Source organism: Oreochromis aureus, linkage group 22 (assembly GCF_013358895.1).
Source record: "Oreochromis aureus strain Israel breed Guangdong linkage group 22, ZZ_aureus, whole genome shotgun sequence".
Taxonomy (NCBI): Eukaryota; Metazoa; Chordata; class Actinopteri; order Cichliformes; family Cichlidae; genus Oreochromis; species Oreochromis aureus.
In genome coordinates, this window is record NC_052962.1 from 12060870 (window position 1) to 12123761 (window position 62892).

A 62892-nucleotide genomic window follows, 5' to 3' on the forward strand; every position below is an offset into this window, starting at 1 on the left:
ATAAAAGTTATTTTTGTTCTAGATTGGCTCCGGTTACTGTGGGTTTGCCTTGCGACAGTCCTGATAACACAGGTACGATCAGTGCGCAGAGAAACTGAGCCATAATGACAGTGTCTTCTATATTTGTGGAGGGCTACTTTAAAAAGCATCAGTGTAATTTTATTGTTTCTGTTGATATGTATAAGGTGAAAATAAGACAAAAGAAGCTAAACATTTTTAAAAAAGGAAAATAAGTAAAAATGAAGTAAAAACAGTAGAACGCTTGGTAAAAGTAAAAGCATGTCAGTGTTTGTGGCTCAACCTAAAGTTCGGGCACATGAATGGGACGCAGTGATCGTCTGACGTCTCATTTTACACTATCGTTTGTTTTGTGGTGTTGCAAAATAAACTGTTTACAGCAATATTTTTTCATGGTTTTGATGGTCATTGTAGAATTAATTTCTTAAGCTTTTCTCTTATATTTAATATAACCACACTACGGACGGACAAGCGACTGTCGTTAGCAACAATGACGGTAAAACCATCGCGTGGCTCCGCCGTCCGCTTGTTTATTTTCCAAATAAACCTTTCACAATAAAGCTGAAGATCCTGTTGAGATTTTTCAAAATAAACTGAATCACATGAAATAGTATGCAGAGTGTTTACGGACGTGAAGCTAAAAAGAGCTGTCAGGTGCTAAAAAATAAACCACAGAACAGGATTTTTCCTGCAGCACGCCGTGTAATAAATACTCGCAAAGAAAACTGCGGCTGTTTCAACTTATGTCTAAAGATGTAGTTTCATGCATCAGTGCCCAGCTGAGCCACTTCACACAAGTTGAGATGCCTGAGATTCACAGAAAATGTAAAATTTTTTGTCATATTTATCGTTGTTGGAACGATAAATGTCTTCTATCGGGATATGAGATTTTGGTCATATCACACAGCTCTAGTTGCTGTGAAAGAAATGGAGAAAGCTGCTTGTTTTTGTTTCTTTTCTTTTTTCTTTTTTCTTTTTTACAGATATAGATAAACAGCTGGAGTCTGGAGTTTTATGGCTTCACTTACTTGCTGGAAAGAGCCGTCCGACTGCAGTTAAAGCAATAAAAATGTCCTGGTTGATTCTTTTATGTGGCTAAAATCCGCTTTGGCACCTCTGCAGCAGTACATTACTAAGTTACTTAGTTCTCGCATCGCTCCTAATATCTCAAACTGTTTTTAATTCAAAGATTAGAGAGACATGTAAACTGGTTTTACTGAGCTTACTGAAAATCCCAACAGCTCCTAAATGAGAAACTCACTGCTTTTAAAAGGAAATTAAATTAGATTTTTTTGCATTTTATATTTAACTGACTGCTTATGATGTCCCACATGAAAATACCAACATGTCTAAGTTGTTTATCGCCATTAAGCTTAAAAGCATTGATTTTCTTTTTTTTGTGGTTAATATTGTGCAGTAAGTTTATTTGCTTACATGAGTTTCATAGCTTGTGGTCCTTTTGTGAGAAATGAAATGTGGTAAATGTGATATATTTTGTCCAGTACAGACGTTTGTTCAAAATTTCAAGTTATTTTCTCAGAAGTTTGAGTTAGCAAGTGGAAATTTTTTAAGATGCCTAACTCAACTAACTTTGATAATGGCCATTATAATGGAGACAATGGCCTGAAATTTTCAAATGACCCAAAACTTTGACATATGGATGGTAAAAAAAATTTTCCCCTCTATGATTGGAACAGACTTCAGTAGTCCAGAGATAAACTTGTGATTGTTTTTTTTTTTTTCTTCTTCACATCCTATAGAGGAGAGTAACAGCAGGCCATGGAGACCTCATTCTAGCAACAGCCATACTGGAACACAGAGCGACACATGCCCTACCTCCACTGAGAAGCAAAGCAAACACGTGGTAAAGTAATGGGTCCTCTGCACCTCTGCACAATCATATGCATATATATATATTTAGAGAGAGAGAGAGAGAGAGAGCGAAAGGAGCAGCGTGCATGTCAGTGGTTTTAACTTCCCTGAGGTTTTGTAGAAAAACATGGCAGGACTTTTAACAGCGCTTCTCCTGCATAAATGCTCTCTGTGCATTTTAGAAAGCACCGACTCTGATGGATTACAGCGACAATGTTTAAAGATCTGACACATCAAATACTGAATTTAAATAATTTTATTTCCAAAGGAATGGGTGTTTCATACGTTTCTCCTGCTTCTAAAGTATAGTAAATGCACAATGGTGTATCTGTCATGTGTTGTTTTATTTTCTCCAATAGGTTCAATCTGATACCAACAACAATCATGTAAATAGTGGCCCAGAAAGGTACCAGTTTGCTTATTGCACATGACCTGATCTTTGATTTGTCACATTAATCTTTCAGTCTCACGGTCATCATATTGTTTATGTTCTGTAACAGGAGCCAGCCCATCAAGACAGTGAACTCCTTTCAAAACATCACCCCGCTCATGTCCATGGGAACCGGTGAGGGAAAATGAAAAGGGCTCAGACAATGAACTTTAATTGCTGTTACGTTTATCTTGTTCTCACTAATAACTCCTCATTTTATAACTTAATTGCCAATGTGAGTGCTCAGTACAGCGTTACTTTATTCTTTGGCTCTTCTGGTCTCCAAGCAGGGGCATGGATCACAAACTCAGCAAACATGATGGATTTTAGGCGCCTGAAATCAAGTTCTGTAAGTGTTCCTGTGTATATTAACATGTTGCTATTGAAAAATGCTCAGTTTAAATACATGTTCGGTGGCGTTAGCATAGATTGGACTTTCCAGTTATTTAATAGAATATAACTGAAACAAATCAGGAAAAGTCAGAACTGGTTTTAGAAGTTCTAGTGGGACAACTAATTTTAAACTTATAAAGAAATTACTGTCATATCTGGAGATATAAGGGTCCTTTCCATAGTCTGTATATAGAGATGGATACGGCCATTTGAAAATGAGTCTCAAATACCTTTAAATCTCTGACCTCAGTAAACAATTCACCGATGAGTTTGTGGTCTCTAAAACTAGTGAATCCTTACTGAATACAGCACGATTTCCATTTTCTAAACTATGAACAGAAATGGCCTCCGTTTCACGGTCTGCTCAAACGATCATTCGGTTTCAGCTTGAGGTTTCGCAAAAGAATTAAACTAATGTCACCGTGGTTACTGTGGATGTACAGTTTGTTCTTCTCTACAATAAATATGTTTTGCACGGTGGGTGAATTGCATTTCTATAACTTGACTGTGTGATGCTGTCTAAACGCTCAGTACTGCAGGCTGTACTTCAGTGAATCACTGACCTGTGGGTTCAAGATGTGTCGCTTCCAACATCTGCCTGCGGAGGGGGATGAAAAGGTACACTCTGATTTGTATTTTTACTTTATTTATTTTTCTTGATTTCACCAAAGACAGTAAATTGTTTGTTTATTGTGTAAATCTTGTGTTTTAAATCTTGAATTTAAAAATCAAATTGAATTGTTGGAGATTACAGGGGCAACATCACCCTCTGCTGTGACATCGCTGTAATTGCACACTTTCTTTTTCATTTGCTAGTTCTGTATTGAAAACGTGACAAGATTCATCAAAAATCCAATGTGCCTTCAGAAAGCAGGTGAGTTTCCTTCCTTTCCTTCCCACTTCTTTCTCTCCCACAGCCTTTGTGCACGTTGCATGCTAAACTGATTGCCCGTTTTTGCTGCGTCATTCATCTGCCTCCTTTCTCTTCTCCTGCTCTACTCCTGTTCTCCTCAGGAGCTGTGTTTACAGGATATTACCAGAAGAACCCACCAGGAGTGTATTTCTCTTTGCCGATATTTTTCTCCCTCCTCTGGGCTCTGCTGAAAGCTGGCATGGTGTCCGAGGTCTTCTCCGTCCTCAGTGTTGGCTTGGCTCACAACATAGTGGTCAGTGTAGCAGTCCTGACATTAACCATGGAGAAAACTAAACAACTGATTAATGCTGACATGAGATTAGACGCTGAACTTGTTTTCTTTTTAGCCCAGCCATGAGTTCCTCCTCTCCCTTTTTAACTGCGTGAGAGAAAAGGGTCTGATGGGCTTTGTGCCTGAACTCATGCAGCTCACTTTCAAGGTATCAGTTGTTTGCCTGTCATTATGCTCCGAGTTTAGCTCATTTGTTTTATGTGCCTCTGGACTGTCTGTCTGTATGTTTACAGATGGCCAACGCTGGACTAGAGCTGAGTTTGGACTGCCTCGACTGTGTAAGGAACACTCCTTTTTTCCAGCAAATGATTCATCCAAACTCGCCTTCAGTGTCCGGCAACAACAAGTGAGTGAGCCACAAAGTTCACAATTGTTTTCATTTGTTAATCATAACTCTTATAATTCTTATTTTCCCTCTAAAAGGGTTTCCCCTGGTGCACCGTTTCCAGAGTATCTGAATTTGGCCCATTCCATTGTGGAAATGGAGGTAAGAGCTTCACATCTTTTGACAGCTTTGTCTGTAAAGATGGTGGTGCGTTGTGCTCATGTGTGTACATTTGTCGTCTGTGTCAGCTTTGTATGAAACAAGAGGACTGGAGGAGGATAGGTGAGGTTTTTAGAGGGATCTGCCAGTCCACCCAGCACCCCAGCCAAGTGGAGCGCATCAGCGGTCGCATTGCTGTCGCACTCCTGTCTGAGGGCAAAGACAAGCTGTCACTGCCCTTTTCTGTATTTGCTGAGACAGGTAAAAGCTGTAAGTAGAGATAAACATCGGTTTTCTTCCCCCGGTGTGGTTCTGTGTACTAGCACCTACCAGATTCCCATCTGGAAAAAAAAGGTTTTTCTTTTATTCATTCAAATTTTCTTTAGTGTGTCAGAATGAAAGTGAGGACAGCATGGTGAGGAGTTTCATAGGCAGAATTGGAGTCTCTCTGATGTTACGGTACCACAAAACTCATCAGTGGGCCAAGGTAATCAGGCCGTGCAGCTCACTCTGTCCTCGTCACATCTGAGCTGTCTGTCTCACATCTGTCTGTGTCATGTTTACTGATGCAGGGTCGCAGGGTGGTAGAGACGCTGTCTGTTTTAAAAGTCTGCTACTCAACTCTGAAAGGTCTGTTTGGGAACGAGGATGGAGCGTCACGATGCTGCCTGATCACTGTGGCTGCAGAGCTCTTCCTCCTGAGTGGCAGCGTGGAGGGCGCTCTGAACACACTCCGAGGTAGCGACTCGTGAAGCTGATCGATGTTCATTTAGCTAATGTCGTCATGCTTAAAATGTAACCAGCGTTTTATTTTCATGGTTTATAAACGCAGAGTTTCACAGCTTGAATGAAAATGTGATTTATGCTGCATTAGCAAAGCAAAGTCATTTAAAGGGCCAACTTTTAACTGGTGCTGAGATATGTCAACTTTACAGCTAATAGCTGTTTGTGTCAACAAGCTGATTCCCAAAGATATTATTTTGCGCCTGTATCATCTTTGGCATAAAGAAATGGGAACATGTCTGTGTAGGTTCTCATTCATGGTAGTCTTAAGAGCTTGGAACAAAGGAGACTGGACTTCATTAAGTTTGTCAAGACATTTGATCCAAGAGGCTTTTTGGGTCAGAACTGAAGTTTTTTTTTTTTCTGAGGTCTTAAGATGAAAACATGATTTTCTTTTGTTTTTGTTTTTGTGACTGGCTGCTAAACACAAAGTGCCTGAAGAATCAATGTAAGAAATTGTCTGATATGTATGTTATGCTTGGATGAGTTGTATGTCAGTGTTTGCAAACAAGAAAGTGGTCCGGTGCAAGGACTGCACTGAAGATGAGGGGAAAAGCAACCAATGTCTAAAAGAAAGATTTGAATGACCATCAAAGTGTTGAGAGCTGCTGCTCAGGACCAGTTGTTTAACAAAGACAAGTCTGGCTTCTTGCAAGGAAAGTGTAAAAAATGACTCAAGACTTTGCACAATACTAATTAATGTCTTTTCTTAACACTCACAAACTTAAAGTTCCTTTCAATATAAATCAGTAAAAGCAAATTTGGGTTTATGTCCTTGGACTTTATGTGGAAACCTTAAAAGTGATAGTCGTCTCGCTGCCCTGAGAAATGTTTGCTTTCATAGTCTTGTAGGTAACGTTGTAGAATTGTGAAACCAGATATTTGCTGAATTGTTTAAATTTTGTTTATACATCCGTTAATCCAGAAAACAAGTGGTTCCTGAGTTCGTGCTCATGGCCGTGTGAGCCTGCCGATCTGGAGAGTAGGACTCGTGTGCTGATACGTCTGGCTGAAAAAACCTCTCACAGAGACACGCTGGAGGTTCTCTGTAATCTTCCTGGAGTTAAAGAGTCAAGTGGTGAGTAACCTACAGAGAGCTGAAATTAAAGTAACAAAAACAAACAAACAATGATACAGCAGGTTAGTCAGCTTTGCTACTAAACTGGCCAGATCAATATCCCACAAGTTTAACTGACCCGCTACACTCTGATCAGAAAGTGCTGGTTTAATTTTGAGCAGTGTACTGTATTTGCTAGCGCTAATAGATGCTCAGCTGTGAGAAAAATTTAGTTGATAAAGAGGTTTTTCTTTTTCCCCCAGACTCGATGGATATCTCCAGGTACAGCCCTTTGTTTAACTCTCACCTTCAAGTGTGTGTGGACAGGCAGATACTTCCTGTGGCTTCAGACACGGTGGACTTTATGCTCTCTAAAAACCTGGCCGTTGACCACACAGTGCTTCGGATACTTTTACAGAAACTGGGCAAGCAAAACCTCTGGCTCCGTGCTCGGGAAGTCTTCAGACGTAAGTACCACACTCTGGTTTTTACTGCTACACTTACATCACTGCATCATAAATGTGAGTTGTCAAAGGCAGGAAGCAGCTGCAGTTTCTATTACGGCACCAGATGTTGAGTCTGATCAGTCTCTGCTAACGTTTACAAGATGGTCAAAGATTTGGATTAGACTCTGAGGTGTCATGTTCATTAGATTCTCTGAGTGTGGGCTACTACCCTGGAGTCTCAGCTCCCCCTGGTTTCATGACACTGATTGTCCCCTGTCGACTGGGGGAGGTGGAGCTGGCTCTCACCTTCGAGATGTTCATCACTGCCAACGCAACATTCATTCACCACCTATCAGAGCCCACTACTTCTCTCACCATTACTCTCAAAAGGTAAATTGTGTTTTTGTGTAGCCTGTTCAGATATTTCAGGTATCAGTGAAATATTGGCATTGGGGGGGGCTGGATTAATGCATACTTTGATATGTGATAATTTCACCCAGAAATAAAGAACTCTTTGCATTCAAAATGATAAAAAAACGATTGTCCATGGTGAGTGTGTGTAAGGATTCGACCGCAGTGGTACGTGATGCTCGTGCTTTCTCCTCTTCCAGGACTCAAAGCTGTGAGAGTGAGTACCTCTCTGCTGGCAGCCGCCTCCTCTCTGCAGCTTGTATCCCTCAGCCCAAACTAATAGTCCATTACACAGCAGTCAACTCGGAACAAGAACAAGTCTTCATGCTGGACGTTTCCTCTGCCCGCCGCTGGCTCCGCCACAATCATCTGTGGGCCCACGAGGTGTGGACACACTAAACTACCAGCTGTTTATTTCTCTGCTGTCTACAGAACTACTCCTTCTCTTTCCTTTAGAAACTGCTTGTGCTCAACAGCCGCTGACTCTCAGGAAAACAACCAATGAAATCAGGAATATGAAAGATTGCATATTTCTTGGTCATGTTTCAATTGACTTGAGCTGAGGAGCAGAAAAACACAAAGACCAAAAACTACTTTTTTCTTTCTTACTTTTTTTTTGGTTCAGACTAATTTTAAAATATGTAAAGAGGTTGTTTCCTGAGTTCTTTTAGCTGATTTGTCAATCGTTTTGCGAGATTGACTCTTTGAAATCAAAAAGTCTCTTTAGGAACAGAGTCCAGCGTGTGTTGTTGCACGATTGTGTTTACTTCATTGTAAATAACATCTGAGTGTAAATAGGTATATATTTATAATGGTGTTTAGTCTTTGACAGTATTATGTTGTTATATTAATGTCAAAACCTCAATTGTTGCCAGTTAAGGAGCTGTGATTTACATTTTCTTTGTATGAAGTTTTTATGTATCTATATATATAAAAAAAAAAAAAAAAAAAAAAGTTCTACTTAAAAAAAAAAAAAAGGGCTCTTTTTGTTTCTTTCTTCAAATAAGAAAGTACATTTCTGTAAAAAGTGTTTTTCATAAAGAAAGTATTACTCTTGGCTTTTACATTATGCCATTGCCTTTCTGTAGAACAGTTGGATTTGGCCACAGTTGCTTCCCTGCAGTCTTAAACATTTCTCCTCCAGCGATAATGTAACGGGTAAATACAGCGTTACTGAATCTCAGACTCTGGCCACTTTACAATATGCAACATTACTTAGGAACGTTCTCTGGAACAGAAATATTCTTTCCTATTCTAAATTCTTTCAGGCATGTTTTCCTCTTCTTATCGCAGCCAGCGTCGCTCATTGTACGGGTCTCATTTTATGGTCCCTGTAGTAGCAGATGAGTTCCTCATGAAAGGAAAAAATCAGTTATCTGTGACAGCGACATGTTTGAGGAGCTTGATTACTGGAACATCAGTTGAGGCGTGAACCATTTTACGCGGTGTCTTGGTTAAAAAGCACAACACTGGCTGACTGACATGTCTCATCGTGCGTGACAGAAAGCTGGATTTAACATTTGTTGCAGAGTCTTTGCAGCATTGGTTGAAATGTTAATTGTTAATTTAAGGCCAGTAACTCTGTCACAAAAATATCAAAGTGCTGATTGCCAATAAAAGTTTTTGCATACTATGTGGTGAGATTTTTATTTGATTTTTTTTTTTACTTTGTGGCAGAACAGCTAAATAATATAATGTAATGTAGTTGCTTCTATCCAGAGCTTACAGACTTGACTTTCCCTTGAGAGTGCTTGGAGTAAAGCTCTGCTGTAGCCCTTACGTGGTGCTTCTGCTATTCACCCACTAGATGGCGAACTTTGACATGAGCAGACCATAAAATAAACACATTTGCTGACACGTGGGTTTGAAAGCCACAGAGACTGGTGTTTAGTGAAAATGTTTCTCAGCTGTTCTGTGAAGGATCACTAAAGGGTTTCGCTCAGGGAGCAGTTGTCCTCCTCCTCTCTCAATATTATACAAAACAAATGTATAATATACATTTGGCCGCTGTTTCTGTGGGGATGGTGTTCGATCAGTGTTGTAGCGTCTTAATGTCACCCAGTTGGAGCTCCAGCAGATGATGAGAGTCAAACCTTAAATTCTCATCCATATGCATTGGTTTACAGTACACGTCAACTTTTTAATTTCCCCAATTACTGATGGAAATCTCACAGTCTAAGAAGGCTAACCTGTCATTTTTAATATCCTTCCTCATGAACTTCATGCGGTGGTCCACTGAGTTACTGTGATCAGTGAACTGTGGTACGTCTTGAGATTTGATTTTCACCCAGGTGTCATCACATACCTGAACCAATGACTTGGTGTTTCAGGGCAGGATAACAGAGCCCTTTTTTCCACTTCTTCAGTGGTACTCATGGCCAGCGATCAAAGGTCAAGACAATTTGCATATAAATGATCAAAAACTGACCTCCCAGCCCATTTTTCATTCAGTGGTGCTTTTTTCAGTTATTATGCAAATGTACTGTTTATAAGGTGGGTGAAACCTGCATTCAGCTGAGACTGAAGAAGTCACTTGGATGAGTGACGAAAGGTTTCTCCCACTGAAAACTCTTCATCCAGATGAGCAGAATCCACTTTTTGGGATTTCCTTACCTGGATGGTTGAGCATACATCAATACTGTCCAGATGGCTCATTTGGCACTTTGCTGTGACCACCCCCCCCCCGCCCTTTTCCCTTTCTTTACCTGCTGACGTTCACTGCATGTGTGTTTACTCTGCAGTGATTAAACGGCAGTGTGAAGGTGTGGCAGAGCTTCATAGCCACCAGGGGGAAGTATTGTTCTAAGGTGGGGTCAGCCATGAGACAAATGCTGCCATTTATAAAGGCAAGTGGAGTACCCCTCGGTTTCTTGCAGTATGTCAGTATGTAATGGTGAAATCACTTATCAACCCACAAACTTCACTGCCTTTCTAGAACTTCATTTCGAGAGACGCTCAAGTAATACGGAGATATGTCTTCAACTATGAGAGAGTCAAAATAAGCCCTCACGTGTCTGTGGACTATGAATATCTGTAGAGATGGCACTTTATGTGAACACTGTCAAGAGATCACTGAGTCAGATGATACAGCGAGCAGGAAAATGGGCGCCTGTGCATGTGTCATTCCAGGATGGCACCCTAACAGAGGGCTGTTTGTCTGACTCATTTTCACTCAGAGCAGTGGTCTTAATGAGCGCCTTCTTCAGTCTCTCACAACAACCCTTTGCACTTTGGCCCGTGTCATCTGAATTTTTCTTCAGCTTTAAAGAATACACTGATTCTGCAGTCAGCGCCACGAGCGATCATCTGCTGTGCCTGCAGTAGCTTATTCGAGGAACAGTGTAATGCATCGTGCTTCGTGGACAGTTGAGAGCAATGTTCTCTCACTTTGATCATTTCCACCCATGGCTGCTTTGATATGACAAAACTGAGGGTGGATGCCACCCTTTAGCCCACTTTAGCCACACCCCTGTGTTGGTGAACCCTGTGGCATTAGCTTAGCAGAGCATCTCCTGTTATTTTAGAGAAAACAGAAAATTCTTTGTTTGATAAAATGGATTAAACTAAAAAACAAACAAACAAAAAAAAACAACAACTCAAAAACATGCACACATGCGTAGAGGTGGCGAGAGAGTCTGTAACCACATCTGTAAAACATCTATCCATCCATCATCCACATACAGAGATGCGTCGGGAGAACTCAGGATTCAGTATCTTGTATAGACTGATCAAAATATCGACGGTATGGATGTCGGTTCAACACTAGCATGATATGATTAATGCTTTGTTTCTGTCCTCTAAGCTCAGCATGCAGCCTACTGAATTGTGTGAAATTAGTTATTTTTTTGGAAGTGAAAAAGAAATCTCAAACATGCACAATATAGCCTCCCCCCAAAAAACAATTTAAAAATACACGAAAAGTTGAGTTTGTTTTGCTGTATTAACTAATTATGGTTGAATTTAAAAATCACAGTGATTTAGAGGTCTTTAAAATATGACACACTCCTCTCCCCTACATAAGATGGTTTGTAAATTAAAAGTATCGGTATTGGTATGAGCAATACTGACCGTGTATTCACTTGGGAACAGATCAATATCAAAATGTGGGGTATTGCACAGCGCTAATATCTCACCCGAGGACAATTTGAATTACATCTTGGACCAGGCAGGGTTCGAACCCCCGACCTTACAGTTATCGTCAGTACGCGATGATCGTGATATTTCGTGCGATGTATAAGAACACCATTGAGGTTACTAAGTAATATTGACATTTTCAGGCCCAGATTCTCGACTTCGGCAGCCATTAGCTAGTCTAAACTAAAAACAACAACAAAACTCTTTTATAATAAAATTTACGCGCAGTATATTCTGAAGGAAAGGTAAATTGATGACAGCGAATCCCTATAACTTCGCACTCACGCGTACGTGACCACACACCAGCTATCGGGAGCGTGCGTTTGGCGCACACCCTTCTCTCCTCCCCTAGGGCGGAAGTAGCTGGCTCCATTTCTCCTCAGTCCGATAAGAGCAGCTCGAGGAGCTGCAAGCCCAGCAGCACGCGCACATGAGAGCGCACAGCTTGTTTTTAATTTGATTTTTTTTAATTCACCCGAGAATGAAAGAAAAAGCAGCAGCACATTAAAGGTCCAAACTGTCGCTGGACCGAGTTTCACCTGGTTGTAAGGCACCGTTCCCACACCCACCCCCATACACCGAGCCGGGGGGTAAACCGTACGCATTCCTCCACGCAGAGAGCCCGGAGGGAGAGACCAGCAGACGGGGAAAGGTGAGCTGGAAGAGGGCCTCCTCACAAGGTGGGCCGGTGAATTCTCCCACACTGGGGATAGACGCGCTGTCTTGTGGTTTGGCTTTGTTGGAGGCTCGCTGTGGTTGTTGGTGAACCCTCGGTGACCAGAGGCACACTATGATACCCTTGCTTTGATGAATAATTTAAGCTCTCGCGGTCCAAGGCTCGCGCTGCGACAACCATACGACCGTTGGCCGGCTGAACGGATCCCGACGGTCAGCAACACCGGTCTGAATTTGGAGGCTTAGAGATAACGGAGAAGTAAAGGGAAAAATCAGGTAGCTACTCGTCCGGGTGCTGCTTTGTAGCTCTCAGTCCTGTAGTCATGTTGCCGAGCTGGTGGGGGAGGAGAGACCGAGCCCCCCAGCCGACGCAGTATCTTTCCATTTTCGGGTTTATTTTATGAGCTATCCCGAACAGCATCGCACTATTTTTCTCCACGGAAGCACCAACATCGTCTGTTGCCCCACTGAATGCTGTATTTAAAAGGAGGACTGTCGGTTCTGCTAAAGAGAGAGAAAAAAACGCCTTACACAACTGATTTAAGTATTCTGATTTTTTTTTCTCTAATCTCACAACTGTTTTAAAAACTTTTTGAATGAGTGGCTACCTCCTCGTTTTGTTTTTGGGGTTTTTTTTGTGGCAAATCTTTCTTCCTTTTTCATTTTTTAAATCGTTGAATCTACCTCAAACACCACATATACGTGGAGAGATAATTATCTACACACCCCAAACGGGCTGATGTGTCCCCAAATGAATACCTCAGCCTCGTAAACTGAGCCCAGTTTTGGTGACGCTGCAGATGGCTTCGTTTCCCGACTCGGACCTGCAGACGTGCCCGCTCTGCAAGGAGCTGTGCGGCTCCTCTGCTCCCATTTCCTCCAGCTCTTCTACCTCATCGTCTTCATCTCACACCTCGTCCTCCTCCAGCCAAACCACCAAGAGGCTCCATGTTCTGCCCTGCCTGCACGCCTTCTGCAGGCAGTGCCTGGAGGGACAGCGCAGTCCCGGGGACCCGCTGAAGCTGCGGTGCCCCACCTGCGACCAGAAGGTGTCCATCTCAGAGGCCGGAGTGGACTCCCTGCCTTCCTCCAATTTCCTCTTCAGCAACCTGCTGGATGTGGTGGTGAGCTCAGAGGAGCAGATCCAGAACAAGAATGGCCACCATCACCACCACCACCACCACTCCCGGGGAGGTCTGGGTGGAGGCTCCTCTGGCTTCAGTCATCCATCGCGTGGAAGCCTCTTGCACTCGCACCACCTGGGAGAGCCTCAGTGCAGCTCCTGCGACGAGGAGAACCTGGCCACATCCCACTGCCTCGACTGCCAGGAGTACCTGTGTGACAACTGCGTGCGAGCACACCAGCGGGTGCGACTCACCAAAGACCACTTCATCGAGCGCCTGGGAGAGAACCTCCACCTGAGCAGGGTCAACACTAACAGCAACGCCAGCCAGCCGGGGATGTCCGTCTCCCTCGCCCAATCCCTGCAGAACAACTTTGCACTGCTGTCCCTGTTCCAGGATCGCATGAGCTACTGCCAGCACCACGACAGCGAGGTAAACCACCACTGGGGAGGACAAACACTCATTCATAGTACCAGTAAATTCTAGATACTTGCTAGTTTTTAGTCTCACGCACACGTTCACATATGCTCTTATAGTGTAATAGCATTATGTATGTAGTATGGAGTCATACTGGGGGGCCATATGGCCTTGGGTTCAAAGGGAGCTGAGTGGCTCTTCACCTAGTTCCCTGGAGATGAACAGGCACGTGTGTTAAGCTGGATTTTCACACACACACGCACACAGGCTCTGTGTGCGTGTGTGTGTGTGTGTGTGTGTGTGTGTGTGTGTGCACACAGACACACGCAGAGTCTGGTTAATCTGTACCACACCATCCATTCAGGGCAGACAGAGGCCCCTGTAGTAAGTGCACACATGTTTCTCTGACTGTTAGAAGTTCTTGGCATTGGACATGCTGTGGAGATCTACCTTTGCTCTGGTAATGGGAAAGACAAGTTGGAATTCTCTCCTTGTGCGCTGTGTGATCTGGGCACAACTACAAAGGCCCGTCAAACAGGAAAACAGCTTTTTCTTGGTAGAGTCATATGGTGAGGAAGAATAACAAATAGCACCAGCAGGAGGTCTTGGAATGTCATTTTTGACCCACTTCTGGTTTCTGTTGAGTTGCTTCCAGATAGTTCTCGCCGCACTTTCCAGAAACAAAACAGTTTTGCCCGAGCAGGTCAGCAAACCAGTCGATCGAGTGTGGTCACCAGATGCGGACCAGTGCAAAATATCACCCGGTACATTTACCTGCATTCTAATAAGTCACTTAATCAAACAGAATAATCGACTGCAAATGTTAAAGCAGAGCTAACTTTTTCACATAACCAATAACAGACATGGGTTGCACATCAATCTTTTAAGTTGCAGCAGCATGTGTAGCCTTGTCCCAGCAGTTAAATGCTGCAGACGCTGCAGGATGCCATTCATTGTTAACAGAACCTTGCAATGACTTAAAGGCTCGCTGTGCACCCTGAGAATACAACGCTGAGAAGTAAAGAAAGGGTCTGACTTTATGAAAATGTGCAGTTTCATGACCAGACGGCTATTTGCTTTGTTCTAAACTGAAGCAAATTGTTTTAAAAATTACTATTCAGCCAGAAGGTGATGGTGATGTCTTTTCCTTTATTTTTGTCATCATTTACTGCCGATTTGTTTAATAACAAAAGTAACTGACTTGTTTTATTGTTTGAACTTGCCATGAGACAAGTTTTAACTAATACAGGTTTGATGTGATGCAAGATTAATATCGGCTGCTAACATCAGTAAAGGTTATTTGTCAATATCGGTCTATAAGGCCAGTATCTGTGCGCTAATTGTGAATTTGTTTATGAACAGAAATGCATTGGGGACTGTTTCCAAGATTAACCTTTTTATGAGCAAAACGCACACAAATCTACCATCATGTCAAACACGAAAAAATTGTTCAGTTTGCACCTTGTTGAGCTAGCTATTGGTTTGCAAGTGGCAACCTCGCTGCCCAAAAAACCCTGCAGTTCCTTGATTGGCCACTTGAGGCCGGCTCCAAAAATGAGTCTCTCTTCAGAGTCTCATGTTAAAATGCCTGACTTTAGAGCAAATATAAACCTGTTAGCTGTCTGGCTTAAAACACATGTTTGGTCTCTATGAGTGATTTAACCCTTAATAACAAATGTAGGAGGGGTGATGTTTACAATTTGCTAAGGCTTAAAGTTGGGGGCGTGGCTGTTTTCCTAGTTCTCGCCTTGCCTAATTTGAGCCAATGACCTGCACATATCAGCTGTATTTGTGCTGTTGGTGCCTTTTAGAAACCTGGAGTAGTGTTTGGTTAGCCCAGTTTAATTTGCCGGAGGTGATGAAGGCTCCTGTGCTGTGTGTTAGTGCCTCACAGGAAATAAATCCATGACAAGCAGGGAGAAATGGTGGCTGTCACAGATGATTGAAAAAACAGCCTGAAAATGCTCCCCCTCTACATGCAGTGTCTGAGCCCCCCAGATACCTAAGAGGAAAGCCTGTCATTAGTGCTCAAACTCCTCAGGGTGTGTTAAGTGCTCAGCCTTAAAGCACCCACAAGGCGGAGGCTTGTGAAGGGTAAGAAGGAGAACAAACAGCCTTAAACCTCTCTGTTTGAAGCAGATGTTAGGAAAGTCATGTGTGCCTCAATGGATACAAGTGAACAGCGTTAAAGTAGAGTGTGTGTGGGGGGTGGGGGCCATTTTGTTTTGCCAACACTGAACCAACTTTAATGTAACAACACGGGTAAAGTTTTCAGTTTAACGACTTTGCCTCCTCACCATTAGCGCTGTTTAGCACAGCTTTCTCTTGCTTTACTTTTACTGTTTACTGGCGTGAGTGGGGTTCAGTTACCTGGTGTTCGTTAAAATGTATGAAATTTAAGTAAACGGGGCAGTGTTAAAAACGTAACTCAACTAATCACTAAAGCCCAGTTCAAATTTCCAATTTAAGTTTTTTTTTTTTTTTTAAATAACCCCTACCCCCACATACCCCCTGTCCACTGCCAGTAAGTAGGTGGGTTCAGTTTTCCAGTAAGGGCTTCATTTCCCATTCACTTACTCACAGCTTCAGCCCTGGGGGAGGGAATGACACAGGAGCAGGCCAGTCTTTCTTTGCCTACAAGCATTGAGAAAGCTGAGACATTGTCCAGCATCCAGGACTGTGTCCATCATATGTTAAACTTTCATCAACTGCCTAGTCTTTCTGACTGACGGGGGAAACAATTTGATATTTACTCATCAAAATTAAAATCGGTTTCTTGTGTTCTACTAAATCCTGTATACTAGTCTGCATTACAGTTTACACATTTATTCATAAAAAACCCATGTGAAAGTCAATTTCTTAGGTTGTCTCAGATAGGGGATTGGTTACTTTGCTCCATATTTTCATTGCTGATCTATTAAGAGTTGGTAACCTTTTAAGCGTGACAACATGATTTCAATATCTGGCAGCAAAGTATCAATAGGAGATCATTTGATTTAATCACTGAAGTGATAAATTTCACATCTCTTTTCTGTCATCCAGTTACTGATGTTTACGGCTTCACTTGTGCACAGTGAGTCAGTATAGCTTCGTCATATACCACAAATAGTCTCGTACAGTTCTGGGTGTGAGAATGAAAAGGCCTCTTAATACTCTTATACAGCAAAGTTTTAATCAGATGTTTATGTACTGTAATTGTGTGGATCATGGGAGCTGGTTACTGATCATGGGGCTTTTTATTTGAATTATCCTTTTAGTATCCTTTATAAATAGACATGTGCTAGAGCAATTAAGGTTTTCTGCTTGTCCGTCTGCAGAATATATTCTGACTAGTTGCTCCTTCTCACGTAAGTCCAGATATTCATGTTTGTCTGGCGGTCAGCTGGCCATCAGCTGTAGGCTCTGTGTGTATTCAGGTGTAACTCTTAGCAGAAGTCGAGAGGTGTTATGTGCGGCTTTTGTCTGGGCTAGTTCTTCGAGGCTGGCTTGGTCTGCGAGGGCCCTCGAGAGTTTTTCTAGGAGCTGTTCCATCTGAAGAGTTAAGCCCACTGAGGTACTGTTTTGAGCTGTTCTAAGATTCAAGATGGCCATTAAGAGGCAAAACCTGCCTCCAGAAGGACTTTGGAAGTTCAGCACATATTATCAAAACTCTCCCAAAAAACATTCTGAAACACACTGTTTCAGGCAGCGGTTTGGTTTGGAGAAACACTAAAAGAAATGATACCGTATGTATGCAGTGCAGTCTGCAGACGTGTAAAGGTGTGGTGTTAATTGTTAGCAGCTGATGAAATCATCAGATGACGCTTCTTATTTCGACTGTTTGTACTCGCAGCTGCTGACGTGCAGCGGGAATCCTGTCTGTTCATACTCGGTGAGCATGATCAGGTTTTTCAGCCTCTTCAAGTGTTGTAAGGAAAGATGTGATGGTGTTGGAGAGACGTGCTGAAACCCTCACTCATGTTTAACCTCATTAGCTGTAATGGAGAAAGCCAACCCCCTCCCCCTTTAAAGAATCTGTATAATGAATGTTAATTCTTTGGCTTGAGTTTTCTTGCCATTTGCATATTTACCCTACTGGTTTAATCTACAGTTAATTCGTTTAAGGTCATTTGGCTACAGCTTTGATTTGATTGCCAACTGGTGGAACTGCCAGTGAAGAGATGTAGATTGGAGACGAAGCTCTGTAGGCCATAAAGGAAGCTGGCACATGGTATGAGATGTGATAGACCGGTCCATGCATACTTGATAAGTATTGTTCACAAAAATCAAAACAGCCTTTTTTTGAAACCCAGCAACAAAGGAAATGGCTACAAAAACAACACCACAGTGACGAAAAGCCACAGACTGAGCAGCAGGTATATCATCGCCTCAACATCCACCTTTGTTGTCACGTTCGCGTTATATACTAATTACATCACAGGACGCTTGGCCGCGTTACTATGATGACGACCATGCACATTATGCATGTGATGCTCGATTGTTATGGAAAAACAGTCGATCCGAGTAGGTTCTAAAAGGCGCTTTGTGGCGTTCCAAAAGTATAGTGTCCAATAAGGAAGTTGAAGAGCACCTTCTGGTGGATAAACTGTGCAACGTCAACTCTCAAACATGGTTGAAGGGTGTTTCCCTCGGCTCTTCTTGACTTCTACCGGCTGTTATAAATGACGATACTGATCAGTCGTCAAATGGCTAATGTTGGCTGGTCTGCACCGCAGATATTCTTGATATTACAAGAAAATGTGTGATAATATTAACATTTTATTTAAATTTATTTATCATTTAAAATAAAAAAAAAAATAGGGAATATCATTTTATTCATGTTTGCAGGCAGCAGCACTTGTAAGTGTGAGCACGTCAAGAGCATTTTCCATCCTCCTTTTCCAGTTAGCTGCAGGCGCTGATGACACACAGTCTAATTTGAGGTGTGAATCTTCTCAAACAGTGCCAACAGCAGTATCACAGTGCAATAGTAGTGACTCAGCATTATATCCAGTGACACAGCACTGTCAACTACTGGCACAAAAGCCGCCTTGATAGTGTTCTGGCTGAAAACCTCAAATAAAAGTACAACATGGCTGTTTCACAACTGAAGGAACGCAGTCTTGTTACCAGTCAGGAATGCACAGTATTGTCAGGTAATAAAAATATTTTCCACCTGGGATGTCGTATCTTGGGTTTTAGCCAGCTCTGCTTTTCCATTGTTACTGCATCAGTAATGTCCATCAACTTTTTGCTCTTGAATGTCATACGGTGTGCAACTAGCAAGTGCTGCAGCATGCTGATATTGATTGATATATGAGAAGAAAAAATAAAATGTAAAATGAGGATGTAAAGATTTAAATTTGTGACTTTGTGTATGCTGTCCTCTTGTCAAGAAGATGGTGGAGAAACTTGGGTTAATGAACTGTGAACTTGCTGAGGCTTTCTGCGACTTTATTCTCTTCCTCTAAAAGAAATAGAACTTTTCATTGAGTTTTAAATTGCTCTTAATGCTTCTGGTGTGGCTGCGTTGGTATTGCTGCACTATAGACGACGGCTAAGTGAATATGTTGGTCTACTTTAGCAGCATAAATGCCCCTGCTCCTAATCTGGACTGCGCAGAGAGTGTCCCACGCTCTCTCTCTCTGTGTGTGTGGGTGTGTGTGTGGGTGGGTGTGTGGGGTAGAAATGGAAAATTGGATTACATCGAAGGAGTGCCCTCAGCTTGCTGTGGTGTCACCCTCCAATACCCAAATACTTATGGATCCCGGTCTGAGAGAAGGATAATGGTATGATAATCCCACAGAATGTCACCCTGTGCTTCAAATTAAATTGTTGTCGCCATAGCTACGTGGGTGGTTGTGCACGTGCGTGGTTTTTCAGCAGCACACGCCCAAATAGTCTCGGGGGTTGGTGGAGCAGCCTGAGAGCAGGCACAAAGTGGAGGCTGGGCAGTGAGTACCTAAATTGTGCGGCGGTGTAAGGATGAGGTGAAGTTGAACTAATTACTTGAACTAATACTGTCTTATCTGCTCAGTCAGTACTGGCGAGGAGCGTTTGTCAGGCATTCCCACAGTTCATCTTGTTATTTGTTAAACTTTACTGAACCATTGTCATGTTCTGCAGAGGAACGTGATCACTTAAAACACATGCATGCTCGGCTCTGTGATCCTGAGCGCTACTCCCCCTCTCCCAGAGCTCGCTAGCACAGAATGTTTGTAAGGAAACCTAACCCAATACTGACGCTGATACAAGGCCAGAGGAATTCCTGTAACTTGAGTTTATACCTTCTGGGTTCTCTTTCTCCCCCCCCCTCTCTCTCTCACACACACACCGGGTATTTCCTCTGTCGACTCCTGCCTTTCCCATCAGCACTCTGTTCTGTGTCAGAGATGATGAACGTTATAGATGCAGAAAGTCTCCTCGGCGTGATGTAGCAGCTGTTGTTGTTGAAGAGCGAGTGATTACTTTTCATCGCTCCTCGAAGTATCTGTGCGAGTGTGGCGGCAGCATTTTCATCCAAGAGCATCTCCCATCTGTAGGTAGTTATCCTCTGAAGAGGATTTTAGTGTTTCTGTGTGTGTGTTTCCACACAGCCACCAGAGTTGGATTATATGAAGTTGGACTTCCAGAGTTTTAATGTGCAACATGTGCCTAGTAATTAGAAAGCATTCCTTGTTTCCTGTGTGTTGTGACTGTGTTTCATGTAGGCTAAAGGGAAGTGTGTGTGTGTGTGTGTGTGTGTGTGTGTGTGTGTGTGTGTGTGTGTGTGTGTGTGTGTGTGTGTGTGTGTGTGTGTGTGTGTGTGTGTGTGTGTGTGTGTGTGTGTGTGTGTGTGTGTGTGTGTGTGTGTGTGTGTGTGTGTGTGTGTGTGTGTGTGTGTGTGTGTGTGTGTGTGTGTGTGTGTGTGTGTGTGTGTGTGTGTGTGTGTGTTGACTTTGAAGTCCATTTGAGGACTTTGGGCCATATAAATTTAATGGATAGAAAGGAAGGCATTTATCACATTCTCTCTGACAACTGGATTTAAAACCCATTCAAAAGCTGGAGCCTGCCACTTCCTCCTCCGTGGCTGTGTCCAAATGGGGTTTTAATTGGCCATTATTTGACCTCAGACGGTGGGATTGTGTTGTTAACACATTTGACTTTATTTGGGTAACACTGCACAGCTTCCAGTCATAATTTGTCCACCTCATTTTATTTAGTCTTTAAGCTTTAAGCAGGTGTTTGATGCAGTTACGGTAGTTTGCATGCTCTGTTACTTTTGGATGTGTTTTTCTTTTTTGCCAGTGCTTTCTATGAGCCACTTTCTCTGAAAAACTCATAACTCATTTGTGCAAGTAAAGTTGTTCTGACAGAGTAAGGCTTAGACTTGAATGTGACTACAGCACTGAAACACTGTGTGCTAACGCTAAGTTGTGCAACACAAAAAGCAAACCAGTCACATTTGCTACTGACTCTGGCTCACATTCCAACAATAAAGGTTTCATCTTCCAACAAAAGAGAACATTTATTAATCATAAATATGTTAAGTGTCCTCCTCCTCCTCCATGCCTCCAAAACAGAAGCGATGCTAACATGAAGAAGTGATCTTTGTACTGTACCGACTGGATTTGATCAGTGACTAACGTGCTCTCTTTTTCCAGTAAGTGAGAAAAAAAGCTGATATACACAGTTGTTGTGAAAACTTAAATAACTTAGGAAAAAACCCCACAAACATTCAGAATAACACAAGACTTGCTTCAGTCATTTGAATATTGGATATTTAGAATATGTGTAGCAGGGATGCTGTAGCTTTAAAAGAAAATAGAAAAATAAGTCTTAATCCTGCACTGTTCTTGCGCTTCCACACCTTGATAATATTAGTAGTTTTGGGCTAATCTGTTTCACTATCTTAGCCTTTCATACGTAACAGTAGCTTATTGCCTGATTTGTGGTGATTGCTAGGGCTTCTTCAGTTTTTGCATGATGGCTCTGTGCTTGAGGAACATGTGCACCAGTTTTTGATGCAGCTCACACTTCAGGTCTTACTGCCACTTCAGACAGCCTGACAGCAAGCCTGTTAACGATGGCCGTAGTGTTTAGGAAAAAGCATTTGCAGAGTAACTGTGAAATACTGCTTACCTGCAGTCATAGAATGGGATCGTGTGATTGAGGTGGTGTAACTTCAGCAGTGAAGACTGTGACATTATTTGCAGCCTCACTCACAGTGAGTCTCTCAGCTTTCAGGCTGATGTTGTGATGTGTGATGGTTGACATGAGTGCAAAGAAAGGTGGCAGCATCAGAGCATAAGTAATGTGCAGAGAACAGGCTACAAAAGTACACAAAGTAAATGCTTAAAAGCAGCTAGGGTGGCGGGCTGACTGTGAACATTAATGTGTGTTTTTGTAACCAGTGTCAGAATTTATTAAATACGTTGTGAATATTTTCCATCAAATGAGCTTTCAAGACAACAGTTGAAGCCTTATGTTAAGAAAAAGAGGGGAGGAGGCGGCTGTGACGAGCTGAGGCTCATGGAGCATGGAGGCAGAACGCTGGTGCACATTACATCCTCTTCATTTCATTCCTCTTTTCTGCCGGCTTGCGTTTCATGATTCTATTGTTGCGATTATTCCTTTTATCTGCTCCGTCTCTGTGTCCTTACTTCAGTTTATTTTATTTTATTTTTTAAGCTTCACTGCTCCAGTAAGCACACCACAATCACTCACATGCTGTTCATGCAAAGGAGGCCAGCTGACTGTGGGTTTGTTTTCCTTCAGCGGGGCTGTCCAATCAGATCGTTGGATTACAGCCACCGCCCTCCGCGTGTCGTATCTGGCAGAGTTTCAAAACATCGGCAGGAGTGTCCGTGTGCATGTTGTGTTCGTGGCAGCGAGCCAACGGGGGTTGCCACAAGAGGGCGGAGCAGCGGCCGGTGGGGGTGGGGGCGGGGTGTTGAGAATGGCAGCAGGAGAGGAGAGAGAGCGATGGTGGGAACAAAGAGGGGAGGGAGAAACTTTGTGAACAAGATATGCAGAGCGTTTTCTCAAAAGATAAGAGTAGGTGTTTGTGATTTCCATAGAAGGACCTTTGTCTGCCAGATGGCTTTCCGAGGATTGCTGGGAATGTTAGGATCAGTTATTTGTCAGATTATCCAGCCCGAACATACCAAAGTGGCTTAGTGCTGATGCTGGCTGGTTAGGCTTTCATAAGTGGAGTAACTCTGCTGATCTTCCTCTAGTTTCCTAATTTAACTCCAGCGCAGGCTGAAGTTAGTTTGCTCACTGAAGGATGACTGATACATAAACGCTGCTTGGTGTAAAAACCTCTGCTGTAGCTGAGAGAGCTTTTTTTTCTTTTCTTTTTTTCTGCACTTCACATTGTGGCCTCTAAGTCATGTCTTAGTAAAGGAAGGTTTTGTGTGTGTACATGCACATGCTTAACCTTATGTCCTGATGTCTGCTCCTGCCTGAAGTGTTGCAGTGGGGTGTGCTGCAATTCTGGACTGATAATCAAGTGTTAAGAAGTTTAAACAGACACACTTTCTGAAAATAGTTTTGTTTTGTTTTTTTTTTTTTGTTTTTGCCTCTTTATGATTGTGTGAAATATATTTTATTATTTTTTTTTATTTTTTTATTTTTTTTGTTACATAAAAACATCTTCCAAGTGAAATCCAGTATAACTATCTTTAACAGCAGTGTTTGAAGTTTTGTTTTCTTCCAAAAAGAGATGAGCAGTCTGAGTATAGTAATTACATAAAGTGAGTTACTTAGTTACTTGGTTACTTTAAGCTGTATTTTTTCCACTGATGAATAAAACTGCCTTTCACAAATTTGATTCAAGCACACTGACATGTGACATCAGCTTCTAGGAATTTTCCTTTTCGCTCTGACCTTTCCTGTGTCTTTGTGTTGACAGGCAGTTAAAGAAAAGAGCACACAGACCTGAGGCGCTGACACAGATTAACAGAAGGTCTCTATTTAAATGATTCAAGCGAGTCCTGTTGTACTCGTGGGTCACTTTTTGAACTTTGGAAACCATTTCCATTTAAAAGATGTTTTAAATGAATTCAAATTTAAAATGCTTTTTCCTAAACAGATTCATTCTGGGTTAAAATGTTCATGAGTTTTCTCACAGATCAAATCTTGTTGACCTGAGCTCTTACACACTGTTGGTGGAAAAATAAAATCCCAGGAGGAAACGTGTTTAGATCACAGCTGTTTTTTAGAATTATGAAATTAAAGTATAAACTTGCTAAATCTTGCTGGCTTCAGGTTACTTCAATTTACTTCAGTTGAGTTTAAAATGATAGTGTTTGTACAAATTAGAGGAGGCTGCACATGCGGACATGTGGAAAGTGAGTGATTTATGCAGTTGCTAGCAGGGCTGTGAGTCAGCCTTCTAAATGCTGGAGCTGCTTACTGTCAACAACACCAGAGACAACCATCTTCTGCTTGTGCTGCTGTTGATCATTGAGTCGGCTTTGGAGGAGACGAAGTTCTAACATACAAAGTGTTTAAAAACCATTAAAATAGTTCAGTCAGTCTACATAGACCTTCACCCTTTGTAGACAAATACCTACAAATTTCAGCTGTCAGACATAAGTGCTTTGCAGGGGCTGATAGAAATATGGTTGCCAGGTCTGAAAATTGCTTGGTCTTTTTGTGCGATTTAATAAATTCTTAAAATTTTCCTTTTCAAATCTAAATCTAGTTTAAAGGTTGTGTTAACAAGAGTCTCTTAACTGGGCTGGTCAGATGATGTGATGGTTACCTGCTTTATTCACACTACTAGGCTTTGTAGAAGTAATCCAGCAGGTTAACATCTCTTTATTGTCTGGTACCAGTGGGCAGCTCTAGAAATTCACAGCTGCAGTGCGTGTGCGATTAGTTTTTATTTTTTGTTTTCTTTTGAGCGAACTTGTTTTCAGTTTCCTAAGCAGCCCTGTTTCTGTGGCACCACTGTGTGACATTACATGGCCCTCGTCCCTTCCCCCCACTCGGCTGTGCACGCAGGGAGCGCATGCTGCATGCAGTGATTTTTTTTTTTTTTTTCTTCTTCTTTTTTTAAATTGGCTATTGAAGTTTGGCCCCCATATTCCCAGTGCATTGCATGGTGGGAAAGGGGAAACAGGATTGATCCTGCTGCTGTGTGAATACAAAGATGGGGAACTCGCAGCCATTGTGCATCACTGTTATTTCCCTCAAGAGTTAACCTTTTTGCTTTGTGACGGTGCTGTGGTGTGAAATTATTGGCATTTATTTTAAAAAAACAAAAATGCAACACAATGTCAGATCCGGGTGAAAATGCACACCCAACCCATCAGTCTATTAATCAATTCATGATTTTGAGGTTACAAAGATCAATGCTGATTTTTTTTTTTAATGTATTTATTTATTTTTGTCATTGAATCAGTTTCTTTTTTCCTCTTCCTCTCCAGCTTCTTCGCTTTGTTTTTAGTTTTATAATTTTAAGATTTGGACGCCTACATTTCATACAGCAATACAGCTAAAATTGATGAAGTTCACAACACTGAACAATGATTTTAGGGCGAATTTCAGTGGTCAGAGCTCCTGTTTGAACAACATCAAAGTGGTAAACATAGGTTATCATAAATGTTAAAAAATTAAGAGACAAAAAACAGTAAACATTAGTAGTTGTTTAATAATTAAATGGCTAATATTAACGCGTATTGACATTAGTCGTTACATTATTGGGTAATTCATAATAGTGAATCTTTTGCACTACATCACACAACTGAAAAATTGTATCTATAATGATGTTAGCTAAGGTGTTTACCATTTTCATGAAATCGGCCTTAAATTTGTCATTCTGATTACGGCACGAGGCTTTTGTGAACTGTTTGGAGCTGAACGCAGAAGAACTAAGAAGGTATAGGAGCCTATAGGAGCAAAATAACATTCAAGCAATAAAAGTGTGCAAAGATCCAGCAGTCTGGATGTGATTGGTACTTGACCCTCTGTGTCACCATGCCTTTTGCATGTAGATGAGCAGAATGTCCCTGTACCTGAAGCTTTTGCTCGTGCCACATAAGTGTGTAATAAATAATGTTGGTGAGTCTGCTCTGCCTCGAGGCCTCCCCTCCAGGCTGTTCTGTGGAATTTACAACTTTAATGGCATGACCCACATCTCACATCTTTTCATGTTGTTGTTCTCATTTCTTCATGGCAAGCGCATGTCGCTGCCTGATGTGACATTCGACATGTCCAAAATATTGTAGAATTGTCTCTCAGGGTTTTTTCTTTTTTCTTCCCAAATTCTGAGTTTTTAACAGGAAAACTTGGACCATTCGATTCCACTGACGCAGGCTATAATATTAATGTAGAGTCAGTTCTGCCCTTGATACCTTAAAATCAACAAAAGTGCACATGTTAAGTTTGAAAAGTGAATGTTACAGTTAGGTCCTTCAAAGTCTGCAGACTGTTAAAGCTTTGCTGTCTCTTTGATAGCTTTGTTTTGGTTTTCCATCCTAGTGATGGCCTCTCTCTGAGCCTGGCTCTACCAGAGGTTTCTTCCTGTTAAAAGCATGTTTTTCCTTCCCACTGTTGCCAAGTGTTGCTCATAGGGGGATGTCCGGTTGTTGGATTTTTCACTGTATTATTGTAGAACCTTTACCTTACAGTTATAAAGCGCCTCGAGGCAACTGTTGTTTTGATTTGGCAATTGAAGTTCTAGTCAGACGCTTTCAAATACAAGTCCAACACATGGAGTCATCTCAGAATCTTTTATCTACATAATTTGTCATAAGGTAACCAGGGAACAGGGCTCACCTGACCGTGACGCTGCTCATCAGTAAATTGGCCTGTTACTTTTGAGCAGGGGTCCCCAATCCCAGTCCACGAGGGCCGGTGTCCCTGCAGGTTTTAGATCTCACCCTGGGTCAACACACCTGAATCACATGATTAGTTCATTACCAGGTCTGTGGAGAACTTCAAGACATTCTGAGAAGGTAATTTATCAATTTAAATCAGCTGTGATGGATCAAGGACACGTCTAAAACCTGCAGGGACACCGGCCCTCGTGGACTGGGATTGGGGACCCCTGCTTTTGAGCCTCTGAAATTGGGGTACTGTTTACTGAAAAATGACCATAAGTCCTAAACAGGTAAAGTTGTGGTGGTACATAGACACAATTACAGAGTGTCTCACTGTCCAAAAATCTGTGGGCTGTAACTGTAAATAAAATTCTTGGCTAAACTCCTTTTTAAAAAGCAAGTTCATAGTCTTTTACAAAAACTGGTTTCCTCCTTCATAACAGCTCCAGGGGAAGAATTTTGAACCTTTATTAGTATAGGGCATTAGAGAGAAGACAGGAAAAATGTGAGAGCAGGGGGAAGACGAGCAGTAAAAGGACTCGGGGCAGATTCAATTTTTGACATTTTTTTTTCCCCCTTTAAATTTTAAAATCAGTGACTGTGTAATACACCCATCCTTTGCAAATAACTTGACACATCACTATTTCATCAAATATTAGCATTTAATGAAATACGGAGTCTAGAAACCTCTGGGCGACGACAGGATGGCAGTGTCCATCTTTCACGTACAGTCTGTGATCCTAACATAAAGCTACGACTCTCAGGCATGATTCTCCTATTTCTGATAAAAACACAGTCCTTATAAAGTTAAAAACTTGCAAATCCACTTAAACTGATCTCCTAGAAAGAACCTGCCTCAGAGTGAAAGAGGTACTGAAGACAGAGGCAGGCTGAGAGAGAGCACTGCCTTAAAGAGACTGTATTCTGTGCAAATCAATAATATTGATCCTTGCTCCTAGAGGCCTGGTGTGTTATGTAATCTCCAACACTGTGTATGAGAGAGTATGATTCACCTCAAGGACCGTTGATGACACGTGTGGAGCAGATAGGATTAAAAATGTGTGAAGGGCCTTGCAGCTAAGATCTGCTGCCGTGAAAGAAGACTCCTGTTGTTTTTCCCTTGGCCATGTTACTACGTGCACAAATGGCAACCTGAAATAACACAGCTTTGAGGTATTGGTTTCTGAATGCTCCATATTAAACTTTAGTGATGATAGAGGTGTTCAGTGGAATTGACTCCCCACTCCATTTGTCACCCTAAATGGCTATAAGAAGAGTCTTCATCTAAAATAATTTTCCCACCTGTCTTAAACATTACAGATTTCATTAAATAACTGGTCATGCAGTAGTCACTTGGAGGAGCTGTGTTTGATCCCTGTACTGCTGATTCGCAGCTATTCGTCAATCGCTCAACTCCACCCCACATCACCTTCCTCGTCCTCCTCACCCCCTCCTCTCCAAACCAGCTGCATTCCTCGCTTTTGTGTGTCCTGTGCTCCTGGAATTTGCGAGAAGTCATCGGGGGAGGGATGGGACAGGAAAGCCTGGAAGAGGAAGGCACTGAGTGACAAAGTGGTGCCGAGATCGAAGTGAGGGACTGAGGTTAACAGAAGGAGAGACTGTAAGAAAAGCACAAGAAGAAAAGGATCCAACAGCCAGAGGCAGAAAGAGGAGGAAGTCGGATAAAGGGGGAGGTGTGCGTCCTATTAGATTATCCTGCTCCCCAGGGGAACAGCCAGTATTGATGGATTGATTGCAGGCCCCTCCCCATCCACTCAGGTCTCCTGCTATTGGGTGCCACTGATCTGGTGTCTCTTTGGGATATGACGCCTTGTGCATATTTAATTAGCCCTCCATTACAAGCGATCGGTATTCAGGCAGGGGGGTTTAAAGCAAAGCCCAGTGTTTAGCAGCAAAGGTTAAATGACATCTTCCATTTCTGTCCTGAGGGACATTTTTGTCCACGATGATCAGTGCAGCTATTACATCTCCTGTATATGGTGCATCCTGATAAACATTGGGAGCGTATTAGCAACATTTGTGTTAAAATCTCAACAAGCCCAAGACTTCTTTCCGGATTGAGTATTGATTGAGTTTCGGTGGCCTCTTGGCTGCCATGTTTAAGAAGAGAAGTGCTCTCAAGGATGTTGAGCTCTGTTAGAGCCTCCCTGCTAGGACATGCATATGGATAACTTCTTTATCATTCAAGGCCTTTTCTCTTTAATTAGGGCGTGTGTGTGTGTGTGTGTGTGTGTGTGTGTGTGTGTGTGTGACTGACACTTATTGTGGTGTTTAATTTATTCATGCAGCTTGTCTCATTTTACCGTCGACCTTTTGTTGACTCACAGCAGCAAAACACAACAGCTTTTCAAACGCCGACGCTGCATCCACATTACAGTCGAGATGAGGGGTCGGGCACTGTTTCAGAAATAACATCCATCAGTAACAGGCGTGAAAACGCATCACCTGAACATTTGCTGCTCGTGCTAGTAGCGTTTTAAAATGCAAAAAACAAAATACAGCATAGATGGAGGTCAGCCATGCATCTAAATCATTATCCATGTTAAATCAGTGAATGAAAAGCAATAGTGAATGATGCAAAACTGTGTCTCCATCACCTGAATAGCCTCAGGTCTTAGTTTTTGTCTTTGACAATATAATTATAATAATTTGTCTTTGGTGCAATATAATCTGATTGAACTGAAAGTTTAAATTCTCAGTGGTCCAGTGACATCAAAGTGGTGTGGACACGAGTCACAGACGATAGAAACATAAACAGTCAGTCACAGGTAAAGCTGGGTTCTCTTTCACTACGTTATTACAGCTGGATACTGAGAGGACGGATTGTTGTGGTTGAAAGTATAAAATTCACATGTAGGCAGTGGCTCAGGTCTACTAGTCCTGTGCTGAATAATGAATGCATATGTGAATGGTGATGGTGGTAGTAGTACCAGTCCATTTACCATTTTATGTGGTATTGCCATATTTTGTGGCAATTTGGAAATTTAAAGGAGACCTGTTGCTACTATGCTGCATAATTGTTTATACTTTGATCCATCCAAAGCTACCCTAGCAGACTCGTTTATCTTACACTGGACCTCAGTGCATTGCCCTTATTATGTCCACTTTCTGAAACAAGCTGCTTTAGGTCCCGCCCCGTGCTCCCTTAAGCCAGCTTTCTTCTGTTTGGTTGCCCCGCATAAACCGACGGTTCGAGAAGCAGATGGGTGGGGCTTTCTTTGCCAGACACGACCATATTAGCAGTATCTGAAAGACAAGACTTGATTGTATTATTTGGAGATGAGGTTAATGTGTCAGCATGTGTGTAGCATTAATGTTAAACGGACTGGTTCTTATATAGCACTTTTCTACTCTACCTGAGTATTCAAAGGTACAACATGCTTCACTCAACCATTCACATTCATATAAGCATTTTTTTTCTATATGTAAGTGCTATCTAGCTATCTAACATTCACACACATTCATACTCTGATGCATGCCTGTGAGAGCAATTTGGGGTTAATATCTTGCCCAAGGATATTTGGCATGCAGACTGGAGTTGCTGTGGTCAGCACCCAGACTTTGGCCCCTTTGAGATTGATGTTGAAGTCTGAACCCACAGCTGAAACGACGTGTCTGCTTCCTGTTTCCTCAGGTGTTTCTGTTCTTCTGTGAAACCTGCACGGTTCCTATCTGCAGAGAGTGCAGCGTGGGCCGTCACGTGGGCCACACTTTCGTTTACCTGCAAGATGCCGTTCAGGATTGCCGGGCCATCACCATCCAGCTCCTGGCAGATGCACAGCAGGGACGACAGGCGGTGCAGGTTGGACCGCAACCTCACTGACAAATTCTGTTGTGTTTGTATATTGGTGGTGGTGAGGTGACTCAATGCACTGTGTGTAATATTAGAGCAGAATCAAAAGAAAGTGATTTGAGTGTTAACTCAACCAAACAATTCAATGATTTACAGGTAAGGTTGTCCCACAAAAACAAGGTTCCTGTGAAGATTAAAATATGCAAATGAACCTTTATCACTGCCTAATGAGGCCGAGTGGAAACTAGAGAGCAGCTGTGTGTCCCACCCCCCCCACCCCCGTCTTCCTTCAGGACAGAGTGACCACCTATGGGAGACGGTCAGCTTCAATATGTTTGAGAGTGACCAGTCCCTGGTGCTGGCAAGCCTCAGGGTTAGAGGTCTCCAGCTGGCCCTAAAAAAGGGGGGTGGGGCTGTATGGAATGAGTTCTTTTGAGTGGGGGTGAGGGTGTGGGGGGGATAGGGCTGAAGGTCAAAGGGGAGGAGGAGTGGAAAGGAGCATGGGGGAGGGTAGATGAGGTATTTAAAGGATTTCAGAGAAAGGAAAACTCCCCTCTTCTTTCACAGAAGTGCAGCACTTTGCCCCCCTGTATTCACTCGCTCCCCCTCCACCTCTTTCTCCCACTCCCACACAAACACACAACACCTCTCTTCATTTACATAATTATAGATTGGGTGGCAGCTTCCAAAGCCCCCACCCCCAACTGAAATTCCTGCTTATACAGTGACACATGATTAAGTTGGGGAAAAAATGTGAGTTTCATTAAGAGTTTAGTCTGCCCGTTTGTTTTGTTTTTTTGATTTTTTTACACTTGTAGTTTTTCACATTTAAAAATTCCAAACAATGAGCAGAAGGATTTCCTGTGATTTCTGTGAGTAATATTAGAATCTTCAATTATTCACATGTCAATCTAAATTTGGATTAAAGTTGGGGGACGAATGGATAAATTGCAATGAGCAGTTCTTAAAAAAAAAAAGGAGTTTAGAAATTCCTTTTTGAATACCTTGTGGTCAAACACTCAGCCAATCGTAAAGTCAAGTAATGGATTAGCTGTTAGTTTGAAATGGTAACCGTGGCTCACAGGGATACGTCAGACACACGAGTGTTATCTAATTTGCCTCAAAGGCGGGGCGGTGGTTGTGACCTTGGTAAACGCTCACCCAAAACATGAAACACTAGCTCATTGCGCTGAGGTCACATGACTTGCTGGCATGTACTATCTATTCAGTAGAGCATGTGCCTCACCTATCCATTTCCCAGCTTAACCTCTGTGTGACCGCGCCCTGCTTTGTACCTTAATGGATGGGTACTTATAGGGATGCACTGATTGTGAAATTCTCAGCAGATACTCGTGTTTAAAATAGCAAGTTAACAAATGTGGCTTTTTCGTGTGTTTGTTTTGTTGTTTGTTTTAACCCTTGGTCTTTGTCACACTGTCTGTATCTTAGTGCTGCTCGGCTGATTTATTGGTGCGTGAGCAGCGCTTATGTCAACAAATTCTGAAATGTCACTACACAGATTTGCCCAAACTCATGGCCAGATATAAAAATCATGTCCCACAGCACACACTGGGAATCATCATTATCATCAACAACAACAACAAACACCACACGCTTGGTTTAACGAGAAGCACTGGGGTACGTGTAGCTGGGTCATAAGATACACCACCTGCCATCTGGCAGCACCTTGGGCTGTGTGTGTTTTTGTGTGTCTGTCCACTTTTGTCCAGGTCACCGCGGGAGTAAATACTGACGCCAGATAATGTGCAAACACACACGTAAGCATAGGCACCACACACACACACACAGACACTCTGCTGTCCCCTGAGGTAGGAAATTTCCGCCCACTCTATACCCATTATCTTCCTTGACCCCTGACCCTGGACTTGTGACCTCCTGGTTGGCCGGAGCTCTGTGCCTCCGAAGGTTTGATTGGTTAGTTTGACTCTCTTTGTGCTGCAAGCTGTGCTCCTCTGGGAATGTGAAGAGAAATGCGGAAGATGATGGAGACGCAGAGACTGCAAGGGAGAGAGAGATGGAGGGGTGGAAGCAGGAGACGCAAAATAAAAATCATGGGGAGGGAAACTGAGAAGGTTAAGAGAGCAGAGGGTGAAAGAAATTGTTAAATAGATTTCCTATCACTGTCAAAAAATCAGTCTTGTAGAAATGTACAGACGGTGAGAAAAAGGTGGTAGCATTTTAATTTCAACGTGGCTCCTTATTAACTTTATTGATAACAGTCGGCCCCTCTGATTCCTTCAGAATTCCCGTCCTGCTGTTTCTTCTCTGGGGGCCTGATTTAGTTGTCCCTTTAGCTGGCTGTTTCAAATTGCCAGGCCAAAGAGAAAAGAGCCCTGCTGCAAGGCTTTGTTGCTGCAGGGATGCATTGGGGGGTGGGGGGTGTTATGTGTCTTAAGACAGGGGCTGCAGATCGCGAGCCACGGTGGTTTAGCTGACCTTTGATCCTTGCGGCCGATATCACAAAGGAAGACTTAAACCCTCCTCCCCTTCGTCCCTGTGAGGTCCTGTTCACCCTCTGACCCCCCAGAAACTGCCAGAGGAAAGGCCAGATAAAACTGAGGCGGGGGAGACAAAGGGAAACTCAGTGTTGTAAAAGCTAAGACCTTTTGTTTGGTGCTATTGCTTTTCAGTGCTTGTATTGATCCAGGTTATAAACGTGCTCTTTCCGTTGAGCCCGACTGTAAAATGAGACTGCTTTTAAGTTCACAGAGATTCACATTGTAAATACTTTAGCCTAATTTCACCAGTCTAACCATGCAGTGGCATCTTCCAATACTTTTTAGTATCCATTCCTTGGACTTTAAATCCTCAGTGTCTCCACAAATGGAGAAATCCACTTCAAACATGATCTTCATGTGATTTTTTTTTTTTTTTTTTTTTTTTTTTTTCTTCCCCTCAAAGTCTGTCCCTTCAAGCAGGAAGTTGCATCATTTTTGGGCAGTGTGAAGTGACTTCCTACTCCTGGCCCATGTTTCCTCTTCCCTTCTAAAAGTACAACCAAATGTGAAAAAAGAATAGATCACAAAATCTCTGCAGGTGCTCGTGCACTGATTTGGAAGGAAGATGTCACATACAGTGTCCTTTCTTTTATGTTTCCTGATCCTCTGCGTCCTGTTTCTCTGTCCCATCTGGCTAATAAAACGCCCTTTGTCACACTGCAGAGTGACAGCTACATTTGCACATTATAGTCCTCTCTTTGTGCCTTACCATTGCTAGTGGTGTGAATTTTTTTTTTTTTTTTTTTTTTTTTTTAATTTATTTATTTATTTTTTTAAATAGCAGCCTGGGTTTTCTTTCTCGTTCTGATTGTCTCCAACATGTTTCTATGTCACATCTTACAATTTTGTGTTGTGTGTCTCTAGCTAAGCATGGACAAAGTCCAGGCTATGGCCGAGCAGGTGGAGATCAAGGCTAAAGTGGTGCAAACGGAAGTGAAGGCTCTTGTCCTGAGACACAAGAAAGCGCTGGAGGAGAGGGAGTGTGAGCTTCTATGGAAGGTGAGCTGCTACTTTGTGTATTTATCAGCCTTTATTGAAACATTTCTACACCTGACTTTGAAGTCATTTTATTCAAAAGGGGCATATTAGTGTAACGGCTAACCTTTTATCTGTAGTCCTTGGCTGGCAAGACAAAAACAATGAATAAGAACATTAAAGCACCATCAGACAGCGTATAACAAATACATAAGATTACATTGTGAAAATCCAATAAGAAAAGATAGAACAGCTAATAAATGTAAAAACACACACCATCAAAAAGAACAGATCAGTCCAAAATGAATGCTCACGGATCTGATTCCTCTTTAGCCATTGAGTTTTAAATGGATTGGCGGTAGTGCATTGTCTTATTACAGCTGAAATATTAGTCCAAATGTCACTACCTTTGACTGATAAGACTTCTTTACTAAATATTGGATGTCTAAAAGGTATGCTACTGGTCACTGTTCATGGTCAGCATGGTGGCGTGGCGGGTTAGCACTGTCCTCACATTAAGAACAACCTGGGTTTTAATCTACTGACCGGCTGGTGTCTTTCTGTGTGGAGTGTATGTGTTTTTCCTGTGAAAGTGGGACTTAAACAACTCAAATTAGACTCAGATGTTGCCTCCAGTGTTGCCGAGTTACACCTTACTATAGGAAAAGTAACTACAGGTCATGTTGTAGCAACAACACTGCAACAACAAGGATAAAGGACATTACACAGAAGAAAAACACCCCACACTTCAGAATTTGTTTGGATCCAAACTTGTTGTAACGTATAAACAAAATATATAAGAACTTTTCCTCAAAAACACACTGAAGTCAGCATCAAGCAACAGTTAGTTCTTCCTGACGTTTCTAAACACGAAGGTGAGAAACGGAGATTCTGGATTAATCCATTTTCAAGTTGAAGCTGTATCACGACTGCTTACATATTTAAGGATGTTACCATTTCTATATCATTATATATTCAGCATCTGTGCATGTCTTGAGCTGTGAGTGCATTTGTTGGGAAATGCAGTGATGTGATTGGCTGGATCTGTTTATTTGCATGTGAAAAATGGAGCTTGGTTCAAAAATAGTCCAGAAAAATTTTTAATGCAGGAAATATTCACATACATGTTAAACATCCAGCGTTTAAAGGACTTCAGGATTTTTGTTGTTGTTTTTGTTTGTTTGTTTTTTTTATCTGGTTTGCTCCATCCATTTTCTTTCTCCTTTTCATCACTCCGACAATCCATGTATGCTCGACACAACCTGAGGTCTTCTCTCTTTTCTACCTTTCAGTAAAATGACTGTTACTTTAAGTGGTTCATATCCAATGTAATCATCTCAGCTTTACCATTCACGCACACCAGTGCAGGAGTAAAAATGCGAATGATAGCGTCACCATTGGGGCGCAGTCTCCGTGGGGATTAAACACGGGGCTGTAAATCATAGTTTAATGATTGAAAGCGTACATGTCGAGATTGGTTAATTAAACAAAATTGAGGCAGCAGCTGTTACACTGACAGTTTGGCCTACAGAAGAAGCAGGGCCACCCAGGTTTAAAGGAAGATCCATCACTCTGGGATAACTCTGCTTCCAATTCTCCAACATGCGTACCATTTGAATCACATAAAAATAATCCGTATGTCACGAGTTTAGGAAATATGACTAAGTCTGATATTTTGACCTGATGGAGCGTGACACAGTGCTCCTCCAAAGTCTTATTATTTAAGTCATTCTTATGCTTTTTCATTTTTCTCATTTTGAATCCTCACCACAGTAATAGCAGCCTTACATCCTCACAACACTTTGGAAGTCCTTAGCATAATATTGATGTGCTATGAGTGAGTTTTACAAGCTAGTTTTGTTCCATTGTGTGTCTGTTAATTTAAACCAAATGGTATTTGGGTTATTTGTAACTATTTTTCAGTAAAAACACAATTTAAAGAGGTTTTTATAATGGCCAATTGGAGTAAAACACGATGAGCATCAACCTAAATACAGTGTAACAGTGTAACCAGTGTTATCTATGAGGACACTTTCCGGACTTTGCTCTCATACTATGGGGAGCTTGCAGGGTGCACTGAGCAGCTCCTCATGTTTGACTTACCGTACTGCATTTTAAACCAATGCAAACGGGCTCCTGTGCTGTCCTCCAAAATACCAAGTGCACATCTCTCCAAATGCTCCAACAACCAACTTGAGCATAAGGATGATTTGCCCACAGACCGGTCGTACCACATGTGAAACAGAACAGGGATGTCGTCATCTTCTGGCCACTGTGAGGGTTACTGGTGGGCCCAGTGGTGCTAGAATAAAGGAAACCGTCTCCAGTCAGGTGCTCTTCAGTCACCCAGCGCTGTATATCTGAAAGTGGACAGTTTCATGACTCTGAGTTGAGGGTAAACAAGCTGCATACGTGACTGAGTCGGTGTGCGCCTGAATAACTAGGACAGGAGCTGGTCCTGCTTTGCTCTGTGTCTCGTTGAAATGCACACCACCTCAGCCATTCTTCTCTTCGCCACATTCAGCCGAGGGACTAAAACTAGTTGTCGGTTCATCAGAAAGCCCAACTTGAGTCTTTGTCCTCGGCGACCCTTAAGTGTAACTCTAGTCTCACAGATGCAAATTACAGTTTCACCTATGCCACGGGTTAACAAAGAATCCCTCTCTTCTGGAGTCTTTGTTTCTTTCAGGGTCCCTCCCCGCTATCAGAAGTCCTTCTAACCACAGAGGCAGTCAGTCTATTGTGTTTTACTTTTTTCTTTTTCTTTTTGTTGGGTTGCAGTAAGTAAGAGCCCAGTGGGTGCTTCTCAGGTTATACCACCCTCTTTAATGCTTTATACTCTCTGACTCTACTGGAACCTAATATGACTTCTAACAGGAGCAGTGTTACAGTTAAACGAGAGTCAAAGTACTTAGAAAGAGGTGGGGAAAAAAAACCACACTTTTTTTTTTTTTACTAATAAATCATTTTGGTTCTTCCCCTCTCAGCTTTTCATCTCCAGTCCTGGTGTCTTTGATACAGTGTTACACATTTTATTGTGTCCTGTTGTTCAACAAAGGAGGTCTCTGGACATTGGTTAGGACAGTGGTTCCCAAACTTTTTTTTGCCAGGCCCCCCTTTTTTACAAGAAAAATGTTCGCGCCCCCCCACCACCTAACCCCCCCGCACAAACACATCCTCCAAACACACACACCCATATTTTGTTTACAAACTCCATTGCGGCTTATTTCACACCTCAAACATTTAGTAAACAATTAAGCAAATACAAGTAAACGGCAATAAATTACAGGTAGTAATAAAATATACTACTAACTCTTTTACGCCACGTCCACACCTACACGGGTATTTTTGAAAACGCAGCTGTTTCTATGCGTTTGGGCTTTTAAATCAACACGTAAAGGCGTTGCGATTCACCAGCGGAGATTATTTAAAACTCCTTTTTGCGTTTACGTGTGGGCGAGGATTACAGAGTTAAATCACGCATAGCGTCAAAGGTATGTGCCTTTTTTCACGTCACGCTGTGCGCCACGTTGTGTTTACAAGAGATGAATTGCAGAATGGCAGAGACAAAATACTGTTACTGTTAATCTGACTATCTTCAGGTTTTACACGCTTACATATACACACGCAGTTACTGTCCCTGCATTTAGAAAGGCAGGCGTCACGGTGTAATTATTTTACGTGTAGTTGTTTTTTTTCCTGTGTAATAATATTCAACATTGCTGTCAATACATTTTTCAAAAATGTCTCTCTGTGCAAAATGGGTTTAAACACAAACAGCTGTGGGATACTGTTTGTCCGTGATTTGAACCGGGGAACAAATTACGGCAGGATCAGCCTGATATTATTTGTATCCACTGTAACTTTACTGCATAAAGAGCTAACATGTCCAAAATGTGAGGAGTAGTTAGTTATTACAAAAGTGTTTGTGAACTAAAAATCAAGAATGTGGGATACTGTTTGTTCGTGATTTGGAGAGCCCAGCGCTGCTCGGACGCAGGGAAACTAATTTTGCAGGGGAGACCTACCTTGGCACTTGTGCAGGTGAAGCCAAAGGAAGATATGCTTCACCATATTTTCCCGTCTTTGGCTTGGAAGGAAGTTGGTTTGGAAACTTATTTGGCGATGCTTCATCTCCTGCTTTGCGTTTATGTGGGAGCCCCGTCAAAAACCTGTCCACAGTGTCCAAGCGCTTTTTTTTTTTTTTTTTTTTTTTCTTTCTTTCTTTCTTTTTTCATACCGCGCCCCCCTGCAATGGCTCTGCGCCCCCCCTAGGGGACGGGCCCCACACTTTGGGAACCTCTGGGTTAGGAAATGTTGACTAGAGTCGTCTTTTTGCATAGATGATGGTGTTTTGTTTTGTGAATGTTGCATTTAAAATATAACAGAAATATATATAAGCAACTATTTAGAACATTTAAACAAATCTTTATCAGTGTTTTTCACTTGCAAAAGTTTTCCAAAAAGGTATTAAGAATATGTGCTACACCAGAGGTTCCCAAAGTGTGGGGCCCGCCCCCTAGGGGGGGCGCAGAGCCATTGCAGGGGGGGCGCGGTATGAAAAAAAACAAAAAAAAGAAGAAAAAAAAAAGAGCGCTTGGACACTGTGGACAGGTTTTTGACGGAGCTCCCACATAAACGCAAAGCAGGAGATGAAGCATCGCCACATATGTTTCCAAACCAACTTCCTTCCAAGCCAAAGACAGGAAAATATGGTGAAGCATATCTTCCCTTTGGCTTCACCTGCACAAGTGCCAAGGTAGGTCTCCCTGCAAAATTAGTTTCCTGCGTCGAGCACGCGCGGTGTGCTCTTCAAATCATGAACAAACAGTATCCCACATTCTTGATTTTTAGTTCACAAACACTTCTTGTAATAACTAACTACTCCTCACATTTTGGACATGTTAGCTCTTTATGCAGTAAAGTTACAGTGGGATACAAATAATATCAGGCTGATCCTGCCGTAATTTGTTCCCCCGGTTCAAATCACGGACAAACAGTATCCCACAGCTGTTTGTGTTTAAACCCATTTTGCACAGAGAGACATTTTTTTTGAAAAATGTATTGATAGCAATGTTGAATATTATTACACAGGAAAAAAAACAACTACACGTAAAATAATCACACCGTGACGCCTCTGCCTTTCTAACTGCGTGTGTATATGTAAGCGTGTAAAACCTGAAGATAGTCAGATTAACAGTATTTTGTCTCTATCTGCCATTCTGCAATTCATCTCATGTAACAACAACGTGCATGCACAGCGTGACGTGAAAAGAGGCACATACCTTTGACGTTGCATGACGAACTCTGTAATCCTCGTCCACACGTAAACGAAAAAAAGGAGTTTTAAATAATCTAAGAGTTAGTAGTATATTTTACTACCACCTGTAATTTATTGCCGTTTACTTGTATTTGCTTAATTGTTTACTAAATGTTTGAGGTGTGAAATAAACCGCAATGGAGTTTGTAAACAAAATATGGGTGTGTGTGTTTGGAGGATGTGTTTGTTTGTGTGTGTGTGTGTGTGGGGGCGCGAACATTTTTCTTGGGGGAAAAAAAAAAAAGGGGGGGGCCTGGCAAAAAAAAAGTTTGGGAACCACTGTGCTACACCATGATTTCATTACTTGGATAAAGAAAATGTTTTTCTTTCAGTTGATAAAAGAGGAGACTCTTTAGTTTTTGCTTCACAGTTCAGAATAATAATCATTTATGTTATGCTTTCTTTGGATTGGCTGGCTTTCACAAATGGAAAATTTAAAACGCAGATGGCTGTTCTGTGCTCACAGCTGATGATGCATACCTGAGACGGTCATATCCTGTCTGACATCATACAGGACTAACAGTAGAAAAAACAGTCTGAAACGGCACATTTAGAGCAGCCTGATGTCTGAGCTTTTTGTTTCAGGGTTAAACATACACCTGATATTTTCACTGTGTATTTATATGATAGAAAATCAGAAGGTGCGAAATCTGTTTCCTTCTAGTCGTATTTTAAGCAGTTTGATAAAATTATTGAAAGTAACTTATGACAGTAACATTACTAGCCTTCATTAAACTCAGTGGTTTAATATTGACAGACATTATTGGTGTGTGACCTGATCCGCATGGCAGAAACTACTCACCGGCCACTTCATTAGGCACATCATTAGGCTCGCTAACTGCTTGTTAAAACACACATCTAATCAATCAATCACATGGCAGCTACGCAATGCGATTTGCTATAGACTTCAGGTCAGGATGATCTGCTGCAGATCAAATGGCACAAGAATGGGGAAGGAAGGTGATTTAAGTGACTTTTAACGTGGCATGGTTGATGGTGGTTGGAGCATTTCAGAAGCTGCTGATGTTCTGGGAATTTCCCACGGAAACATCTCTGGAGTTCACAGGGAATGGTCTGAAAAAGAGAAAATATCGAGTCAGCCTTTAAGTTCTTTTGAACGAGAGGGGTGACACCATGAAACAAAGTAAGTCTGTGTGTGTTGTTGGGTATGTTTTATTTTTGCAATACTCTACTTTGCTATTGTGAGTCAATAAAGTGCATTTGCAATGAGTTGAATCTTGTCGAACAGGGTGCTCTTGAATGTGGGTAAACATTCGCTGTGGCTGTCTTCCTAATCACCCATACCAACTCGTTGCAGGTGGAGAAGATCCGTCAGGTGAAGGCCAAGTCTCTGTACCTGCAGGTGGAGAAACTCCACCAGAGTCTCACCAAGCTGGACAGCACCATTGCTGCTGTAAGCCAGGTGTTGGATGAGGGCCACCATCTGGATGTGTTGCTGGCGAGGGAGCGAATGGTCACTCAGATCCATGAACTCAAGGCCCTCAGAGGCTTGCTGCAGCCACAAGAGGACGACCGCTTCATGTTCACTCCTCCAGACCAGGTCAGCATTAGAACGATCGCAAGCCAGTCTTAGCTTACCTCATTTCACTGTTCAATATTTTCACATTTACAAATAAATGTTATAGCACAGAATCTCAATTAACTGCATCAATGGTCCCTGCAGGCTCTCTACATTGCCATCCAGTCCATGGGCCTGATTAGCAGCGGGGCTTTTGCCCCCGTGACCAAAGCTCACGGTGAGGGTCTGAAAAGTGCCCTTCGCGGTAAGCCTGCCTCCTTCACTGTGGTTGGATACGATCACGATGGCGAGCCACGTCTTTCGGGTGGGGACGCGGTGTCTGCAATAGTCATGTCGGTTACAGATGGTAACGTGTCCGCAGCGGATGTAACGGATCACCAGAACGGCTCGTACACCGTCGGCTACCTGCCAAAATGTGAGGGGGAGCATCTCGTGTCCGTGCTGGTGTGCAACCAGCACATCCAGGGCAGCCCCTTCAAGGTGATTGTGAAGTCTGGGCGGAGCTATGGGTCACTCGGCACCCAAGTGTCATCCTTTGGCAGTGAGGGCGAGGGAGACGGTCAACTGTGTCGACCCTGGGGCATCTGTGTGGACAAGGAGGGATACGTGGTGGTGGCTGATCGCAGCAACAACCGTATACAGGTAGATTTGTTATTGTGATGTCATCACTAATGGAAAGACTTAGAAATAGCACTTTGGAATTGAAGAGTGAGCATGAATTTTAGATGTACAATATAAGGAACAGCTTGGTTTGAGGTCTTTGAGGTGTTTGAGTGATGCTTAGCATGAAAGCATTAGTTGTGTTTACATTAGAGTGAGTGCATGAATGAGTATGAAGCACTGTGAGACTTTTAAAGAGTAATAAAGCAGTGTTTTCTCTCTCCAGATATTCAAGCCTTGCGGTGCCTTCCACCATAAGTTTGGCTCTCTGGGTTCTCGGCCTGGTCAGTTTGATCGTCCGGCTGGGGTTGCATGTGACTCTCAGAGGCGAATTGTTGTGGCTGATAAGGACAATCACCGTGTGCAGGTATGAAAGCCCCGTTAGAGCTGATCAACACAGCTGGAATTGCCTTTAACTTTCCATTATTCACAGAAAAATTAGGGTGGGAGGGTAAAGCCCTTTAAAAAGTCTGCTTTTGATAAAACATAGCTCCTCACGCTTACTTTCTATCTACACCTCATGTAAACATACAAGGCTCTAAAACGTTTGCTCTCTCTGACAGGTGTTTACTTTCGAAGGCCAGTTCCTGCTGAAGTTTGGGGAAAAGGGTACCAAGAATGGGCAGTTTAATTATCCCTGGGATGTGGCTGTCAACTCTGAGGGTAAGATCCTGGTCTCAGACACCCGAAACCATCGTGTGCAGCTCTTTGCCCCTGACGGCTCTTTCCTCAACAAGTACGGGTTTGAAGGGGCCCTGTGGAAACACTTCGACTCTCCCAGAGGTGTAGCCTTTAACCACGAAGACCACCTGGTGGTGACCGACTTCAACAACCACCGGCTCTTGGTTATTCGACCAGATTGCCAGTCTGCTCGCTTCCTGGGCTCCGAGGGCACCGGGAACGGGCAGTTTCTGCGGCCCCAGGGCGTCGCCGTGGACCAAGAGAACCGCATCATCGTGGCTGACTCCCGCAACCACCGAATCCAAATATTCGAGCCCAACGGAAACTTCTTATGCAAATTTGGCTCGCAGGGGAGCAGCTTCGGACAGATGGATCGCCCCTCCGGTGTGGCCGTGTCGCCCGATGGAGCCATTGTGGTCGTCGACTTTGGAAATAATCGCATCCTCAAGTTCTAAAAGGAAAAAACAAACTTTTTTGTATTCTCTCCCTACCTTTGCCTTTTTTTTTTCTTTTTTTCTTTTTTTTTGCAGTTTTTCCGATGAAGGAAACGGTGGAGAGAGAATGGATCGGCAGAAAGGAGGAGAGCTCAAAGATGATTGGGAGCATGCTGAAATGAAGGGAAATTGAAACTATAGATTATTTTTGTCATTTTCATTTCTATTCTTTAAAAAAAAATCTGATACCTGTGATATATACATCAAAGGGGGACCTCTAAAAATTGATAATCAATAGAAAAAGAGCCATATTTCCCTTCCTCTGCCTCAGCTGTTCCGAATTCTCTGCGTCGGCTCTCCTTAAGGAAACATCTCAGGGAATTTCTCACTTGTTCAAATCTTGTACCCTCTGCTCCGTACCTACCTCATTTAGCTCTTTATGAATGTACACGGTCTTCGAGCAGAGGTTTTTGTCCGTGAAGTTTTACAAAGAAGAAAAGTCTACCTCTATACTTTGTTATTTAAGAGAGACAAACAAAAAAACAATAGACTCTACATTTAATATTTGCACAGGATTAATAGAATTCTTTCTGTGCATTTTGAAATTTGAGTAAACCTCCTGAATGTTGTTGCTGAGACAATACTCAGACCGCTGTAGAGGTTGCATGATTCGCCCTAATTAGAAGGCTTGGCTGAGAGGAAACTCGTAGAATAGCGTCTTTTGATGTTTGTAGTTTTGCTTTATTTGTTTCCTTTTTTTTTGCTCTCGCATTTACCGTCGTCTTTGTGCGGCTTTGTGGTGGTGTTAGTGTCATGATAGCCTAAGAAGACTGTGTGAAGCGATGCCAAACTTGATAGACTTAAAGTGAGCTCAGGTCATTAATTAACTGTAACCTCAGGCTCTCCCTCTGGCTTTACTGGCTAAGGCTTTTATGATGAATTTACTGATGTGTAGAAATATAAAGTTCAGGAGGTCAGATTTACATAGCCCCTCTAATAATATGAATTCTTTGAATAACCCCCCATAAACCAAGGCCTCACCTCCAATCCAGTGACTGGATTAGTAATTACTACCCAGTCAGTTAATTAAAGAGAGAGTAATATGCAAGGAAAGCAGCATCCTTTGTCTGGTCTCCTAATAGGAGGGCTAGACAAAGGATTTTGGAATTGAATCTTCCAAGATCTGTACCTAATAGATTTGTCTGAACGTTTAATTAAAAAAATAAATTAAAATGGTTATTTAAGTAATCGAATGACACCCTTATGATGAGGCGTGCTGTGTGACGAAAGCCTCAGAAATGGACACCTCATTTGGCCATCCAGATGACATTAATGACATCAGATTAAAGGCCTAACATTACAATCCCTTGCATTCATATTGTGGTTCAAAGCCACTTTCTTTGGCTCCAGGGGCCAAGTATTCAGTCCTGTCCAATGAGAGAGGACCACCTCCAAAGCCCGGCCCTACTTATTGATGCTTGGAGTTGAGACGCCTCCAGACTGAACGCTAGTAGACCAATTCCTCTAAAGATGGAGGTCTACAGAATAACTACTAGAGTCAACCAAAGTTAGAAATTCTGCACAATGGCCAACAGAAGATTTGGCGATTTTAAAGAAAATCAGAATCTCAATTGTAAAACATTTCTCAAATAATCAATGTTGTTGAGAAGTGTAAAAGTTGATAACACTCATTGAAATGAGTTGTGGGTTTTGAAGAAGAACACGTGCTTGGGGTCACAGTTAGTTGTGCACAAGTACTTCCGCTTCCCTCTAAGACAGAGGCCCTGCCTGTGCGAGTGCATTTTTAAATTAGATCCTTATCATAGAGTACAGGAGATACTTCCACCAAAGAAAATTCTCCCTCCCCCCTCACCTTTATCACCCCCAGCTCATCGAGCAGTGCCACAGTTTTACCATAGGCTCAAAGTAGCGTCTTTGGTCATCCTCACACACATCCAGATTCCCATAAAGTGATGGAGACTCGTTTGTGGTGAAAGCACTATGGGAATCCCCTTGTCCTTCAGTCTGGCTCTCACCACAAACACCAGACTATTGCGGTTTTCTTAGCCTGTTCCTTAGCCTATTCCTTGAACTATTAAATATTGGCTGACTGGCTCTCACCTCTGAGGTGAGGTCTGTCTGCACGTGATCAGGATTTCCATCCTCTCATCTCACATTTCCTTTACCTCAAAACTCCTGTTTCATATACCTCAACTCTTAAAAATACCTCAAGTTTGTCACTCGTTGCTACTGTGCATGTAAACCTTCAAATACCTCTACTTTTGTTATTCATTCTGAATAGATCATGTTTACTTTTATTTATGCATACCTCCTAGGATATTTATACCTCATTCACATACCTCACAGTACAGTACATGCCCCATAGTTCTAGGACCAAAGATCCACGGTACTGTTCCAAGTTTGAATGAAATGTGCTTTATGGTCATCGCTCCATGCTCGTAAACCTGAACAGCCCTTGGTTTGTTGCATCTACTGTAAATGTCCTGGTATGTTTATGCTTTTTCTCACCAAGAAACCAAATAATTCAGATGAAAGCGTTGTGCCAAAATGATCTGTGATAGTTCTGTGCCAAGCAGAGTTAAAAATTTTTGGACCACGCCGTTGTAGACAACTAATGTCACTGGACTATTATATCAAAGATACAAATGTTTAATCAGAGCACCTGAGGATAAATCCTCTTCCTCTGACTGGATGCACTTAAGAGGGCTGGGCCCCGTTTACCTTTACCTCATAATGATAATGGACATGTCCATTCCACTTCTAAGTTGTTCTAGTGAGCCGGGGGTGAGGGCAAGAGGAAATGTCCTCTTTTAAAGCGTCACCGTCACATGTCCGCCTTTTTTTGACTGCACATGAATTACCTCTTATTTCAGCACAATATTTCAGCGTGGATTTTCAGGATGCTTGGTGTTGGCTCTCCCAGAGGAGTAGCCTCTGGGAGTATCCTTTCAGACTGGTGGTTTAAAGCAGTGATTCCCAACTGAGCAAAAGCTGTTCCCCAATAAAGATCGAGTGAAGATGAAGAAATGTGAGGGGTAAAGTTAACTTAAAAATAAATCAGGAAAAAGCTGCAAAATGATTAACTAGTATCTTAAAGTGAGAAAGTGGTTGGAACACTTGATTGTGAGCCAATGAGATGCAACGTAGTCACAACTTTAATGTGTTGTTTCTACACAAATTAAAATGAATACTTTTTAATAATTTAAATGTTATATGATGTCCCTGAAAATGACATTTAAACTGTTCACTACCCTTGTACTAAATTTTTGTATGAAATAGATGTTTTTTTCCCACTTTTTAAAAGGTGGGGGTGGGGGTGCACAGTAAAAGATCTGAGGAATCAGTGGTGGACTGAGTCACCAGAGACCCAAGTTCGAGTCTTGCATTTCAGATTTTCAACATCATTTTTATCATTTCAAGATGGGATTTCATTTGATTGAGGTTAGAATATCACATCTGTCACCTCTTCTTAAATCTTTGTTTTCTTGGTTTCCATGGTGACACGTCCCCACTTTCTCTGGATAAAATCGTAGACTGTATACAAAAGATAGACTTAGCTACCATGATGGCGTCCACTGTTATGTGAATCTCTCAAAAACCACATTTTTGATGAAGGGCAGGTCAGATTGTGAAACTTAATCTTTGGCTAACGAGTAGTTAATCATAAATCATTAGCCAATGAGCGTACCACGGATAGGCCTCCATTTAAAAACATGGTACAAAATGGACATGATTTACAAAATGGACTTTAGTATGACTTGAGACAAGTGGCTGAGCACATAAACTTAGGAGGAAAGACAAGACAGCCATTTCCCCACATATTTCTGAAGGACCAGAAGCCTTTTTTGGAACTACAGCTATCGCCATCAAGTGGCCTTCGGATAGAATGCAGGTTTAAGGCACTGACATATCTGCTTCGTTTTTCCAATCCAAAATCTACGTCCATGTTTCATGATACTCTGTGGTGAAAATTCTGCTTCTGACAAATGACTCACAAATTTGTGCTCTGTCACAATTCATGTCTATGAATAAAAATTTAAAAAAACACAAAAGACAAAAATTAGCCGCAATGTTTTTTTGGGGTTTTTCTTTGACAGTTTCTGGTTTGGTGCGAGACCAGGCTGGAGTACACGATGGATGAACTGTTAAATTGTTTGCTAAAAGCGTAGCCAAACAGTTGAATGGCAGTATGGATAAACAAATAAAACTGAATGGGTAAACAAAGGATCTAAAGGACACCTTAAACAGCTAGCTAAAATGTTTCCAATTTTTACAAAACATTCTGTTATTTGACTAAAAGTACAGGTAGCAGATACATTGTTAGCTAATAGCTTGGATTGAATAGTTAAAATAGCCAGATGAAATGTGAAAAAAAAAATAATAAAAATGTAGTAGTAGTAGTAGCTGCTACGGGTAGTGAATGAATGGCGGGAACATCGTGAAACAGGTTGGAATCACTGGTTTAAACAAATGCATGACAGGATTGTAGATGTAGCTGTTAGCACATTTAACCACTGCTGCTTTGACTACAACACCCAGTTTTAACCAGTAAGATTTTTTTTTCCTCTTCTCAGTATTACTCTTTGACATGTTCGTTCGTGTTGCATTGGGTTTTAGTTTTTAGTTAAGATTACAGAATTCTATCTTTAAGATCCTTAGGTCTTCACTCTTAAAGAGGAAAAAAATGTATTTTAAACCTTTTTATTTTGATTTTTAATTTTGTTGCATGCTTTAAAAAGTCTATGTATTATACTGATGTCTCTTTAGATAGGTGTTGATAAACTGAGATGGAGTGGGTAGCTGATTATTGGGGTGGTGTTACCAAAATGGATGCCCAAAGATGCGTGTGTGTTTGAGCGCGCGAGCGTGTGTTAGGATTGCGTCGGATGGAATTAACCGTTGACTTTTGTGATTGTATTTCCTGTTCTCTAGAGGCTCTGCAAAGCACCCACTGTTTGGGTAGCCATACTTTGAATCCACAGAAACAACCGGCAGAGTTTTGACTGGCGTGACCCTCGACCGTTAGTAACGAATTTTCCTCAACTCCCTCTAAAATGCTTTATATGAGCGGGCATATAAGCATGCTGTCCTTTCATGCTGAAGTGATGTAAAAAGCTTCCCTGCTCAAATTTAAGATGAGAAATCCTTTTAGTTGGTGTGAGGAACAGCACAAATTGCCTCCCCCTTCTCGAATCCGAACCCGACAGCGTGCAGGGACGGCCGCTGAGCACATGATCAGTCGACTGCGGCCCTGCTCTGCGTTGCTTCTTGTTTTGTTTTTTTGTTTGTTTTTGTTGTGCTACCATTTTATTTCTGGCCTCACACAATTTCACAGGAGAGAACAAAACGAAGCTGCACCACGCCAGGTGTGCGAGGTAATAGACCTGCTTTTAAATGATTGTATACTCTAAGAAAAGAACGAGAAAAAAAAGGGGGTTTGGATGTTTTTAGAAAGGAAAAAGACAAAACTCAGGTAGTTCTCAGCAGCGCTGTGCTGCAGGTGTCTCATTGAATCGTGTAGTGATAATGTAGTGACTTTTTTCTCCCCACCCCCCCACTGTTATGATCTCTGTACTAGTCTGATTCTTTGTGTGTCCACTTGCATATTATAAAACAAATAATTTCTCAATTTGAAAATAATGCTTTCAATTTGTACCCTGATTTTATTTTTCTTTCCCCCTCTGGTTCAAGTTTTGTTTTGTTTATCTTTAACAAAAAGTACAACTATTCACACCACTTGATGCTCATTGGCCCTTTTAGAATGTATTTTGTGAAGAAAAGGGTTAAATGGCATCTTGCTGCTCACTCGCCGGCGCCATCTGCTGGTGGCAGATACACGACACAGCAGAGACCAGAGAAAATCAGCGTTTACCACCGGCCGAGGTGGGAGCCGTTCGCCCTGAGCCGGCTCGTCCTGTCAGCGGTGTCCTGTTCTTCCAGCAGCCAGTTGTCACATGTCGAGTGGGCGCCCTGTGCGTGTGTCTGCGTGTTTGTGCGCTGCATTTGTCGTCTGTGCAGAAATCCACTGAATGTATCCTCCTCACAGTCCAAGAGCTGGGGTGAGCCCGCGTGGCCAGCTGAATTTAGATGAGTGCTGCTGGTGCTTCTCATCCACGCTGCGCTGTGTGTGTGTTGTTATCAGTTAAATCTCAGTGTGTGTTTTTACACACACGCACGTTGTGGTGGATGGAAGTGCAAATGTCAGGTCTTCAGTCTAAATAAGGCATCGGAGACTATAATATAACGGCCACGTGCTGCTCTCTCTGCACTCTGTGGACTTTAAACATTTCCTATGCAGTTTTTTTTTTTTTTTGTTTTGTTTTTTGTTTTGGTTTTTTTGGGGTTGTTTTCTTTGTTTACACTTAAATAAAGTTGCATTTCTTTGACTTAAACCTCCCGTGACTTGTTTTTTTTGCTCTTGGTCCGTGCTAAAACATGAGGATTGTTTCACACAGCCCTGTTTCATCACATGTGGGCCGGACCAGTGAAATTCTTTTAAAATAACAATTTTTTTTTCCTTTTGGGATTTTTGGTTTTTGTTTAACGAGCCACCCATTTTCAAAGCAAACGGTCAGCTTGACACTACACATTCAATAATCAGTGAAACCTTGATACAACCACTGTTAGTACTGCAGCCGAGACCTCACTCTGATAACACTACAGCTAATCACTGCTTCCTAATGAAAAGCACAAGAGGCATGCTCAGTTCTCAGACGGTGTGGCTCAGGCGTCCACTGAGCCGTGCTGCCTTTAATCGACCTATCCTGGCCTACTTCCCCAGACAGTATATTGGTATTTACGGTGTATGCAGTCCAGTGGAAAAACTAAGCTCACCCAACAATTCAATAGCTTGTAGCACCACTTCTATCAGCAATAACATCAACTAATCTTCTGTATGACTTTATCTGTCCATCACATTGTTGTGGAGGAGTTTTGGCCCACTCTTCTTTACAGTGTTGGTATTTGTGGTTTATGTACAGCTTTCATTTCAGTCAGATTGAGGTCTGGACTCTGAACCACTGTTGCACCTTGATTTGTTTGGGGTCATTGGCCCGAGCTGGATCATGAAACTAGAAAATCTTTAGCTGTTAAACAGACAGCCTCACTTTTGACCCCAGAATACTTAAGTATACACAGAGGTTCATGGTTGATGCAGTGACTGCAGCGTGTCCAGGTCCTGTGGCTGCAAAACAAGCCTGAATCATTAGCTCTCTACTACCATGCCAGGACATGCAATACTGGGAAGACTGTAGCACTGTGTTAACACACACTTTTAAACGCTCCAAACCAGCAAACTGCCAAAACATCTGCTTTTATAGACATATGAGCATACCTGCTGATGATCAATCAATCAAGTGCATTTGATTCACAATGCCTGGTTGCTACTTACTCAGTTATTTCCTCTGGAAAAAATAATTTCCTGTTTTTTCACAAGAAATTATTTTATCACTTTACTACACAATACTGTGTATTAAAGCACACATTTATTTTGAGCCTAAATAACGGTGAACTTACACTTAAGGAGCTGTGTTAAGTTTCTTATGAGCAATACCACACACACCAGTTAAAGCTTCCAAGAATAACTGGGTAAATGGGTAAACCTGCTCTAGGCCCCCCCTCAAGATTACTATTTAACTGGATTGGACAGACACTGGTTTCACTGGGGGAGGGAAGCAAGCGCTTCATCCTATTAGGCAATGATCCTTTCTTTGCTAACAGCTTTACAGTCCCCACAGTGAGGAAAAAATGAGAAGTTTAAAAATATGTGAAGGAATGGTTTACAATGATTGCTAATATTTGGAGGAAACTCTGAAGACAGTATAAAACAGACTTGATCACAGCAAGTATCTTTTAATTAAAGAAATAAATACAGAGCTTAGCACAAAAACCACAAAGATTTTGAGCAGTGTTGTAAAATTGTGCATTAAGTTTTAAAAATCTGATGGAACTCATGTTGATGGTCCTTGATTAGCGCATTATGGGCTGTCATCGCCACCTGGTGGACACGATGGGTAAAAATAATCTTTGTTCAAAGAAGTTCCAAGATCATGAGACAAGCTGACATGCAGGACTGAACTCCAGACCTGCGATGATCGTGTCAGCACTTCAGACTATTAGTGCACTGCAAAGTTTTTAACCTGTTTGACTATATACTTTGTTACAACCTGGCCTACTGCTGAGGTAGGTTGTAAACATTAACACCTTCTCAGTAACCACATTTTGTTGTGCACAGACCAACACTCCCAACATGTTTCTGGACTCGCCTCTGACTTTTAAATCAGTCAGCTGTAGCTACAAAACATGTGCAATAGGCTGAAAGAAGAAGAGTATAGGGAAAACTCATAATGAACTTTTTAAGGTGTTGCGTGGAATTTTGAAAACTGCATCTAGTGAGACCGCAGCCCCATCTAAACGCAATGATTATTTTTTATTTTGTAAAAGGCCTCACAGCGGAAGTGCAAGAACAGCAACAAGATATGTTACTAAAATCATCATTTCCTTAAGATACATCATTTAAACTAATGCAAAATTGCATAATGTAGAGAGAAAACCTCATTCACCCCACTGGAAGTTTACATTAAACGTCAGTAATGCAAAAAGCTTCTCTCTAATGTTGCTTTTCAGTGAAACGTCTCGCTACATCATTACTTCTTACAGAGCTCCTATGTGTCTCATTTATTTTTCTTTATCACACAGCAAGAAAAATGAGATTAATAATTTGGAAAGCTGATATAAGGTGGATAAGCACATTCTCCAGGGTGCTGATGGTCTAGATTTGTGTTTAAGGACTCTCAGAGGAAAAATAAAGATGACTACATTTTAGATCCTATTTGAATTAAAGACCTTAAAGCAGATTTAGATGGGTCTTTATTGTAATAGTCCACACCTTCACATCCCCTCTGCTGGACTTCTATCTCCAGAAACAGCAGATGGGGTTTCGTGAATTTAAGTAAAATATATGAAAAGGCTTTGAAAGGAAGACTGTTCACACACACACACACACACACACACACACACACACACACACACACAAATCACTGTTTTAGAGAAAAGGAGTCATTAAGAAAACCTTTAGGTACTAAGGTAATCCAGGGTTGGGTGATATATGCATAGACTGCCCATACATGGCCCAATGTGGCAGCCGCTGTTTGTTTGTTGTTTTTTTTGTTTGTTTGTTTTTTCATTAGAAAAAAATGGAAACCATATTTGGATGACCGAGTGGAGCGCTGACAGCAAACGGCTAGCAAGCTTGTTTAGCTAGGTATGTTTCTGGTGACTCATTTCTTAGTTGACTAAACCATGGGAGGGCGGACATTAGACAAGAAAGACTCAGGTATCAAGTTACATTTGAGAACCATTAAATTGATGGTGTTAAAAACTGTCTAAACTTATAAAGGTGTTTGTTTGCTATCATTAGCTTTATTTTTGGCAACAAATAATAAAATTCAGTTAGCTGCTAACACCCCCTCCTTATTTCATGATTTGGTTTAGTCCAGGTGCACGCACTCCTAGCTGATGATGAGCACTAAAACCTAGACTGCTGTTAAAAGTGAAGTCTGGGTTTCAAAAAAGAAAAGAGAGATGGGTTGAAATTAAACTCATAGAGAAGTCCACATGAAAGAAGCTGCTTATTAGTTAGCTTCATTCCTAACAGAAGATAATATTTGTGTTATTTTAGCCAGCACGTAGTTGGTGCAGGCAGACACTTTGTACATTTCAGTGTTAAATAACTAATCTGCCGACCTGCTGCCCGGCTAAACCGATCAACCCTCTGACTCAGGCTCAGTCCCACTCCCATCTCCCCACACTCCTGACACTGAACCAGGCCCACTGATATCTGAAGGGCCTTGGACTCCCTATTGATCCTCTACCTAATCACATGAGCCAAGGTGTGAAAACGGGTGTGGGTCACCAAAGTCAAAATCTGGGACTCTCCACCAATTGCTTAGAACTGAAAAAGCTTCTCGGATGAGAGGTGAAACGTCTTCAAGAAACCTAAAAGGGTCCAGACGCTTTTCTTTCCAAGATTATTTAGGTTATATTTACAAATACTAAATATTATAAATGAAAATGTTTAAACAATTTTACACAATTTTATTGACGAGAATTTAACTTTACTTCATTCCAAAAAGTTAATGTTTATTTTGGTGTAAGGAACCAATCAATGTTAAAAACAAAACAAACCCTGATAATGTTGATAATTTCATTAAAAACATTAAAATGAAGAAAAATGGCTTGCACATCAATCTAATCAAAAGAATTATTTATCTAAGCAGAACACTGATCCATGTCTGCACAGTGTTATATTTCTGGGGCTGGAATTGTTTGCAATATTAAAGTGGTGGGGCCCAAAGTGGTCATTTGTTTTCCCCCACAGGGCCCCAAATCCCTGGTGGCACTCCTGCCTCTTATCACTAAGGGAAGCCCAGCCATCCTTTGGACAAGGCTTGTTTTCATTGCTTGGATCTGGGATCTTATTCTGTGGCCTTAAAAAAAAACACAACCTAACATTATTATACCTGATAAAATTTCCCGACTACTGATAAAAGCAAGGAAAGCAAACCTATTAGTATAATTAAGTACAAAACTGCCTAAAATTTTCGTCTGACAATAGAATTAAACTTTTTTGGCCGTTTCTCTGAAAGCAAAATTTATCGATGATGGTGCAGATCAATCAAAATTGGATATGGAGGTCCACTGTGCAGCACTGGGAGGGTGGAACCACTGAAGCTGAAGGCAGCTGTTTTAAATGTGAGCTGTTTAATGAAAGGTATTTTAATCCTCTCAAGTTTTTCCATTTCTAAATCTGGTTGTGTTTTGACGTCTGCATTGAGCGGCTCTTTTCTTCTAAAGTTCCCGTGAGCTGGAGTGCTTTTCTGACTGCCACTCTCTTCCCCTCAAGGATGGAAAAAAGTGCATCCAGTGCAGTCGAATGCAGTTCCCTTTCTCTACAACTTGATGTCAGCAGTGCTACACCTCACTCCCTGAGTGCTCCACTGTGGGTTAATTATGACACAGTGGATTTGTGGTATGATACCGTGTTGATGCAGTGACTGCTCTCCGTTCAAGATGAGGTTTGCAAGCTGTGTGAAATGCAGGTCTTCTGTGGGCCATAAAAGTGATGATGATGATGAGCTCTCTTGCTGTGTAAAGTGCTCTTCTGGTCCTCAGGCAGAGAGAGGGGGATTCTTACAAAAGAAACAGCTGTTTGGACAGACATGAGTCGTGAACCACAGGTTTGCAGAATCACAATGACAAGGAGCGGCGCGGCGTCACTGATCAAACACAACAGCAGGCTGCTGGGACCCCGAGCGTCTCCTGAGCTCAGAGTTGGGAAAACAGGAGCACCTGTATGTGCGAGCCCCCAGCAGATGGCTGGGAGGTCCTGAGTTGGTGTGTCAGTGTTTTTCGTGTGGATCTCTGCATCCACTGTGTTTATGAGTGACTGTACGCGGCTCTCAGAGGAGCCAATTAGCTGTAGCAGACTGAGAAGGCCCCGCAGAGCACCGAGATCCAGACTGCTTCGCCTTGGTGGCGGCACAAACTCGACTGTTCTGCCAGAATCCGCCGAAAGCTTCAGTCACCTTTAGCCACCAAAGAGCTGAAAGATAGTTTCAGCATAGTTTCACAGTTTTTAGTAGTTAATAAGAGGAAAAAATGAAAAATAACTGACTCAAGAAATCATGAAGAAACTGAAGTAATGAATTAAATGCATCAGGACCTTTCAGATAGCTAGCTACCTCCATTAAAACCACTAACAAGTTAAAAATGGAGGTTTAATGTGAAGCTGATCAACGGTACATTAAAAATGATTCTCTTTTACTCTTTCCCCCTCTGACACCTACTTGAGGAAACCCTGGTTTCTGTTTTCTGAAATGAGCAGTTTCTGTCACATGGCTGGGTCAGGGTGAGCACTACAGCACTACACAGTAATGCTGTCCAATACTGCAAGTTTATATAGCTTCACCCTTAGAAAAACAATACATGTATATTGGGGTGTCAAATCAGATCAAATCTCAGTAATGATGATCTCAAGTGGGGGCAAAAGAAGGGAAGGAGAAGGGGAGAAAGTGCATCATAACTCAAACACACTTTACTGAGTAAAAAGTCATTTTGAGTCATCTCTGCGCTGCTGCGTTTGCTGTGAACGAGTTAAGAAGTTTCTTTCTTTCTCGCTGGAGGGACCTGATTTTTCACCTGATACTCCGAGGCGTGGGCGGATTTGGCCGACCCCATTCGTACGGAGCGGAGCTGGCAGCTGACGCAGTCTTGACGTTGAGGCGATGACGGGCGTGACGTCCTCGAGGCTCCAGAGGAATGTGACCATCCCTTCCGCCCTCCCCCCCACCCTTTATGTGCCTTCACATCCAATTGAAGCCTCTGGGTTGAGGTGGTGTCAGGAAGGCGGTAAAGAGGGGGCAGATGTGTGGCACGAGCGGCAGGGAGAGGAAACCACATGGAGAGAGATGCACATCGATTTTGTCTTGTATTTCACAGTCTTCAAAGACTTTTCAAGCAGATTGACCCCAACTCACAGCCAAGAAATGTTTACGCTCCGCCTCATCACGGAGACAACCAGAAAACAAGCCTGCTCATGAGATAATGAGGCTTTCCACTCAGACAGATAACAAGACACACACAGTGAAGACAGGGAAAAACAAAAAAATCAAAAAACTTCTGACTGGATGTTGTGAATTTTAGAAAAACATTTTATGCATTTTTCCCCATTTTATTTTTCATTTAGCTCACATGCTTTGTCTTAACTGCTAATGTCTGCTCCATCTCTTACTGTGCACGGTGTCATGTAATGTGTGCAGTTGGATTTTTCTCTGTTGCCTCTTTTCATGCCTGCTGAACAGAGCTGTGGACAGAAATGTACAGACAGATTTTGCTCAGCAGGGAGCTAAAAATAAGGTGTTAAAGTCATCCTTATGTCCAGAAGCAGCAACTGTTAGTTCTCTGTGGTTGCTTCTGGGACCGTTTGTGTCAGGCCAAGACTTTACCTCATCCACCTCATCTATAAGGAACAAGCAATTTAAAGAAGGAAGCTAAAACATCATTCACTGAGTAACCACTTGAGTCTGTCTCCAAAAGTGAGCAAGTCCCCAAAGACTCACATTTTGAAATACCCCAAAACTTTCAAGCCCTTTGTGATTGGTTGCTGACATTAAAGTTGATTGTTAAGCCTCAGTTACACAATGCTGAATGTTCACCTTTTGCAGTTTTGGAAACAGAGTTTCTCTCAGACTCGGGTGCCTGCAACTCAGGAGGTAGAGCAGATCATCTACTACAGAAAATGGACGGTTTGATCCCTACCTGCTCCAGTCTGCATGCTAAATATCATTGGGTGAGATACTAAGTTTCTCTCTGATATGTCCATCTGTGTGTGAATGTTAGAAAGCAAGCACAGATAAAATAGCTTGTATGAATTGGTAAATGAGGCATGATGTATGAAGTGCTTTGAGTGCTCAGGTAGAGTAGAAAAGCACTATATAAGAACCAGTCCATTTACAATTCAGTGGTTAGTTAATGAGTGTTTGCAAACAAATCTGCAATTTCCATACAAAGTAAAGGTGGCAGTGGCAAATAGCTAGCAACCACAGCAATCCCAAGGAGGTTTTGGCCCTTATTGTAACTAATTTCACCCAACAACCCCCAGTAACTACTTGCCAAACAGTTGGGGAACATTCATTTTTCCTTTGCAATCAGTTTGCCAGCAGGTCTGCAACTGGTCTCTAAGCCTGCTTGAGCTAGCTCTTATTAATATTGTGGCTTAGCATTATTGCATTGTTAGAGGCTGCTAGCTACCTGGATTAAGAGGAAAGTGCTTACAGTCTGCTGTCACCCACACTTCTCTCTCTCAAGCCTATTTGTCGTGTTTTTAATTCAAATATGTGATAACCGGGCTCGCTGTGTGGTTAATATTGCCACAAGGCATCGAAGAAATTTTTGCTACAGACTCCCAATCGAGCTTGCTAGTCTTAGCTCATAACTTACATCTTTTCTTGCAAATGTACTCACTCCCCCCTCCAAAAAACAAAGATGGCCTCAATGCCAAACCTGACACTTCATATGTTCGTGTACAAAGCAATGGGTGATGTCACATTTGCTACATCCATCTTTTAAATATAGTGTCACTACTCCCCGGCACTGGACCACCTCTGAAATATTTCATGTATACAAGCTAACTTGATTAATGGAAGGAAAGACCCGTTTTCAGGACAGTCAGTGAGTTTCACTCTCACACACAAACCCACTCTCAAACATCCTGAGCACACTTACTCACACACACTCTTCTACACAGATGACAACAATACTCAGTGAATCCTAACCTAAGAAGTTCATGCCCCCTTTTCTACCGAGGAAGATCGAAGTGACATGTTGAGTCATGCTTTGGCTCATTTTCCTTCCTGGTAGTTGTTTTTGGTAACCCATCTTTTCAGAAGATGGTATAGAGCAGGATGTGGAAGACACTGTGCTCATGTAGCAGCTGGAAACATAGGGTTATAGATGTATACAATGAACTCTGATTTATTTCTTCTCATGTTGATTTCATCATGATAGCTTCATCTTTCTCCCATCCTGTCAGGGAGCCATGGCAACTCCACAATTGCACCATTGTCAGACACAATGTGAGTAATGTGAGGGGGGACATAAATCAATACAGACTCACAGCAGCCTTGTAACCTCAAAGTTTGCCTAGGCTGACCACTTCTCTACATAGTCATCGTGCATCAGAGCTGTTTATAAGATACACGCACACATATTTGAGCATGCCTTCATAGAAAGCAGTGCACTGACAACCACATGAAGCGACTGATGCAACATAGAGTCATGTTAGAGCCCACTGACCCCTGCTGTTCTGGGCACAGTATTCTTCGGTGCAAATTACCTGTCCATCCATCCCACGTACCCTCTCAGCACAAGGAGACTGACTTTGGATGACTGACTTTCCTTCACAGATGTAAGCCCCTCCTTTCCAGAGATTAGGCTTCTTTCATTTGTGTTTATGAGCAGTAAAGTCACAGGGGAAGCAAAGGAAAGAAAATATATCTAAATCCTGTTAAACCTCACCATACACAGATCTGTGTTGGACATAAATGTAAGAATAAGAACATGATTCTGCAGGAATATGTTCCAAATCAGTGTTATATGGATTAATACTACTACTGAAACACACAAACTGTCTGTCTAATCTACAATAATACATCATATTCTATAAAATAATGTTTGCAGTGACTCTCCAGTGAGGACCACATATCTCTAAATCTACATCTCTGTGTTGGCAAAACAGTTGTTTTAACTTGAGTGATTACTCAGAGATGCTGCTCTGAAAGTGCTAGCTGAGGTTTGACCTATTAAGCACGCCTGTTTTGTTTTTTTCAAATTTGACGTCTCCTCTTCATCGTCAAAGCTTTCCTTGTTAAAATGCTAAAGTAGTTACTAATAACTCTTTCACACTTTTCTTTCATCTTTTCTACATCAAAGATGTTTGCCAAGGTGGTTGGCGAGAGGAAACCCATCATGATGACAAATCATGGAAGGTTGTTTACTAGGTAATGCTTGCTCTGTTTCCAAAGTGCAACTTGTAACTGATCTCAGAGCAGTGAAAGCAGAGCCAGAGGCAGCTTTCATTGCACGCCTCCCATTAGTCTTGTGCCAAACACCACAGGTTTATTCATAATGTGCATGTGCAAACAACCAGAAAAGCTGCTAACCTGTTAGCTCGGAGAGCACCAGGCATTGTTACCGCACCTGTGAAATGGAGACATGCTACAGTTTTCAGCAGGATCCAAGGCAAGAACAGCTTTCAGAGACAAAAGCGAACTGCGGTCACAAGATGGCAGTGATGGAAAGAATGGAAGCAAATAGGAAAGAAGCTTTATAAGAGGATTGGAATGATCACTTTCACTTTTGAATTGATAATTGATGACTGTTTTTAGATATGACTAGGTAAGCCCTGCTTGCCCTGAAAGGAAAAATTAAAGGCAAATATTCTGCTAGCAACCAAAGCAATGACCACGAGGATTTTTGGCCCACCACCAGCCTCCAGGAACCGCCTCCAAAAACAAATGTTTCCTGAGATTTGACTTTCACCCAGGTGTCATCCACATACCTGAACCAAGGACTTAGGGTTTCAGGGTAGGATAGCAGAGCCCTCTTTTCCACTCCTTTCATGTACAATTTGGCCACAATGAGTGAAACTGGCCAATAACATTTCATGGACTAGCTGGAGGATAGTAATACATAAAGTTTTTCCAAGCAGCTGCAGTTTTGAGGTCCCCACAGATTTGAAATCACAGCAGGATGCAAAGAAAAAGACACAAGCTTCCTACTCAAACATAAAACATCTTTACATTTTCAGTATAAATATTTATCTATTGACTTGTTTTTTGGGTCTATGTCTTGCTTCCAGATAAGCTCTCAGTCTCTCCAGAGATTGGCTTAATTTAACAATTTGTCTGTTTTTTAATAATTCACCCAGCCAATTTGTGATTTCCCCCCACTCCTCTTGTTTGTTAAATCAACCCCCTTGAAGTCATCCATGCATAAACAGGTGCTGCTGTCAATATAATACTTTTATTTATTCATTCAGCATGTCTCCTCATCTTTCTTGTTCTTGTTTCCTGCAAGTCTGTCAACAGCCTGAAGACTGAATGAACTACTCTTAAAAACTAAACTCCCATGTTGCCGGTGTGAAAAGGTCAGCACACATGCATACATGCATGCAGGTCATCACATGAACACAGATCAATCATCATCACCCATTTTCCTGCATCTGTGTCACGATTGTGTTCTTTTCTGGATCCTTTCTCTTAACCTCCCACTCATTCATAGAGTTTTCTGTTTGTTTCTTCCTCTCTGGTGACTGTGAAAAACCCACTGGTGAAGAGCATCAAAGTTTGTTTCATGCTGAGGCTTTTATTCTGAAGCTCTGATGCGCTTTAGATGAATTTGCTGGGTTTTTAAAGCCTCGTGGCCTGTTTTATAAATTAGTCTAAGTAATGAGAGCTTAGACCTTAGTCATCTGTATTTTTGATTGATCCATCCTTCCAAGTAAACACTTTATAAGACAACAAGAAAACATTAGACATCTCATGGATAAACTCCTGGGATACATCAAATGGGCATGAATGGAGAGGAAAACCTAGCAAAAACCGAAAGACATCCGACTCAGTGACAAAAAGTACTGCAAAATTATGTTCTGATACCAGCTGTCCTTGAGACCCCATAAAAAAGGTAAAAAGGCAGGCACACACGAGCAGCTGAGGCAGGAAACACTCACACGCCTCAAGCAAATCAACAGCACTGCTCTCTACGGGAAGCTTAAACTTTTAGCTTTCAATTTTGGATGCTTCCCTAACTCATGGGTGTATCTCAAGCAAATTAGCTGTAGGGTATGGTGAAGTCACAAGTGAGGAAATAGTTAAGCTGCTCTGAGATTCACTGCTTTTTGTAGATTTACACACCTGAATTTAACCAGATGTCAGCAGATGTTTAATGAGTTGTCCTGGCTGATTTCCATCCTCTACACTGATAGTTGCCCAATTCAAGTACCTCGGGTCCCTTGTCACCTCAGACTGCGAAACCCTACCAGACGCCAGACTCCGTGTCAACACAGCGTGGATGAAGTGGCATCAGGTGAATGGAGTCTTATGTCACAAGAGAATGCCAATCTATCTTAAGGCGAAAGTCTATAAGTCGATTGTGCACCCAGTGGCACTCTACGGGTCAGAGTGCTGGCCAGCGATGACCAAACATGAACAAGCTCTTCACACCATGGAGATGAAGATGCTGAGGTGGCCTCTGGGTCTCACACGACTTCACCGAGCGAGGAACGATGATGTCAGGAAACAATGGGGCGTGACACCGATCACAGACAAGATGCGAGAGGCGAGGCTCCGATGGTACAGCCATGTTGTCCGTAGCGATAAAAATTCCATCGCAAAGACAGCCCAGCAATTAGATCTGGAGGGAAACAGGCCGCAAGGAAGACCAAAAAAGCGCTGGATGGACCGAATCAAGGATGATATGAAGGCTGTGAATGTTACACCAGAAGACGCCCTTGATAGGAAGAAGTGGAGGAAGGCATGCAAGATAGCGGACCCTGCGTCGCGGGATATAAACCGCTAGGAAGAAGAAGAAGAAGACACTGACAGTACACAGTTTATTCTGTCTTTATATTAGACACTGTACAGTTGGTATAAAGGTGGAATTCACTGAATAAGCTCAGCATCAGCTTAAATTCAGATTAATCGCTGCTACACGTGATGTAACCTAACTCTGACCATGAGCACCACAGCTGCTGTGCACCAGTCACACACTGTTCTTTATTTTAAAGCCATCACAGTACAGCAAACTAACCTGTTAATCCTGCAGAGGATTTTCATGCAGTCTTTAAATAACACAGTCTACCTTAGTTTGTTTTACAGCATGTTTTACAATATAAGAAAACATAATGTTACATGTACAGACCCAATATCTGCTTTAAAAACATAAAGACTTAGATCTAAGCTTTACATTCCCATTTCTTAAATCCCACTGAGCAGTCATTACCTTTAAATCTAACCTCTATTCTTCCTCTCCTGCCCTCTTTCTTATCTTTCTCCATCTCTGAGTGAAGTTAGCTGGAGCTTTAGCTAGCAACACACTGTGAGACAAACTGCACACAGTTTGTGTATTTGCTGATGTTTGTTGAGCTCATAGAAATGCTGCATTTAAAATTACCTGCCACTTAAAAAAGTCACTGTCTTTATGTTCTCTTTTTATCCTTTGTCCAGCTAGCTAGATGGTGAAGTTGCAACTGCAACTTATGTACACCTGCAGTTGGTCTGGTGTTGTGCTATAAAAACAAAAAACTCAGAAACAAAACATCCACCGGTTACCCAGATGATTCATAAAATAAATAGACTGGGGCATTATTTGCCATAGATTACCAGGATCCGCCTCTTAAGTCTGATATCATTAGCTGTTTCCGGGTCCCAACTCCTTTTATTTCCCAAACTCAAACAAACACCTGTTAAACACACAAACACATTATTATTATGTAATAATAATTATTATTATGTAATAATTATGTAATCAGTTCCACTTGTCTGTCTTACTGTTAGCAGTCTTGAGATCACAGTTTTCAAAATATAAAAATATAATTTGGTGGGGATAAGAAAAAGAAGCTGAGTCTGAGGGTTCAGGTGGTAACTGTTTTCTAACATTTATTTTATTTAGACATGACTGATTTTATATCGAAGGACCCAAGTAGTTAATGATCTACAGGGGACACGTGGGTAAACTTTCGTTGATGACGGAGACAAACCGCATCTTGACATAAATGATATGTGCTCAACATGTAAAAGTCATCTGATAGCGAGATAAGGGACTGCAATACAGTCTTTGTTTCATTGCAGGTAATGATTCAGTCAATATCACCTGAGGACGGCAAACACGGAGCTGTTGGCACAACAAACCACTGAGTGATTAGGTTTCCAGGGGCAGGGTTGGGGTCGTAGTGATTCAGGTTTTAGTTGCTATGTGCTGTATATCCTCACATGCATTTGTTTGTTCTGGATATCAGTGAGATACATGAAAAACAGACATTTAGGTGGAAAATGAATTGAAAAAGCTCCAAAAATGAACCATTATTTTACAGAAACCTAACAAAGGACCTCAAAGGGAGGTGAATACTGTCACACAACGGGCACGACTGGTGACAGCTGCTCTGCATAAGTGAAACTACTGTTTTCTAATAGATTTTCTTTTCTTTTTTTAAAGGTAACAGTAACATGTCAGTCACAATAATATGTCATAATAACATGTCAGTGTTCAAGCTTGATGCTCAGTTGGCTTTGAAAATCAGGTCAGCACAATAAAAAAAGAAAAGCAGCTTACAAAACCAAACCAGAGCCCTAATTTCACACATGCTGCTAATGTTCCCTTCTTTCTTGGTGCAGAAGAAGAAAAAATAAGCACAGCTCACAGAAAGCGTGGCCTCTTTTCTTTTTCACAGAATTGAGATTTAAACTTCGGAGCCTGATTTGCGAAAGCCGACGTGTGTCAGTTGACACCACAATATCTGCAAAGTCTCTGGGCCCATCAAATATTGAAGGGATGTGCATTAAAAATGCACGAGGTTAACAATAGTGAGTTGTTTCTCTGATCCTTTTCCCACTGATCATCTTTAAAGGACCCAGACAACCGGCCGCTTACACAACGAGCCCTCACACAAACATGAATCATCGCCGAAATGGTTTCCAGTGCAATTTCACTTGATCTGTTTTATTTCTCTGGGAGCACACAGTGTTATTGACGTCGAACAAATTGAAAAGAAGGTTGTTTTTTTCTCTTTTTTAGATGGCAGTACCTTTTTTATTATTGGAAGAATATTTCAGACACTTCGAAACTTCTTCCACTTTACATCTTTAAAGGAGCTGTGACCCTGTGACCATTTCTCTGTCATCAGCACTTCAGTCTGCATCTGTAATTATACACTGCAGGTTTATGCATATTTAGATATTACACTTCACTGCATTTACCCAAATGCTCCAGTTGTTCTGCATTCCAGCTGGATACATTTAATCACGTCTACCTTTGCTCTTAAACTGATAATTGAGGAGAATGGCAGAAATGCATTTGAAGTGCAAATGTTCTCTGAAATCTCTGCCGTCTCCCCACCTCTGTCTTCCTTTGCTC

At 41.9% G+C, this 62892-nt stretch overlaps 3 protein-coding genes across 8 annotated transcripts in view; all 3 read left to right on the forward strand.

The window, feature by feature from the left end:
• Positions 1-8732, forward strand: part of topaz1 (testis and ovary specific PAZ domain containing 1) — a 14738-nt gene extending 6006 nt beyond the window's left edge. For 3 of the 5 annotated variants that reach the window (XM_039605092.1, XM_031740087.2, XM_039605095.1), the window contains 18 exons: positions 23-72; positions 1779-1882; positions 2250-2296; positions 2391-2455; positions 2608-2669; positions 3245-3331; positions 3530-3587; positions 3728-3879; positions 3974-4066; positions 4152-4264; positions 4342-4405; positions 4492-4672; positions 4789-4889; positions 4975-5140; positions 6111-6263; positions 6506-6709; positions 6895-7078; positions 7300-8732. In XM_039605092.1, coding sequence (XP_039461026.1) covers positions 23-72; positions 1779-1882; positions 2250-2296; positions 2391-2455; positions 2608-2669; positions 3245-3331; positions 3530-3587; positions 3728-3879; positions 3974-4066; positions 4152-4264; positions 4342-4405; positions 4492-4672; positions 4789-4889; positions 4975-5140; positions 6111-6263; positions 6506-6709; positions 6895-7078; positions 7300-7498 — 2083 coding nt within the window. In that variant the 3' untranslated portion in view covers positions 7499-8732. The remainder of the gene's footprint in view (positions 1-22; positions 73-1778; positions 1883-2249; positions 2297-2390; positions 2456-2607; positions 2670-3244; positions 3332-3529; positions 3588-3727; positions 3880-3973; positions 4067-4151; positions 4265-4341; positions 4406-4491; positions 4673-4788; positions 4890-4974; positions 5141-6110; positions 6264-6505; positions 6710-6894; positions 7079-7299) is intronic. The other 2 variants (XM_039605094.1, XM_039605093.1) reach the window with 2 other exon arrangements.
• A 2840-nt stretch (positions 8733-11572) lies between these two features.
• trim71 (tripartite motif containing 71, E3 ubiquitin protein ligase) lies at positions 11573-48596 on the forward strand. 2 transcript variants are annotated; one of them, XM_039605641.1, is made up of 8 exons: positions 11573-13464; positions 29896-30063; positions 33438-33572; positions 40187-40429; positions 40553-40652; positions 40770-41050; positions 41295-41435; positions 41632-48596. In XM_039605641.1, the coding sequence occupies exons 1-8, from the start codon at positions 12709-12711 to the stop codon at positions 42202-42204; spliced, it is 2397 nt and encodes a 798-aa protein (XP_039461575.1). In that variant the 5' UTR covers positions 11573-12708; the 3' UTR covers positions 42205-48596. The 2 variants fall into 2 exon arrangements, with proteins under 2 accessions (XP_039461575.1, XP_031596001.1); XM_031740141.2 differs by having other exon boundaries at positions 40553-41050.
• Positions 48597-51504: 2908 nt separating this feature from the next.
• Positions 51505-60344, forward strand: LOC120435526. The gene is made up of 2 exons (XM_039605293.1): positions 51505-51538; positions 59747-60344. Exons 1-2 carry the CDS (start codon positions 51505-51507, stop codon positions 60337-60339), a joined length of 627 nt encoding a protein of 208 aa, XP_039461227.1. The 3' UTR covers positions 60340-60344.
• The last annotated feature ends 2548 nt before the right edge of the window (positions 60345-62892 follow it).

What these genes read in the sequence shown, in the direction of transcription:
- trim71 (XM_031740141.2), top strand. Translation starts at nt 12,709, where the DNA reads ATGGCTTCGTTTCCCGACTCGGACCTGCAGACGTGCCCGCTCTGCAAG. An exon ending in AGTGTGAGCTTCTATGGAAG is followed by an intron (nt 33,573 to 40,186) that starts GTGAGCTGCTAC and finishes AACTCGTTGCAG; the next exon opens with GTGGAGAAGATCCGTCAGGT. An exon ending in TGTTCACTCCTCCAGACCAG is followed by an intron (nt 40,430 to 40,552) that starts GTCAGCATTAGA and finishes TGGTCCCTGCAG; the next exon opens with GCTCTCTACATTGCCATCCA.
- LOC120435526 (XM_039605293.1), top strand. Translation starts at nt 51,505, where the DNA reads ATGGGAGGGCGGACATTAGACAAGAAAGACTCAG. An exon ending in ATTAGACAAGAAAGACTCAG is followed by an intron (nt 51,539 to 59,746) that starts GTATCAAGTTAC and finishes CTACACTGATAG; the next exon opens with TTGCCCAATTCAAGTACCTC.